Raw genomic sequence first — 72,089 nt, forward strand, 5'->3', positions numbered from 1 at the left:
GACACATGCCGTAGTTACTCTCCTTCCTTCTGAACAGTAGCAATGCTTTGCAACACGGGCACGGAGGGCCACCCGGCAAGAGAACACTTCACTTTGGCTATACCCTGCAACGATACGACCGGATTCAATGGTTCAACAAGATGCGTCAACAGTGATACCTTCTCTCCTTCTGAACAGGCGGAGGCTTCCAGTGGGGACAGGTGGGAACCACCAGGCGGAGAAGATGCTTTGAGGGAGACACTCCACTTGACTGCACACTGTAACCAGGTAACAGGATTCAACTTCCCAACAACATATGGAACGTTTCAATTACAATACCTTCTCTCTTTCTAAACAGGACAAGCCGTCAAAGGGGCAGGTGGGGACCACCAACGGAGGGGACACTTGAGCAAGACACTCCACTTCGGCTGTGCGCTGTAACCAGGTAGCAGGGGTTAACGATTCATCCGCATGTCAAACGTTCTTTCCAAATACCTTTCTCTTTCCTGAACAGGCCAGCAACTTCCGCTGGAGCATGTGGGGACCACCAGACGAACAGGATGCTCTAAGCAAGACACTCCACTTCAGCTGTACACTGTATCAACACAACAGGATTTGACCATTCAACAGTAGATGGAACATTCATCTATAATACCTTCTCTCCTTTCCAACCAGGGCGGAGGCTTTCGATCGGGAACATGTGGGGACCACCAGACGGGAAGATTGCTTAAGCAAGACGCTCCACTTCAACTGTACACTGTATCGACACAGCAAGATTTGACCATTCAACAGTAGATGGAACATTCATCTATAATACCTTCTCTCCTCTCCAACCAGGGCGGAGACTTCGATCGGGACGTGTGGAGACCACCAGACGGGAAGGATGCTCTAAGCAAGACACTCCACTTCAGCTGTACACTGTATCAACACAACAGGATTTGATGGATCGGCAACATTCACAGAGCAGAACTGTCTCAAATGGTAAGTTGGACACTGGATGTAACAAACCCCGTTCAGAGACAGCGGGTGAAAGACTTATAGAAGCGAGTGCACAGCAGACTATTAATACTTCTCCACACGATAAACTTCACTCCATGACACAAACCGTGTGAATCGTCACTTCAGGCACTGCATTCCACTCGCACACCGTGCATTCGGGCCAGCACTCACCCACCGGTCTTTCTCCCACCAGATCGACTCTCGTTTCTCACACGGGCTCCACTTCTCTCAGAGACAGTCAAACGGATATAGTAATCGTCACATTCAATGCAGGAAGAACAAAGGTTGGAGACAGATCATTAATTCACTCGGTGTAATACTTCTCTCGTGCCACACACTTTCCAGACTCTCCACACCACTTCAGTGTCAGTGCATATAAACAACGGATCAAATACTCATCACTTTGCGTCTTTCCCACTGTTGACGATATCCCTTGGGTTTTCGTTGACAAAACTTCACTCTCTCCTTTCCATTCCTCAGCTTCAATCTTCGCCCTGCTGCACAGTCCAGCTTCAAATATAAACAACCCGCCGACAGACCACAGTATCTCACGGGAGGAGAACCACACCACCGTCTGTTTCCTCTCTCTTTTTAAAGCCCCATCTTAATGCGCGTTCCTCTCACAACACTCTCTGTAATTCTCCTCACCTGTTGTCAATCAGGCAATTGGCCTCGCTGCCATGGCAACAAATTTCACGGTGTGAGGAGACGACCATCCACAAGAGGTCTCCAAACAGTACTGCCATCACAAGGATTTTACTCTCTCTCCTTATCTGGATTTTGTCACACCGTGACAGTTATACTTGACTGCAACCTGTCTTTTGAAAATCATATTTCATATGTTACAAAAAAAGCCTTTTTCCACCTTAGAAACATTGCTAAGCTACGCAATATACTATCTGTTTCTGATGCAGAAAAGTTAGTTCATGCATTCATGACCTCGAGACTAGATTACTGTAATGCTTTATTAGCCGGTTGTCCTGCATCCTCAATTAACAAGCTACAGTTAGTCCAGAATGCCGCCGCTAGAGTTCTTACTAGATCAAGAAAATATGACCATATAACACCAATTTTATCATCACTGCATTGGTTTCCTATAAAGTTCCGTATTAATTACAAGGTATTGCTACTGACTTATAAAGCCCTAAACGGCTTAGCTCCAGTCTATTTAACGGATCTTCTATCGCCCTATAATCCATCTCGCTCTTTAAGATCACTAAATTCGAGGCTTTTGGTCATACCTAGGATATCCAGATCAACCAAAGGAGGGAGAGCATTTTCACATTTAGCTCCAAAACTCTGGAATAGTCTTCCTGATACTGTTCCTTGCTCAGACTCGCTCTCCCAGTTTAAAACTAAATTAAAGATGCATCTCTTCAGCCAGGCATTTATATAATATTTTTAATCTTACAGTTAAATCCAGTCTCTAGTTCATAAGCGCCAGAGGAGAACTGGCCGCCGACTGAGCCTGGGTTCTCCCAAGGTTTTTTTTTCTCCATTAGGTCACCTGATGGAGTTTTTCGGTTCCTTGCCACTGTTGCCTTTGGCTTGCTCAGTTGGGGATACTTAATTTAATTAATCAATCAACAATACTATTGATCAGCATTACCAAACGTGGACGTTTTACACTAGAAACTAACACTGTCAAGTGTATTCAAAACATCATGGCTTCCCACACTTGAAAAAGGAAGGTCTAGATCAGACTCAGGATTTCACTCGTTCTTCAATTTATTTGACCAGTAAACAAGGAAGGTGAAAAACCTTTAAACATACAACAAATAAAACAAATTAAATAAAGTTCAATATTTCACATCAAATACAATAAAGCACAGCAAAGTACATCAGGCAAAGGGTATGTATATTTTACACTTAGATTAACCATTAATTCATTATTTATCAACCCAGGTAAACAATGTAAATCAGGCATTGAATTACCAGAAAATCTTCAATTCAATCTATTAATAGTGCACTTAACAATGCATGTCTATCAACAGACTATACATTTCACTTGCCCATACAGACTATGTAGCCAGCAATCACATTTAAACAGTCTTCAGAGTCCAGTAAAGATGTGAGCTTACCGGTAGCCCTTTTGATCTTTTCCTTTTCCCATAAGTTTTAAATCCGTGATTCTTTAGCGACTTCTTTCCTCTGCTGTTCTTAGCTGCGTTGCCAACCTGAACAAACTCACGCCACTTCTATTGTCTGAAGGTTTCTGGCGTGTGCTACTAATTAATCTAATTTCGCTCACCTGCTAAGGCGCGCTGCAGAGCTGCACGCTCGCTGTTACGCGCATGTAGAAGCAAGGCTGCTGTCATATGCGCCCGCGCGCAGACACACCTCCCGGCAGATCGCCGCAACACCTCCCACTCGATCTTTGCGCGGTGCGACCGGAAAGATCGCACCTCTCAGGCGAGCTGATCCCCGTCGAATCGATCCTCTGCTGGGACGAGGACGACGAGGCGCCGCACGTCCCGATGCAGTATGGTACCCTGGAAATCCTTCTCCTTAGACCCAGACTCTTTGGTAAGAGGTTTTGGAGTCTTCACCTGAACACACCCACTTGGAGAGACTTTCACGTGGACATCCCGGACGATGCCTTTGGAATCTGCATTCACACTGATGACTCTTGCCAGCTTGAACTGCCCCCTTAGTGCATTTTGGTCGCAGAGCCAAACTATGTCTCCAATGGCAACATTTCTTTCGGCAGTATGCCACTTGCTGCGGATGAACAGGTTTGGACCTGCAAGCTGGCTCCAGGACTTCCAAAAGTAGTTAACTTGAGTTTGCATCTCTTGTAACCTTTTGAAGGGGTAAGTAGTGTAGTCGAATGCTTTGAAATCTCCACTTTGTGTGGCTCGACCAAGCAACAGGGTGTTCGGACTGATGTATTGGATGCGGTCTTCACGGCTCTGGACTCTGGCGTCGATAGGCCTTTCATTGGCAAGGTTGGCAGCTAGCTTGAGCACCGTCAGGAATTCGCCGTAGGTAAGGCCTTCTCCTTTACCAAGACTTTGGAGAGCTTTTTTGGTGATCTTGACAGCAGCTTCGGCAGCGCCATTTCGGTGAGGTGAGTTGGCTGGAAGGATTTTCCATGCCCAGTAAGTCCCATTCTTGGCAGCATATTCTTCAAGTGACCCTTTGCTTTGTTGTCGCAGGTAAGTGTACATCTCTTCTAGGGCAAGTTTTGCTCCAATAAAATTCGTACCTGGATCGGACCAGATCTTCTGAGGATGGCCTCGGACAGAAGTGAACCTCTGGTAAGCAAGTAGAAAGCTCTCTGTTGTTAGCGTGCTTGCCAGTTCGACATGGATGGCTCGGCTCGACATGCAGCAAAAGAGTACACCCCATACTTTCATGCTCACTCTCCTTTTGACATCATCCTTCACTTGGTACGGTCCGAACAGGTCAACAGACGTGAATTGAAATGGTGCAGCCGGGCTTGACCTCTCCTCAGGTAAGTTTCCCATTATTTGCTGACAGGTTTTTGCTTTTGCCTTCTTGCAAATGACACACTTGTCAACGACTTTTTGGGCGATAATTCTTCCCCTGATGACCCATGCTTTTTTCCGCATCCGCAGCAAAGTCCCTGCCACTCCATCATGTCCCTCACTGTGTGCTTCTCGGGCTAGGAGGGTGGAGATCCAGGTCTGGAAAGGTAGCAGGGGAACAGCTTTCTGGTCCTCTTTGAAGGTCTGGATCCTGCCACCACACATCAGGAGTCTACTTGTTTGATCCTTGTAAACAACCAGTCTGTCCGTTGTTGTGTTCGGAAAGTGTACGCCCTCTTGTGCTGCCAGGCAAAGGTTCCGGAACACTTCTTCTCTTTCATTGACCGTGATGACACCAGATGACTCTACTACCTCCCACTTTTCTTTCTCTCCAATCTTAGTACACAGGAACTTCTTAGCTGCTCTCCAAGTCCATGCTACCGCCCCGACCAGCCGTCTTAGACTGCTGAAGCGCCTTTCGTCCAATAGCTTTTGGACTGCTGCTACTGCCGGTGGTCTTCTGGACTTGGACTCTGTCTCCTGGACTCTGATTGGATCTTTCGCTTTCTGTTGACTTCGGGTGAGTACTGCAACAAATGTTTTCTTCTGCATTTTTGTGATATTGTCTCCTGCCTGTGCAGCAATATCTTTGGCTGATTTTTTCGGCCACTCACTCTCAGGAAGCTGAAGGAACTGTGGACCCGACTGCCACTCGGATTCCTCAGTTAGATTATCAGGACTGGCCCCTCTGGTGATGATATCTGCAATGTTCGCCGACCCTGGAATCCACAACCAATCTCGGATGTCAGTACTGCTCTGGATCTCACCAACTCGATTCGCAAAGAAGGTCTGATAACCATAACTTTCACGCTGTATTGCGCCCAAGATGGTCTGACTGTCGACAAGATGGTACCACCTCTCGACATCGATTCTGCAGTGTTTCTGGAAGTAGTTTTTCAGCCGAGCTGCAAAGACTGCTCCGCACAACTCGGCCTTCACAGGGTCACCCTTGTGGTCTAGAGGGGTCAGCTTGGCCTTAGATTCGACTAGCCTCACAACGACACCATGGCTGCAGCTCCAACGAAGGTACAGCACGGCGCCATATGCGTGCTCACTACCGTCAGAGAAGGTGATGCCATATGGTCGTCCACCTGGATCTGGCGGTGTGAGGGCTCTGGTGAATCTGAGTAGCTTCAGGTCAGCATACTCTTCGAGGAGCTTTACTGCGTCTTCTCTGAGTTCTTTGGACAAGGCGGCATCCCAGGTGTCTTCTATGCAGTGCATCACTTTCGCTTCTTGAAAAGCTTTTCGGATCAGGATGGCTCCCTTCTGTTTTGCTGGAGCCACAAGGCCGAGGGGATCATAAAGACCAGAGACTTGGCTTAACAGTTCTCTTCTGGTGAGTGGGTCTGGGGTTTGGCTTCTTACTTCTTCCCTCAGTAAGTCCTGGCCAAGGCGCATTTTTCTCCTTTTCCTGGAGAAGTTCACTGCAACCATGACGTGTAACTTGTCGTCTTCAATGGTGTAACCGAGGCCAAGGGCTTTGTTATCCTCTTCGGTTAACTGGTTTGGCAGGATCACGGTCTTTGACTCCATCTTCTCACCTCTCTGCCCTTTCCTCCCACTTTGAACAGAGTAGACCCAGGGCTTCATAAAGAATCCTCCTGCTTTAAGGATCTGCTCGATGTTGGACGTGAGGAGTTTCAGGTGGTCAAGGTTGTTGTGAGAAGTTAGGATGTCATCAACATATACATCTTCCTCCAGCACACGTTTCTCCTCTTTGAAGTGGCTGAATAGAGGTAAGTTGGCGGTCTCTCGCATGGCGACTTGAGCTATGCAACCAGCAGGTTTGTCTCCGATGTTGACTCTTGTTATGGCGAAATCCTCTATCTCTGCATCTTCAGTGTCGCGCCACAGGAACCTGTGCAGGTGGACCTCTCTTTCCTCCAGCCAGACAGAGTTGTACATCTTGCGGATGTCACCAAGGGCAGCAAAGACACCAGCTCGGAACCTCAGCAGGACGGCTCTGATCGGATTCAGGACGTCAGGACCTTTGATCAGTATATCGTTCAAGCTTAGGCCTCTGTACCTCTGGCTGCTGTTCCACACTAGCCTCACTGGGGTAGAGACTGAATGTGGATTTAGTGCAATCAGATGACTTATGTACCACGCTGGCCCCGTCCAGCTCTGCAGATCTTCTTTGGACAGCTTCACTGCAGCTTCGCGATTAACCATTTCATGGACTTGTGAAGCATAGGCCATTTTCCACTCGGGTTCTTTTGCCAGCTGCTTCTCCGTTCTGTGAAATGTGGCTTCAACTGCTCTCCTGTTGTTGGGGAGCAATGCTGGATCCTCTGTCCATGGATACTTGGCATGCCAGTGTGGTTCAGGGCTGTGGTGATCTCTTTTCACATACGTCAAGCCATCTCTCACCCTCTCCATCTCTCGTTCTTCAGCCAGCGTCATTTCTTTCCCCCCAGGTTGGCAATTCCCGCAGCGACATCCTCCACATCTCGGCTCACAAGCGGCTCCGATGCTTTCCCATTTCCACCACTTTAAAAAGTCTCTGCTGCTAGTGGCTGTATTGGACTGGGTGCTGGATTGGTCGGGAGACTGGCAAGAGACTGGATTTTTACAGGTGAGTTCAGTGTAATTGACTGCTGCGGTTCTCATGGATCTTGCGAAGTGCGTCTTTGACGTATGGGCCATTAATGTGACTTCTTCAAAGAGGTCCGGGTGCGTGCCTCCGATGGTCTTGCCGAGCGGGCCGTCCCAGAGCACCAGGTCACAGACGGAACGAACTTTCTGGGGTACCAGCTGCCCTTCTTTGTGGCTGATCAGGAGTTGTATTTCCCTCGGTCTTACGAGGTCTTTGAGGGAAATATCTGGGAATATCTTCTGTAACTTGACAGCTGGAACATGCCTGTGAACTTCTGCAATTTTATCAAGTCCATAGCAGATCAATTGGTGTGACCTGAGGGTCCCTCTGGGAGTGCCAACACGTATCCTAAGGAGGTAACGCTTGGTTGCGACAGACACTTTCATCCCTCCAACCCCGTAAACCACCAGAGTCACATCTTCACTTCTCAGGTTCAACATGCTCGCAGCTCTGTGTGTTATGTAGTTCGTGTCTGATGCCAAATCAATGAGGGTCCCTATTCTTTTTCCATCGTTGGCAGTGACGTCAAGGAGCATTAGGATCACTGGGTACTCCTTTAAGCAGTTGTCCTCCAGAAGACCTCTTTCAGCTACAGTGGAGTTGTATGCCCTGGATGCTACGTTGCAGAAGGCATCTTGACATTGCTGCGCCAGCTCCGGTGTAAGTTTGGAGAGGAACTTTTCTTGAATTTCAGTATATCTTTTGCCCTCAGTTCCCACTGGACTGGACTTGGGTGTTCTTTGAGGCTGGGATCTGGCAACTGGACAAAGAAGAAAGTGGTGTTGTTCTTTACACTCTGGATTCCCGCACAGGTAAGTAGTTTTCCTGCAGTAGTCGTCGTTGTGGACTTCAAGGCATCTCTTGCAGGCACCGATTTGTTGCGCTGCGTCCCTCTTCTCCGCTGGCTTTAGGTTAGCCCTAAACTTTCTGCAGAAATATAGTTTCTTTCTGTGCTTTGGGTCACCACAAATGATGCAGCCTGCTGTTTCACTGCTGGTCTTGGTTGTCTTTGTTCTGGCATACTTAAGAGACTTGGTCTTCTCCTTGGTGGGTTCGACGACGTCTTTCAGCTGATCTAGTTGTTCATATATGGATTCTTGTGATTTCAGGTACGTGATAAGCTTGTCGAAACGGTTCTGACGGTTAACAGCGTTTCTCTCATCAGCAGCATAGGTGAGCCAGTCCTTCTTCAGTGTTTCTGGGAGCTTGCCCTCGATGGATTTAGTCACTATCGGGTTCTTTATGGCATCTACATTATCCAGTTCACCTAAATCATAAAGGGCCTTTTCCACAGTTTGGATGAGCTCTATGACTTTTCTTGGCTGGCCACTCCTGACTGGTGGAGTTGCTTGCAGCTCCTCGATGATCTCGAGAGCGATGGTGACTTGGTTCCCAAACCGGTTCTCCAGGATTCGGAAGATCTCGTCTGATGAGTTGTATGTTGACAGGCATAGATCCCTGGCCACCTTCTCATCAAGGCTATCAAGCAGTTGAAATTTCTTTACCTCTTTGGAGCCGGTTGGTTCGCCTTGTCTCTGCAGAGCCTCCCATTCTTGCCTCCATCTGTAGTAGCCTCGCTGGTTACCGGCAAACTTTGGTAGAGCTGTGGCTTTCAGCTTTATCGCTGCCACTGGAGCTAAACGGCGGCCTGGGGGTTCTTCAGTGTCTGGTTTTATTCTTGCTGCTTTGATGAAGGCGGCCTTCCGCGACACCAGCTGGGGAAAGTGCACCTCAAGTGCTCTTAGGCGGCCATCAGCGTCTCCTTGCTCGGCTGGCGAAGCCCAGCGGTTCCAGTTTTGGTGTGCTTCCTTTGCCTTGAGCACCAACTTCTCTAAGTGGGCCAGCATGAACTCATAAACCTCCAGAGTTACGTCTAGCTGGGTGGAGGAGACATTTTTGCACTCACTCTCTGCAACATGTAGAGCAAGGGACAGTTCTTTTTCTCCATATACGACCCAGAGTGTCTCTCGAATTAGGAGTTTAACTTCTTTAGTCTTTTGCTTACAATATTCCTCCGTCTTTTCTACGTCGGCTCTCAGTAAGTCACTCAGCTCCTCTGCAGCAGCTGCATTGGACTCTGCCATGTAAGCGGCCTCGATCTCTTCATTTGCCTCCATGACTCTGGAGCTCTCTAGTGTAAGCTTCTTGAAGTTCTCCTTTAACTCCTCTATAGACATCTCTGTGTGGGTCCTCGTAATGCTATTGGCAAGACGGGAGAAAAGTCTCTTAGCTGTGGTCCTCTCCACTTTCAAATCATCAAGTGACTTTGCCATTTTGCTCTCTTCAATTGACGAACAGCAGCTTTATCCTTCAGGCCCCAAGTGGAGTGTCTTCCCTCTCGGTTGTGGCCGCAAGCAGAATCTTCGCGAATCTCCGATGGTCACTGGTCACGGCGGTTTTTCACTGTCAAGTGTATTCAAAACATCATGGCTTCCCACACTTGAAAAAGGAAGGTCTAGATCAGACTCAGGATTTCACTCGTTCTTCAATTTATTTGACCAGTAAACAAGGAAGGTGAAAAACCTTTAAACATACAACAAATAAAACAAATTAAATAAAGTTCAATATTTCACATCAAATACAATAAAGCACAGCAAAGTACATCAGGCAAAGGGTATGTATATTTTACACTTAGATTAACCATTAATTCATTATTTATCAACCCAGGTAAACAATGTAAATCAGGCATTGAATTACCAGAAAGCCAGCTCTACTTTTAGACCCATTTACTTTTAAATTAACCTGTTCCCTTTGTTTAACCTAGACCATTCTATACAGAATTTATATATGACATATTTCATTTATAATTTCAACCTAAATGTAATCAAGCATTCTAAACGATTTTACTATGGATTAGCATAAGATTACTTCTGTTCAGAAATGGTTAAGTCTCTTTGTACAAAGCTAAACATTTACCCAATATACAGAAATGTTTTAGCTTCAATCTATTAATAGTGCACTTAACAATGCATGTCTATCAACAGACTATACATTTCACTTGCCCATACAGACTATGTAGCCAGCAATCACATTTAAACAGTCTTCAGAGTCCAGTAAAGATGTGAGCTTACCGGTAGCCCTTTTGATCTTTTCCTTTTCCCATAAGTTTTAAATCCGTGATTCTTTAGCGACTTCTTTCCTCTGCTGTTCTTAGCTGCGTTGCCAACCTGAACAAACTCACGCCACTTCTATTGTCTGAAGGTTTCTGGCGTGTGCTACTAATTAATCTAATTTCGCTCACCTGCTAAGGCGCGCTGCAGAGCTGCACGCTCGCTGTTACGCGCATGTAGAAGCAAGGCTGCTGTCATATGCGCCCGCGCGCAGACACACCTCCCGGCAGATCGCCGCAACAAACACTGATGTACTATTTTATTTAATACTGTGAAGCTGCTTTGATACAATCTGTATTGTGAAAAGCGCTATATAAATAAAGTTGACTTGACTTGACTTGACTTCCGCTGAACCTGAATGCTCCACTTTCCCAACCATTTTCTGATTCACAATCTCCTGAATGTGTTTGGTGTCATTGATGAAGTGTGTCCCTCCATTCTCTTCCACCATCTTCTTTATTTTTCCGATCAGATCTTTGAACTGTGGGAAACTGGCAGACTCATTATCTAAACAGAAGAACCGGTTTCCACAGCTCTGTATGAGGGATTGAAGATCTGGATCACTTTCCTGTAGAAACTCTTCAATGGTTTTATTCTCCTTCTCTAACTGATCTTTATGGGTGAAGATGATCATGGTGTATTTTAGTATCTGTTCTCCGAACACTTCTTTGAGCTGCTGTATTGTGTTTTTCTCCTCCTCAGTGAATCGACCCAGTCTAATGACGATAATGAAAGCGTGCGGTCCAGGATAACATTATGCATTTTACTTTTTCAGTTTTAATCTCATCTTCACTGAGTTTATTATCATAAAGTCCAGGAGTGTCGATCACTGAGATCTCTTTACCCATCCTCACTGTAGTTTCTGCCTGACACTGTTTCGTCACAGAGTCTGAAATGGCTGAAGATTTAAACAGGTTTCTGCCGATGATGGTGTTTTCCAGTGGCACTTTTCCCACATCCAGTTTTTCCCAGCAGAACCAGTCTAATCTGAATCTGAATCTGATCTGGATCTTCTGATGAAACTACAACAGAAACATCAAACCACATCAATGCACTGCATAATTAAATCTCAGATTTGTTAATACATGCATAATGCATTTGACGATGCTCTAAGCATGAGAAATATAAGTGCCTTACACACTCAATGAATAACTTGCATGTACTGAATTAATTTTCAACAACAAATTGTCTTACAGTTGATATCAAGATTGTCCTTGCTGTCACTCCTCCTCATTTGGTCCATGATAAATTTCCCTCCGTTCTTCATCATCATTCCTTCAATCTTCTGCAGTAGTTCTGGGACTTGATCACCATGTTTACACTTGTTATTGAAACAGTGAAAGTTTCCTCCACATTCAGTCACCAGTCGCTTGAGATCCTCATGATCTTGTAGATGTTCATCAATGGTCTGATCCAGATCCTCCAGTTCATCTCCTCGTGTGAACAGAATTATGATGTACTTCTGAACTTCAGGACCTAATAAACCTTTAATATAATCCAGGACCTCCTCCTCATTTCCCACAGGTTCCTCTAGTCTAGAGGAACGGTGAGCAGAACTGCACTGAGTCCTGATGAACATCCCGAGATCAGCTGATCCTTCATCTTCTCCAGCTTCTCTTTATTCAGATCTGGATCCAGTAGATCTGGGCAATCAATCACACACACCTGCTTCTCTCCCATCTGTGTTTTACCCTCACACACTTCAACTTCATGTTTTTTCTTACGTTTGTGGATTTTAAACTTATTTTCTCCCAGTAAAGTGTTTCCAGATGAGCTTTTCCCAGAACCCGTCCTGCCTATCAGAAGAACCCGGATCACCGGATCATCTGGACTGGAGCTGATCTCCGACATCTCTGAAATAAAAATATGAAATAAGACATCAGGTCAGATTAGGGATGGGACGGTATGAACATTTTATATCATGATAATAGTGACCAAAATTATCGTGATTATCAGTATTATCATGGTTTTGTTCAACAATAAACAAAAAAAGATGAAAGTGTTCAAAAACAACTGATGCTCACACTGAAAACATTTCAACAAGTTTTATATTTGAAAATCAACAAACAACAAATAAAACCAGCTGCTCTATGCACTTTTTAAAGCAAGATTATATTCTGTGGCATTTCCTTCCTTATAATGACCGTTGTCAATAGCAACGCATTATAACACAGCACATCCATGTGTCACAACTGCTCTCTCGTTTCATTCAAATACAACCTGCCGTCTTGTGTCTCCGTTTTTGATTGTATTGAAAATTAAATTAGAGTTGATTTATTTTTTACAGAGTTCGATAATATTGTTGTGATCATCTTCTGGACGATTGTTTTGTACGCTGTGCAAAATTAATTTACAAATATGTAAGATTTAAAACAATCTCAATTCATGTCCCCGTAATTATGTGGTAAAATACATAAATAAATTGTTGTAATAAGTGTACAATATACATTATTATTCCTTAAATGTCATGTAGCAGCAACTAAATCTACCAATATATACATGAAAGAGTATTTAACTACTTAGGCTACTTTTAAGATGTACGCACACAGTATGAACAAATATCTGCTAGAAATAGGACCAGATCAGCACGGAGATCAGCTACAAAACTGCTGCGGGATTTAGCAACATAGTTGCATGTCTGGGCATGAACACATTTCTTTTTTTTTAATTCAGTTCTCCCAATCTAAACCAAAGAAATTACAGGAATGATAGTCAGGTGATTCAGAAATAATATGTATATCCTAAAGTGCAACAAATTAAATGTCCAGCAGAGGGCACCAGCGTCATTAAAGCTTAGCCTTTTAAACGAGGCATTAGTCTAGCAATAAAATAATGATGTAATACGTTAATATAGTTATGAACTTAAACTCAGTGTGTTTTTTTTTTTTTTCTTTTTTTTTTTCTGACCTTCACAGAGAAAAAATAATAATACTTTGGACCAACTTTTTTTAAAAAAAATATTAAATTATATTTCTGGTTTACTTCAAATCTTATATTTTGATTTTGATAAAAATATTTATATTCCAAAAAACAAAAACCTTTGTATAATGTAAACAGATGATTTATTATAAAGGCCATACCATAGTTAATCAATATATTTTCTTTAGACATAAACTAAAATGTTAATGTGGGTCAATGTATATTTTTTTGTCTTTTTACAACTTAATTTCACAATAAACAAAATCAATTAGCTCGAATTTTCACTTTTGAAGAATTTTGTTAGTCCGTTTATTCTCAATTCTTCTATGTGGACTGCAATTTGCTTTTAGTTAAACTGAACAACATGGTTTTCAATTAGACCAATATAATAATGCACTTTTAATAAATTACATCTTTTCTATATTTTTTTCAGAGTACAATGATTAAATTATGCCATATTTTTTAATAATGCAGATCTATGGTCACCACGTCAAAGAGCATGCACAGAGAAGTCCAAATTAAACAATTCCCCATCGTAAGTACACATTGATGGCCTAAGACACGAAACAAGCGGTTTGTGTGAGAAAACGAACAGTATTTATATCGTTTTTACCTCTTGTACACATTCAAGATCATGTCCGGCGCTTTCCGGCGCTTTCGCAGACTAAGCCAGAACACGCGCACACGAGGAAGCACGCGCGCCCTCAGATCACTTGGACGTGGCTGTGTACAAGAGGTATAAATGATATAAATACTGTTCGTTTTCTCACACAAACCGCTCGTTTACGAAATGTATCGCTCGTAACCGCTTGTAACCGCTCGTCATACGGTACACGAATGTAATTCGATACTCTTGCACTCTGCCAGCTATCCTTCCTTCATTGCCATACGGAGAGGGCAAGTACACGACTGATGACATTTTTGTCTATTGTTTGTATGTGTATACTACCATTTTAAATTTCTGTTTCAAGGTTGGAAAAACAATCATTAATTATTTGGAGGATTCATTAATTAAAGTAATTAAAAACACAATTGCAACCAATACATTTAATAGAAGTGGTTGCAACTTTAAATGTAATGGAAATTAAGCATTTTCAATATAACAATATAATAGTATGGAACACTTTTAAGAAAACAAATACACCACAAAACAGTAATAAATCACACTCTTTATATCAAACATCAAGAGGAATCGGTCAGGGAAACCTAAGAGAACGGCAGGTGTAGCTTTTAGCTTTAGGAAGCGGAAGTTCAAAGGTCATCAGTGAGAGTTCGAGTGCAGATCTGCTGGACACAGGTTAATCTGTCTCTAAAAACATGATCTGATCCACGGTCAGTGCAGGTGATGTCTCATCACTCCAACAATGTTCTCAGGAAAGTATTAAGCAATAATGGGTCTTAACAATAGATCATTTTGTTTTAAATCTGATTGAGAGTGTTTGTTTCAATTCAATGTCAGTGTCAGATACTTTATTGCTGTGATTGTGTCTACAAACAATATTGTGAAATCATTACTAAACATACATGAAATATACAATATAACAACAACAAATATTAAAGCATTAGAAAAAGGTGTTAATCAATGACTAAAATAATATCCAAAACAATATGTCTGTAATGCAATGTATACTGTAAAATAGACATATCAAGACAAGAACAAAATCAGTATTTGCTTCCCTTTCAGTCGCTCACGTTCGTCGTAAAGTCTCCCATTCCCTCCTTCAGGGAACGAGGGTTACATCAGTAACCGATACGTTTTCTCCATCACCTCCTTATATTGTCTTGCAAAACAAATACCGAATCATTGCAAAAATAGATAACTATACGATAGAAACATGAGCAAATATCTATAATTTTCTCATTGAATGCTGTTCACTCAGATACACATTTGGAAACTCATTATGTTTTTCCACATTTAAGAATTATAGACTAAGAATAACAACTATAAATAGGAAAAATAGGAGTTATGTAAGAACTAAAAAAGGTGAAATAAATCAAAACGGTTATATTTTAGCTTCTTCAAAGTATCCTGTACTTTACAGAACTGTACAGTTTGCACTGTCTTCATGTCTCCACATGGGATGTGTTTTACTCAATATTGGAGCATGTTGAACACACACGACCGCTGCTTTTCTGTGGTATTTGTTGCGCATTTATAAAAAGTAGTAGTAATAATAACAATGAAAAGTTTCAAGGACACTTGCACATGTATGGTCAAACAAGCGTTCCCTCTTCTCGTCTACAGATGATCAGTCCATCCAAACACACACCCGTAAGGGACGATCAAACGCGACTCGCTGTGTTCAGTGTAATACAGCACGATCACTGTGATCAGTGTATGAGCCGCTGACTTTGACTTCTATCCAGTCTTTGTTTCTCCATTTCACTTTCCATGTTTCGTCTGTTATTTCCTCTTTGATTTTGCTTTCTTCGAAGATCAGCCCAGAGAAGCTCTGAATATCTTTAATTGCCTCTTTGTAGGTTTTCAGTTTACTTCGATATTTATCTATGGTCGATGTTTTCAATCTCTTATTGTCCACGTCAGTGATAGGATTGGGCGATTCATTGGGTATCTTATAGCATTCTGGTGCTAGTACTTCGCCGTCCTTTTTCTCCACAATTATCACCTTGAACAAGTGAGTTGGCACTGCTTTCCCTCCTACAAACTCATATTCCACACGCTTTTTGCTTTTATTTATATCCTTATTAACCTTTTCGCTTTCATTTGCATCAATGTTTTCCTTAGGCATTTTTCTTTTCGTTGGAGCATTCTTTTCATCATAGCACACCTTGTTCATCACCTCTTTGCTTTTATTTTCATCATTATTACCCGCTGACTCTCTATCATTTGATAGGTAAAGTGGTCCAGTGTACACATGGACGTTGCAGTCTTTGTCTTCCTCAGCTATTTTCCGACAAAGTTTCTCCAACGTTAGCCAGATGCCAGAGTTAAAGTTACTCTGCTGTGGTACAGCGTTGCTCAGCAAATAAGTGTCTTCATAGGCTTGCTGACACCATCTGTGATTGGCAGCCGCAGCAAGATGACCTCGGTCGTATCCCGTACCCGAATACGGTTTCTCTCCATCAGGTGCCTGGAACTCTTCATGAACTGATTCATCCTTTTTAAAGGATTTACACTGAGTAACTTTATTATCAGCTTTATTTTCAGCTATATTATTAGCTAGAGTACTCTTGTTCAATATCTCATACACCCATGCAGCATTCCTGGTTTGATTGTTATATAACGTAATGTAAAACTGATTTTGGAGTATTTGAGTAGGTGAAGGAACTTTGTCTATTAATTTATATTCTTTATTCTTAGGGCTTCCAATGATATCATTTTCATCTGTTTCTGAGGTCTTGTTTTCATTGTCCTTTTCATCTGTTTCTGAGGTCTTGTTTTCATTGTCATTTTCATCTGTTTCTGAGGTCTTGTTTTCATTGTCCTTTTCATCTGTTTCTGAGGTCTTGTTTTTATTGTCCTTTTCATCTGTTTCTGAGGTCTTGTTTTTATTGTCCTCTGCAACTGTATCTGATCTATAGCATTCTTTGCCGTTAATCATCTCTGAGAATGGGATGCGTATGTAGACAGGTTTATTAGCACTGGGATTATGGACTGGTTTATTAGGATTAGCACTGGAATCTCCTCCAGACTGCTGTCTCTCCTTCTTCACATCAGACTGTGCTTCTCTTTCTCTCTCATCATAACCATGACTTCTTTTCATCACCTGGAATAATATAGCAAGAGACCAGCATTTTCTTCTTCCTGAGAATGTGTACATTGTTTGTGTTTTTCTCCAAGCTCTGTTGATGAACTTATCTGGCCAGCATTCAGGCAGTGGTTCATCATAATACTTTTTATATTTCTTTTTAATATCTTTTTCATATTTTTTAAACTGAGAAAACTTTTTAAAATATGATGATACATTCTCAACTATGTCACCTAGTGGGACATCCTTTTCTTCCTCTTTCCTGGAAGCATTTTTATTCCTTCCAGAAGATTTAGGATTGCTTTGGTTTTCACGCATCTTAAGACAGATGTAGAGCTAAAACACAAGGTCTTCAAGGCCGGGATAAAAAAAAAAGTGTGCTTCTGGAAAAGAAAAAAATAACTTTGTTTCAAAATTCTCCTCAATTTCAAGACTTCATTTCATTCAGAAGACAGGGGGATATTTACTCACGTCAACAGTCTGTAATCTGTCAGATAAACAGAAACTTCTGCTGCTCTGATTTCACTTCAGTTCTTCTGTCCTACACAAACACAAACATATTATGTATCAAAGCAGAACAACTTTAGACTTAAGACCAAAAGCAGTACTGTTCTGGTCTGATTGCCTATGACGAGCAATCAGATCAGCGGCAGGTGCATCTCGTTTATGGATCCTATATGTAGTCTTGTGTTTGTCATGTTCATTGTCAGATTGTTGTTACTGGTTCTCTGTGTCTCGCTGTCTATCCAGGGGCCTGTTTCAGAAAGGAGGTTCAACCAACTCTGAGTCAAAACTTAAACTCTGAGTTGACTTACCCTGAGATGAGAAACTCTGAGTTTTCGGTTACAGAACAGCTGAAATTAGTTAGTTTAATCAACTCTGAGTTGAACTACTCTGAGTTAGGCGCGTGCACCACAACTATAAAAAGCCATTATCAATGGAGCGCAGATATTATGAGTCACCATGGCAACAGCGCCAGACAAAAAGAGGTCTTCATATTTCTCACCAGTACAAACATTATTACTGTAATTTTACAGTATTAGAACATTAATACTGTAATTTAATGAAAGGGATTAATCTTAATTCTTCTGTAATTTAAAGTAAAATCTGATGTAATTGCATTAGACTATAGAACAATTCTGTATATTTAACACACATTTTTAAAAGGTATATTTTTAATGTAAAATACAAAGATGGTGTGCACATCCCAAACACCCAAATTGGGCGCAGGTGCAGGACAACTAAATGATATAAACAAAATAAAGAAGTGTGAAGTCCACACACTGAAAATTACTGCTCCAAAAGAGTTTATTCAAGCTATTCAAGCTCAAGCAACGTTTCGACCCTCAGGTCTTCATCAGGCTCAATGTTAATGTAATAGTGAAGTCAACTTTAAATAGATACAGGTGATCACCTTAATCAGGCACACCCAAGAAATCATGTGACAAATACAAGTCTATATTAATATATAATATTATGTGTCTACACATCAAACAATCTACACATTCTGATTATTTCACATTTTTATGTGGAGTAGCCGACATAATCAAAGTTTAAATCTAAGTATAAACAGGTATTCTTATTTGTTTAGAATGTAAATAATCTACTACTGTATTTTCAGTTGCCAGTTAAGGAGTTATATAGACTTCATCTTATTTATTTTTTAAAACTGCAGTAAAAATAGCAACATTTTATTTATTAATAAAAGATTAATTGTATTAATAAAAATGTACTGAAAGAATGAATGAGGTGTTTAAACACCACTTCCTCTTTAAAAAGGGGGAGGAGACCAAAAGAAACTCTGGGTTTACAGAAGAAAACCTGCTCCCGACCAGGTTAGGTTCACAGAGTAAGTTACCATGGTAACTGACTCTGTGTATAAGTTACCTCTCTTTCAGAAACGGGCTTGACTTACTCTGCTTTCTCAGGTTTGACATACCTCCCATTCTGAAACAGAAAACTCAGAGTTTCCCTCATTTCAGGGTTAACATACTCAGAGTTTTCACTTAACCTCCTTTCTGAAACAGGCCCCAGTTCATCTATCCAGTTCATCTATCCAGTTCATCTATCCAGTTCATCTATCCAGTTCATCTATCCAGTTCATCTATCCAGTTCATCTATCCAGTTCATCTATCCAGTTCATCTATCCAGTTCCTGTTTCAGTTCTTTCGTACTATCCTGCCTTCAGTGCCTCAGCACAGGACGATTTGCCCGGGTTTGCTTCTCGCCGTTGTTTCCTTCAGCGGTTTGGGTCTTCTAGGATTGTTATCAGCCCACTGCAGTCTCTGCACTGCCGACCTGAGACTTCACTCCAACCTGCCTTGTCTTGTTCTCTTACTGTTTCTAAATAAACCTTATTTTTATTTGCAATTGGATCCAGTGTTTTCGTGACCTGACAAACATTTATATTCATTTTCCACTGAATGTTCCACTGTGTTATGCTTGTGAGGGAAAGTTAACCTTGTTCAGCTTCTCAAAGAACCCAGCGTTAATCGAACAGTGGATGCAGTGAATTTTTCCAGGGCAGCAACATGAACATAGGCTATATAAGGAAATAATATTATCACATAATACAGTCAATTAGGGAGACATTTTACTTACACGTTTATTAATATTTTTCAAAATTACATGGTTAAAGTATCATGAACTAACATGAACTATGTTTATATTATCCATTAACATGGTAATTAAAAAAATCCTCATTGTACATCATGATATCTTATGCATATATGCACAGAAAATTAACTATTTAAAAGTATTAAAAAAAGTATTGTTGTTAAATATTGTAGACATAGATCAGATCAAAATCCATGTGGAAACGGCTTATATTTAAAGCTACACTGTGTGATATTTTCCCCCATCTAGCGGTGAAATTGTATATGACTACCCAGTGAATATTAGTTTCTGTTCCTTTCAATTTCAAGGGCGTTTTAACTCCTACGGTGGCCGTATTATTCCAAGATTAACATGGCTTCCAGTTCGACTTCGTCCAGTTGCGTCTTTAAAACTATCACCTGTGATCCGTCGCAGCACAGATTTATGTTACAAGGTAAACAATACATTTTCACCATTGACGTGAGGAAAAGTAACGCAAGTTATACTAGAGGTCGTTCTGGCGTTATGCACAACCATGCTATGGTTAGACAAGCAACTATAAAACTTTGAATTTACACACATAGGCTGAATTACCTGTCGAGAAGAAAGCAGGCAACTTCGGCGTCTGTTTTAAAATATTTGCTCCTCATGAGCTCTTTCCATCTGGGAAAAGTTACTCCAGTATTGACTTTGGTCTTGCTGATTTGCCTGTCGCGTTGACGTTTTAATTCTCTCTTTCGCTTCCTAGGCGACTCTTACATGTCCTCGAAAATAGGCGTGATCCTCCATCAGCAATCTTTCAAATCTGCCGCAGTCACGAGTAATCTCCCCCTCGCATTCGTCTCTGTGTCACTGAGTGTAAAGCGTGAAAGGCGAAGCTTGAATTTACAGGTATGTCCCTCTTTGGCTAATGTAGTTTCAAGATGGAGGGGCAACATGGCGACCGGCATTCGAACCCCTCACCCGTATGTACTTTCAATGGAAGATTATAAACTTACGAGAATACTTTATTACTTGAAAGAAGCAAATATATACATTAATGAACACATATATTTTTGAAAGAACTAAGTGTTTTTTGCTAAGAATCAACTAAAAAAGTTACACAGTGTAGCTTTAACAATAGAAAATTATGTGTGTATAGAGAGCCTAAGTCCCTCCCCTCCGCTTCCGGCTCATGGGACCTTATTTCGGAAAAAATATGTATGGAAGTCAATGGCGAGAGACAACTTATCTTTTTATTCCGTCTGAACTGTGCCCTGAACTACACATATGATGTTTGTCAATTTAAAAGGTAATTATGAAAATCAAGAAAGTCGCAGTTTGTCATAAAACAGAAGAGTAACGTTTAGTTTTATCTGAAAATCGCTCAATGAACTACATCTCTCATCTCGCACTATGTACGTATATGTGCAGTCTGGTACAAAACACTCAGGCATGACGGCGTAACGTTACGATTATACCGTAAGACTATAGAAAAAATGACAGACGTTAGCTTCAGTAAAGTTAGCTTCATTCATTGAGAGCAAAGGTATGACGTCACATGTGCGCCTTTTGGGTCTGTCTTTGTAATTACGTATTTTCACAGTCTTATACCTCAACAGTTTTACATCAAGCTGCGACTTTCTTGACTTTAAAATGTATATTTTAAATTGACAAACATCATACGTGTAATTCAGGGCACAATTCAAACGAGATCAAAATATTTGTTCTCTCTCGCCATTGACAATACAATATTTTTCCGAAATAAGGTCCCATGGTGGTCCACCGGAAGGGGAGAGACTTAGGCTCTCTATGGGTAGTGCAACTATGACTGTTTAAGCCCCGCCCCTTCACTTCCGGTTCTGGTGCTTCGGTTCTGCAATGGTTTCTACCTCACGTACAACACGTGCAGAAAACTCAAACACACGTGATCAGTCCAGTTGAGCACTTAACGCTGCAATAACGTAGCAAATTTGTACTTTATATACACTCACAGTTCTCGTGGCATTCCCAGTATGTTACTCCAGAAGCTAATGCAATCCACAGGGGGAAAAACTGTCCTTTATCCCACTTTAATCATCCTTATTGAACGAGCTTCTCAAACACGACACAACACTATATAAATGGGCTCGTTCTGGGCTAATCTGCTTGCTGCATCGATGAGGTGTATCCTCCAACATTACAGTCTAATGCATTAAAGCACGTTCAGCGCTTCCACATTGAGCATTTTACAATCACTAATCTGCCTATAACCTGCGTGAGACACACACACACATCATAAAAGACAGGCTACATTCTGAATAGCCAAAAAAATTTAAAACATTCCCACATCACGCATGAATTAGAAATGATTAAATGTTTTTTAGAAAAAATGAAATAACAAAAATGTAAATGTGAAAAAAGTCAAACCTGAGAAAATGTGTGTTCCAAACAGCAAACTGTGTTTTTCTGCTGGAACTATAAGAGATGTGTCTTGTTTTCTTGAATTCTTCTGCTGTATTCACATGTTTAAAATAATCAACAGGCAATTTACATGACATAAAATCAAGTTATGGTAAAATAAGGTATATGAACTGTTAAAAACATAAAGAAATAAAAGATAACTTACACCATGCTATTTTACACCATGCTTGAGTTTAATTAAACAAACTGATAAAACTGTCTAAAGCAAAAAAGACAAACCTGAGTGTTGATGTCGCTCAGTCTCCTGAAGTCCAAATGGAAAACAAATGTTCTCTGCTGGTCTTTATATAGACATGTACAGTATAAACAAGGAAACAAAGTCTGTGTATATAGACATATTTAAATAATATCCGTGTTCCTTGAAATCATGTGATCTATCAGAAAGTGAACATGTTTGTTTTCTTTTGTAATCATGCACTAATTTACTGTTTTGAGTGTAAACTCTTGCCAGATCCGGGTATGTATTTGCATAAATTTCAGGTATGGATTCATACCTTTGATAATTAGTGTAAGGTTCATGGCCAACTCATCTCTATATAAGATAAACAATATATGATGTGATATGATGTCCACTTTACCATTAATACAGCTGCTGTATTAGAAACATCTGCGAAGCAACGTTAACTCGTTTTTTGGTAATTTTATGCAAAGGTAGTATAATACGAAGTATAATGTGATAAATATACATATGTAAAAAAAAAAATATATATATATATGTATATATATATATATATATATATATATATATATATATATATATATATATATATATAATATTCTTGTGCAATCCATTTAAACCTCACAAATACAGGACGAAAAGAAAATTGGACTAATCCTAAAAAATCTGTAAAGAAAAGACAACCAGTGTTTGTATGAACTCTTTAAAGTTGTGAGATTTTAATATGCCTTGCAAATTGACATAGGAGATCGATTTGTAAGGGAAATGTAAGGGTGGATTCCTGCAGAGGTTCAAGCTGCAAGACTGCCGTATGACTAAAGAAACGTTATTAGCAAGATGGTAGAAAACTGTACATTTCTTGTATATTCCACCCACTGCCACTTATACCAACGACGGAAATAAGCGCAGTTACAATAGATTAATATATGGGAGAGCGTTGCTATAGAGAGTGACAATACTGTATTGCAATAGATAGCACTATTATACTATATATCAAGTCAATACCAAATCAAAACTAGTTAACACATTATTTGTAATTGAAAGGGTTTATTGACAACATGGTTATAGTTATACTTAAAATAGTTACAAAATAGATGTATGATGTAGATGATAATAACTTATACCATTAATTGTACCCAGCATATATGTAATATGTTACTAGAGAGAGAGAGAAGAGAGAGAGAGAGAGAGAGAGAGAGAGAGCCCCAAGAAAGAGAGCCAGAGAATAAAAGAGACAGAGCAACAGTTACAATCTTCTTTTATCCTTTCCCTGACCATGTGACTAAAACCCAAATGTGAGACGTTCAAACTGACCAATCAGATAATTACAACTTCCCCCACAGTACTAAATGTGTGACACTTCATCGTCCGGCCTATTGAATTATTATAGTCTTTTAATCTCGTCTTGTAAATAGATGCTCATTTTGACCATCATTTGTATTATTCCACCCTAATTTCATGTATATTTTATGTCTTTTATGAATATTTTTCCAAAACTGCATTGCTGCACTTTGCATGGCTTTGTGTGCGTGTGACTGTGTGTGCCCACGCGCGATGACGCAGATTCAAATGATCCGCTATAGAGAGCCTAAGTCCCGCCCCTCCGCTTCCGGCTCATGGGACCTTATCTCGGAAAAAATATGAATGGAAGTTAATGGCGAGAGACAACTTATCTTTTTATTCCGCCCTGAACTACACATATGATGTTTGTCAATTTAAAAGGTAATTATGAAAGTCAAGAAAGTCGCAGTTTGTCATAAAACAGAAGAGTAACGTTTAGTTTTATCTGAAAATCGCTCAATGAACTACATCTCTCGTCTCGCACTATGTACGTCACAAGATCCGTTGCTCGTATGTGTGTATTCTGGCTCAAAACACTCAGGCATGGCGGCGTAACGTTACGATTATACCGTAAGACTATAGAAAAAATGACAGACGTTAACTTCAGTAAAGTTAGCTTCATTCATTGAGAGCAAAGGTATGACGTCGCATGTGCGCCTTTTGGGTCTGTCTTTGTAATTACGTATTTTCACAGTCTTATACCTCAACAGTTTTACATCAAGCTGCGACTTTCTTGACTTTAAAATGTATCTTTTAAATTGACAAACATCATATGTGTAAATCAGGGCACAATTCAAACGAGATCAAAATATTTGTTGTCTCTCGCCATAGACTACCATACAATATTTTTCCGAAATAAGGTCCCATGGTGGTCCACCGGAAGGGGAGGGACTTAGGCTCTCTATTACTTTCCCGTTGCTTAGTCCCGCCCACAACGGTCAGCTGGTCAGATCTGTCGTCAAGTTTGGGTCTGTGTGAAGGGCAAACGGGAGATTTGAATTCAGAGTCATTTGCGAAGAGCAGGAGAAAGGTTTGCTAAATGGAGCATCAGCCCTGATCTCTCTGAACTGAACTACTGGAAGTGGTTTGTGTGCAGATTTAAGAAAGATCTGGAAAAACACTACAGTAAAACATTTGAGGGGAGTGGTGAGATACCACATGAATGGAGAAAAACAGGAAGCTATTGAGAGTTTACAATATGTGTAATGAAGGAGATAAAGAATGAGACTCTTGTGTCTCCTCTCAGATTCAGATCACAGATAGAAATGAGTTTCTGTGACATTCATCAGTGAGAATCTGAGCTCATCTACACCTCAGAAGATCAGAGCTTCATCAAATACAATTCAGTTCCTCATACATGATCTGAACATATGCCTAAATGATAAAGCTCAAAATGCTTGATGAATATTAGAGTTTATTACTAATCAAAACAGCTTTATCTCTATCATGAACTGAAAAAGATCTGTGATAAGGATATTAATGATAGATTGTTGAAATATTATTGAAGTGCCTGTATAAATGTGTTTGCTAAAGCTCAGTGCTGACGATAAGAGGAAAGTGTGAGGAATAAATCTCATACCTGTTGATCTAATTTATATGATTTAATAGCAAAATCTCTGAGGACTCATCATGAATTGACTGACCTGACTGTGTCATTTTACACTTTTTTAATATGTACTCGTATTGTAAAATTACATTTTTACTTTAGGAATTGAAATGATAAAACTGTAACGATCTATAGCAGATATTCATTCGATGACAGTTTTTCAGTCTTTACTCAAATTCATTACTTAGACATTACTAAAATGTATTTCATAAAAATATTGTTTATTACACAATACTGTGATCAAAATCTCTAATGCTCCATGGTCTTGTTGTAACGGTCACCAGCTGGAGTGCCCATGAGAGCCACCAGAGGGCACTCCACACTAGACTATTATCACTCTCACAAACTACATTTCCCAGAACTCACTGCCGGACTCCTCATCATTGATTGCATTCACCTGTGTCTCATTACCCTGTTAGTCTCAGCCTATTTATACCTTGTACACTCATTCATTCCCTGCGAAGTCTTGTTTTAGTGTCACACTGCAATTCTGAGCATTCTCCTGGTTTTCATGTCTCTTGGTTTTGGATTTCTTGCCCTGTTCCCTGGATTACTCTTTTGCCTCTGACCCCTGCCTGTTTTGTTTGTTTGTGTGTTTGTTTGTTCGGACTGCCTGCCTGTGTATGACCTTGCTTGTTCTTTGGATTACCCCTTAATAAAATCTGCATTTGGATTCTCTACCTTCATGTCTTGGAGCAGTTCGTGACACTTGTACACACACAAAAAATGTTCAACGTCTCTTCAGTGGTTCTTTGGGGTTTAAGGCGTTATAAAGCACCGCTGCCACAAAGAACCCGTTAAACCCCTGTATAATTCTTTAAAGGCTCTCTTAGTCTATTTGGGAAATGATTAAAAAATGACATTAAAATACAGTTAAAAAAAATAAACTGGCAGCACATGGTGTTCATCAATTATCATTAATGCAATACCTGTTAAAGATATACAGGAATGGTCAATGACTGGCAGAAGCATCTTCCAAACAAAAACAGATTGTTGATGACGTTTGAAGCCTTGCTTCGGCCTGACTGGTTCAGAAATCTTGGCGCGACATTTTGACAGATACATAAATCCCATGGTTTAAACCCAGGCACTTTCCAGTTTTAGAATAATAATATTGCCACTTCTGCCTATTATGATCAACAAATTGATTTACACACATTTGATAGCCCCATTTATTTCAAGCCAATTACACAGTTTATGTTATACAACCATTATATACCACCAGAAACGACACATTATACTCATATAAATAGATTAGTCTATGTGGAAATAAATGTTTTCTTCACTGTTATTTCTAAACCTTAACTGGTGCAAAATACGGTGTATCACAGATCACATCAGGTCATCTGTAATGTATCTGTTGTTTCACACTCTTTGACCACCAGGTGGTATTATGAGCAAATGAAGATCGAGAAATGAACATTGAGATATGTGTAATAACCGTTTTACATTTAACTAAACCCAAAAGCATCAATACAACTTTTTTTATAAAAAGGAAACCTACTGCAAGAACATAGTCCATTTAACAAAGCATAAACACAAACCAAAGACTTTCATTGAATGCAAAATCTCAGTAGTTTATATTTAGTACAAAAAAAAAAACAGTCACACAAAGCATAGCAAGTCAATTCAGTTCAACCCTACATCCAAATGATTCACCCCAAATCACAACAACACACAAAAATGTAGATAGAGTTCAAGACAAATCAATGTCCATGGATGATGCATATAAGTATAATAGAGAGAATCTGAATTCCTCATCAAAATCCCATAATGTCCAGTATATCCTCCAGAAAATGGTCAGTCTTCATCCGTATGCTGTATTCAATATCAAAGTTCATGGACAATAAAGGTGATCGTCAGATGATGCGTTGAAGAGATTTGTGTATAAAGGAATTTATTAATATTTTCCGTCTCACGGACCATGATCCTCCAGAACACAAACAAGTCCTTTTTTAAGTTGAGCATAAAACAAATGTTTCTCAACAAGCACAAGGCAGGGCAAGGCTTCAGCTTTTGCATGATACATTCACTCCTTTACCATAACATGATTTATACACAAACATGTTGCCCTCTAGTGCCCTCTAGCGGTGAGGAAGAGAATGTGCCCTATGCTTGTGACTGTTATAGTGTGAACCACTTGGAGCTTCATCTCGCCACCACTTCTTCTTCCTGAAGAACACACGTTTTCTTTAGACACTCTTTGGAGACTGGAAAGCAGGAACAAACGAACCGCTCGGCTCTGAAGCGAAGGGTAAATGTGCATCTGCTTCTGTATTTATACCCAACACCGCGACAAATCTCTATTGGTTATTTTACACTCAAAGGTGATTGGGCTCTCAGGCAGGGTTGGACTTAGCCAATAAGCAGGTAAGCAGCCGTTTAGGGCCCCCGGGAATTAGGGGCCCCTGACAAATACCAAGAAGCCTATCCACATTATTCCTATATGCCCCATAAATGATGGGTGTAACTTCAGTTAAGCTGTAAACAATCAGTGAAAGACAAGCTCTATGGACGTAATAATATGTGACCCGTCACGGAAACCAGGGACACAAGTCGGCAGCACAACTTTCGAGCAAAATGAGAAAGAAGCGATTTTCGTTTTTTGCAGAATCTGTTAGTTGAGATCACGAAGAAGCCTCTCCATGTTTGAGATAGCAGTATTGGTATATTTAAAAGCGTACATTTTGATGTTGAAATCGGCTTGTTTTTCGGAGATTCTAGCACGCAGTAGGGGCGTGTCATTGTCGGTGTGTATTTCCATACTGAATAAGCCGGCGTGGCTACTTATTATGCAGCGCTCTGGCCGGCTCTATCTGATTTTAAAATTCAATGAAGATGGACGCCAATAACATTACGATGTCCAGCAATCGATTTAAATAGTAGGTTACATGGGGTTTAATTTGTAGTTTAATGAGATGTAGCCTAATACATGTTGTCAGTGCCAATACATAGATCCGCCTATATAATTAACGTGTATATGAATGGTACAGTGGTAGAGCTTTCGCCAGCCGTGTCAGAGGTTGAGAGTTCGAATCTGCCATTGTATGTTGTAGTTTTTTTTTTTTTTTCTCGTGTAGTTTTTTTTCTCTCATCAAATCGATTATGTTCATCAGTGGTTGTATATCAAGCAGGGACACGCAAACGTTTGAATTATTTTGTTATTTCAACAGAATGAATAGAGAGTATCCGCAATGCAACGGATTGAAGCGCGCATCGAGTGAAGACAATGCAGTGTGTGCGCGAGCCACACGAGTAAACACTGTATCTGCGCCACTGATCGCAGCGGCAAAGAGCACTTTGATCACTTGATTTAAAAACGCATTTCAGCGCTAGTATCTTATTTAAAAAACGAACGAAATGAATGCTCTGCCAGTTAACTGGAGATGTTTTATTTAGAGAATTTGTAGAATTGGTACATTCAGGGGGGAGGGGGAGACGGGGGAGCCCTATTGTCATTCCCAGAAGGGTGAGAAATTGCCAATCTTTAAAAGCAGATTTCTACCATTTCAGTTTTTTTGAGTGCCTACCTTCAAATGGCCACAACTTCTCCAAATATTATTAGATTTCCATGTGTTACACATCGTTGGAAAGCTTGAATACTACACTTTCAGAATATGTGAATAACTCAAAATGCCCCAGAACCGACTTGTGTCCCTACTTTCCGTGACTGGTCACATATTTGTATTTTAAACGTGTACAATTACTTATTACTACTCATCCTTCAACTATTGAACATTAAAAGGACATTTAAAGTGTAAAAGCATCAACATCAGACGGTTAAATATCACTGTGGTAATCTGTATTATATAACATAAGTTGCTTTAAAAAATGTTTTACTTCAGCATTTCAACGTGATTTTGACAGATAGTAAACTGTATTTACCTGTGAAAACAAACCTGGAAAGAGACGTGAGGATTTGTGGAGAAAAAAAGAGAGATTCTTTGTGCATTCCAGTGAATTATTAATGGCATAGATCGTAAATTAAATGGGCAGAACAGACCACAAAGGAAAAAAGAAAATAATCTTGAGGAAAAGAAAGCAGCGACTGAAAAGAGCTCTTGCCGTAGATATTCTTGTTATATCATGTCACGTTAAAATACCAAGTGTTTCGTTGTTCTCATGTTATTCTTAAATAAAACATTACAGAAAACGGAGAGCTCATTGAGTCAAACTGACGGATCAGCTTTATTTGTAGGGCAACTTTATGATTTGAAATGATTTGTTTCAGTCTTTTTGAATGGAAGTTCCCCAAACCGGAAGTGCCTCCCATAATTCAAAACGCAGTAAACTCAGGAATAAGGTGGATATAAATCATATATTACTTGTTTTCTGTCATATATTAAATGGCCTATCTATCACCATTATCTATCTGTTTGAATGGTCGACCTGACGTCGATCGTGACCGACTGAAAGGAAAGCAGAATTATCTATTAGGGGTTGTGCTTGAATAATTTAATAATTTATACTTACACATCTATTGTGTAAAATTTGACACAACATGTGTTGTCCCTGAGCACACACACAACATGTGTTAAAACTGAAACATATGTTAACTTAGGCCCTGTCCACACGGAGACGCGTTTCGCTGTATACGTATAAATTTTTTATCGTATTGGCGTTTCGTCCACACGGATCCGGCGTTTTGGGAGACTGAAACCGCTATTTTTTGAAACCGGGTCTCAAAGTGGATAAATCTGAAAACGACACCCTTGCGGTTTCGTGTGTACAGCCAATCCGTATATTTTGTGAAACGATGATGTCATCACATCACGTGTCGTCTGTGTCACGAGTAACAGCAACAACAATAAAGGCGGACTTATATGATTGTATTCGTGCTGCAGAAGCTACTAAGCCTACTAGCTTTATTACAGCAAAATCTATTGCTTCTCTGCAACTGTGGTGAGCAAAAAGCGATAATCTTTGTCTTCTTCTTCTTGGTTCGTATACAGCGCGCAAGGTTATGCGCATGCTCAAAGTCTTCTTCTCCGTGTATAGTGTATCTCTGTGGCAGAATTACAGCGCCCCATACTGGTCTGGCATATATACTACACCGTTTTCAGTCGGTTTCAGTGGTTTCGTGTGTACGCAGATATTTCTTAAGACGACGCCGTGTTTACGGAATTTTTTTTTAGAACGAGGAAAAAAAAATATCGGATCGGGAACGCACCGGCTTCGTGTGGACGTGGCCTTATTCAACCACAAAACAACAACAAAAAAAAGTTCAATTCTGTTCTCTTTTACTTTATAATGCAAGTGTTTCTCTTTTTTATCAATCTAAGCAGTAATATGGTTAAATACACGTAGCCTATATGTATAAAACCCATATTTACCATGAAGTCATTTTCCATATCTTATAAACAAAAAAACATTTTCATCTTTTTTTTTTTGTCTTGCTTTGTTATTTTAAGGCTTATTTTGCGCATATATTGCGAGTGGTTTGCGGTGCACAAGTTTGAGGGAGGAGGAGAAGGAGGAAGTGGGAGGGTTATTGTGCTTTGATTCGACGCGTGAAGCGAGTTCAGTCGAGCTCCTCCGGCTTCATCATCATTACGCAAAACACAGACAGGAGCTTCGATCTGGACTGCAACAAGGTCAGACTAGTGTAATATTGTGATGTGTTTTGGGGTCCCGTTAATGTTTAGTTCAACATCAACTTTATTCCGTAGTAATTTATCAGGCGAAATGAATGCAGACGAATGCAGCGAAATGAAACGAAACCGAAACTAAACACAAAATGGGCGATTTTAGGGCGATAATCAAAAGTAGAGAGCTCTTTTGTAAACAGACTTTGTTTGGAATGACTAAACGAATAGATTTTTCTAAAAAAAAAACAAAAAAAAAAACATGTACAGCAGGACATGTTGAGTGCGACACAGTTTGGTTTAAGCATGCAGTCATAAGCAAGACAGTGAAATGTAAACAAATGTAATCTACACTATCCTCCTAACATAAGATAGTAATTAATGCATTATGACTTTTATTATGAAAATTATAACCTAACTGTAATACACTGCATAACAGTGAAGTTATTGAATATTTTTCATAACAAAAAATCATACAAATTATGCAAAAATACTTTTTTCCCTCAGGATAGCAGTGATGTGTGAACTGAATTTGGCAACAATGCATGGGGGGGGGGGGGGGGGGGGGGGTTCAACTATTCGGTTATTGAACTTTAATACATAAAGTAATACATCCTTTCCATTTAGCTTTTGGCCCGCAACAATAGAATAATAACAAACAAATATCCCAGATAGCACACGTACGTCTGGCCGATGTCGGCCCGATGTACGAAGTTCCATCGACACGATGTCGCTCAGAGAGTGTTTGCTAATCGGCAATATAAAAAAAAAAAAAAAAGCTAAAAAATATTCTTAAAATTTGTTGTTTTTGTTTGTATGTTTGAGCTTATATATCTCAATATTAATAACAGTCTGGTTAATTTTGAGTCTTGAACTGTAAACTCTCAAGGGTTGGCTTTCTAAATATATGTTGGTTATGTGTCTATTCAGAATGACTTATGAGCATATTATGAGCGAAAGATTCCGGTAAGACATTTATGTTTATCAGAATATGGATCATTGCTATGCAGTGAAACCAATCATTGAATAACACATGTCTTGCTAGTTCCAACGCATGCCCCATTTTTAATGGATAACTTCTGTCGTAGCTCTTTTCTTTCTTTTTCTTTCTTGTCTTGTAGCTCTTTTCTTTCTTTTTCTTTCTTGTCTTGTAGCTCTTTTCTTTCTTTTTCTGTCTTGTATTGTTGTTTTCTTTTTTTTTCGATCTCTTCTTGCAGGTATTCATTGATTTGTTCCAGTAATTCACATAGTTCCTGACGTTCATCCAGCATCTCTATGAGCTCCTCCCTTTTTCTCTCTTTGAAATCATTCAGTTCTTCTGCTTTTTTTCTGGCTTCATCTTCATATTTCTTCATCATGACTTTCATTTTCTCTTCATATTCATTTTTCATTTCATCTCGCTTTTTCTCTTCTCTTTCTTTTTTCTCATTATCTTCTGTTTCTCTCCTTCTTTTCTCTTCTTCTTGCTCTCGTTTAAAAGCAACAAGTTTTCCCTCCCATATAATTTTCTCTTTTTTTCGATTCTCCTCATCTTCTTGCTTTCTTCTCTCCCACTCCTCGTTTCTCTTTCGCTCCAGCTGTTCATAATATATTTCCATATTATGTTTCTTCTCTGAATATTCTTTCTCTTTTTCTTCTCTCTCTCTTCTCTGTTTTTGCCTCTCCTCCTCTATCTTCTCTCTCTCTTCTTCTCTCTCTTTTTCAAATGTCTTTCTCATTTTCTCCAGTTCTTCTTGTTTTCCTCTCAGTTGTTCCTTGTGTCTTTCTTTTCTCTTTCTTTCATCTTCCTCTCGTTCTCTCATCTGTCGTTTCTTTTCATCCTCCCAATCTCTCTGCTGTTGTTTAATTTCCTCTTGAATCTCTTTTCTGTCATTTTTAGCCTCTTTTAATTTTCTTTTCCATCTCTTTCTCTCCTCCTCTTCTTCTTCATTCCTCCTTTTCTCCTCCCGATCTCTCTTTTTAGTTTCTTCTTCTTCTTTCATTCGTAACTCTGATATAATACGCTCTTTCTCATTTTTCATCTTTTCTTGATCTTGTCTGTATTTCTCTTCTTTCTTTCTTTCTTCTTCTTCTTTTTCTCTTTGCTGTTTTTCATACTGTGCTCTTTGATTTTCAATCTCTCTCTTCATGTCTTCTATTGCTTGATGATATTGAGCTTTTTGCTGTTTTTCCTCATCTGATCGTTTCTGGTTTTCAATCTCTCGTTTCTTTTGTTCTGTTTTCTCTTTTTCTTCAAACTCTTTTCTGAGTTTTTCCTCTTTTTCTCTGAATTGATTCTCCATTGTCATTTTATTCTCATCTGCTCTTTGTTTCTCTTCCTCGAGTCTCTTCATCATGATTTGCATGTCCATCTCATATTTGGTTTGTAACTCTTCTCTCTGAGCCTGAATATCTCTCTCTCTCTCTTTCATTATTTCCTCCATTCTCTTTTTAATGGACATCTCTGCCTCCTCAAACATGCTGTTAGTGAAGTATCGACCCTCGTTGGTATTTTTCAGCTCTTCTATCATGTTCAACAGTTGAATCACTTGAGTTTTGTCTTGTTGTTCTCTGTTGTTGAAAGCCAGGAATCTGTTTCCACAATCTTTGATAAGTTTCTTGAGATCAGCAGACTTACTTTCACTCACATAATCCTCTATAGATTCACCCTGAAGATCGTCTCCTCTAGTCAACAGAACGATGCTGAACTGAGCAGCTTTTGGACCAAAGATCTTCTTTATCAGATCTATAGTGTCTGCTTCTTCCTTGGTGAATCTTCCCAAACTCAACACAATGATGAACACATGAGGTCCAGGTGAAGACAGAGAAACACATTTCATTATTTCTTCTGCCACTTGATCATTTGACAGTGTCGTGTCAAAGAGACCTGGAGTATCAACAACAGCTACTGATCGACCTTGAACTTCACCAACTCCCTTCTGACAATCTGTCGTCACTGAATCTGATCTTGCTTTACTCACAAACTCGTTTCTTCCCAGAATTGTGTTTCCTGTTGCACTTTTTCCATTTCCTGTCCTTCCGATCAACACAATCCTCAAACAATGCGGATCACCGGCTTCACCTGCTTCACCTGAAAATCATGCAATAATTCATGTATTAATATAGTGCAGGTTTGCAGCTGTTTTTTTAATCCATATCATTTGTTTTAAAACTCATACACTAAACAATGTCACTGATGCTCTTCATTGTGGATTTTCACTATTAGCTTTTAACATCCCAGTTGTCTGGTCTCATGCTCATATTGTTTGTCTACATTAGTGATACAGCATGGGTATTCTGCTGTCCCACTTTATATTAAGTGGCCCTAATACCTGTGAACTTACATGGTAACTACATGTGTACATAGTATTTAACTACAGTATAGTTTTAAGATATAAGTATTACAGTAATATAAGATTACAGTATAAGTTTTTATTTTATAAAGTTGACTGACAAATATGAAACCGGACAATAGCCTATGTAATCCCCCCGAAATCATAAGTTGCCTTATTTCAATGTGCTTTGGCTTTGTCTCTGACTGGTGATTGTTGAAATCTGTCTCACACACAGAGATGCAACACGTGAGTGATTTCAGCCTATCCTAGAATATCTCCAGGATTTGCACAACAGCAAACAATCTCACAGCAATTAACAAAATAAATAAATAACGCAGTCAGCACCGCCGCACATCAAAACTGTGTCATCAAAACTGACTCGTGTCATAAAAAATATATATATTTTGTGACCAAAAATGTGAAAAATACATCTAGCCTAAATGATCGTTCATGACATTCTTTTAACTATAAGCAACCCAATTTGTCTAGATCTGTAATATTATTTCCTTTGTATAATGAGCTTGTCTTTGTTTTAAATTATATTGTATATTTTTGTGTAAGTGTGTTAGTCAGCTTGATTAACATTATTACAATGTATTCCTATTTAGCAAAGATGTTCTTTGCTAATTACAGAAACTCCTCTTGTCTGTGTTTGCGCAACTTGCATCATTAAGCCAGTAGGTGGCGAGAATTGACTGTCTTTATGAGTGAACAATTGAAATTTAATTGAACCGATTAGTCCAAAAACATTGATTAACTCAAGAAAGAAACAAGTTGCTGAAACCAATCTTTAATGCTAATATATAAATTGCAAATTTGCCTCTGGACACAAAAAGATTGCACTGCTGTTTGATTGAAATGTAACCCTTTAAGTGTCACCCCCCTTTTTTTTTTTTGAATAGACATGAAAATTACATTTCGAACTTAAATGGTTGTAATTAAAGAATGCTTTGGAGTATAGACGTAAAATCGGTCTTGTTTTAAAGAAGACATTTGGCAGATTTCTGTAGAAGTGAAATAAATTAAGAAAGGGAAACAGAAAAAAAGTTATAGAAGTTTGAGTTTATGAAAATGTACAATGTAAAAAAATTTATTATTCATATTTTATATAAAATATATATATTTTTTAAAACCTGGGCAACTCTAAAACTGCAAAAAAATAAAAGCCAAAAATCTGAACAAGTTGTGTTTCAAATTTTAGGTTGATATCCCAAAAAATGAGCTTTCAGTAAGATTTTGTTTGGGCGCAGTACCAAACTTTTTCAATAGGTGACAACCAGACTCCATTACTGCCCATATAAGGGCACCTCCATTTCCATATGTGGTTTGAGTGATCTGAACCATTATTTCCACAATTTTCATACAATTTATGAAGTAGACATTCTATTCAGAAGTAATATGGGAAGTTTGGCAGATTGAATATATGAGATATGAATTCAACCTCTAAGAAACATAAAATAACACATATGTGCACTATAGCTCGCACAATTTATTATAATTTGAAAGATCGTACGCTTTCAAATGATATATAGTTTGTCAAGATTAGTTTAGGTTTAGTATAGGATATTACTGTTTTAAATATGTAATGGCTTTGGGCCCACCGGTGGGCCGGTGACTGTAACATCTATGCAAAATAACCCTTGAAAGATTTCTCATTTAAGGCCATTCCTGTATGGAATATGTGATTGTGTATTGTCAACATTAAGCAGAAACATTCTGCAGTTCCATTTTGTAGTGTGGATCATTCATTTTAACATTTATCCTCATTCTCATGTTTAAGAATCTGTTATCTGCTTGACTAATAATTTATGCTACTGCCCACTGTCATGCTTTTAAAGCTATTGTTATCCAATTTTGTTGGCCTTCAAACACCTTAAGATGCACATATGTAGGTCCGAGAAATCCAAATTTTCTTGGGGGAGCATGCCCCTGAACCCCCCTAACTACCTCACATTTGAATGCATGTGTCTGTGTGGTAATATTGGCTGGTGTGGCTACGGTGCCAGGGCTGAATTTTTTAACCAGTCTACCCCCTGCATATAGGCCTACAATATACATTATATTCTGTATTGAATCATGTTATCTTGTTACCCACCCCCAGCCCCTGATGTTTCCGGCTTAGCCCCTGATGTTTTTAAAACCTAGAAACGCCCCTGGCCCATGTTAATGGTAGTGGAAAAAAGCAATGTAAAATATATTTGCTGTTATCACACTAAAGTTCAGTATATTTTGCTAAAGACCTAAATACAGAGTAATGTAGAGAGTTAAAATGTTTTGTTTTTCCTTATAAATGTGATTAATGCATGGTGGCTAATGCAAAGTATGATAATATCAGAAGCGCAAGCTTGCTGTTGAATGGCATGTGCATTGAAATGTGCTGTGGAATAAATGGTCAAGACACGATCTCAAACTCCTCTGAGTCCCCGCTTTCTACCACCACCCACGAACATACATAACACAACGCAGAGCAGCAGCGCCGGTGCTAGAGACCAGTGAGCAGAGAGAGAGAAAGAGGGTTACACTATTATAATCAAATTATCAAATTTACTTGGTTCCGGGTCGATGAATAAATCATTTTTAGTAGTTCTATATATATATATATATATACATATATATATATATATATATTAGTGGTGGGCATAGATTAATTTTTTTAATCTAGATTAATTTCACTGTAATCTTGGAATTAATCTAGATTAAAATGGCTCATTTGAATTCTTCCGAAGGCATTCAGAATATGTGTGCTACCCAAATAATGAAATAAAGGGCACGTGCTTCTTAAATACAAAGTGACATTTAAAAGAACTTGTGAAGAAATGCCAGAGATTTTTTATTATTATTATTAAAACTAACATCATAAAGTATGATTTTTTTGAGTAATGATGGAGCTATAATTGACTCTTCTTATGAGCATATAAAACAAAACAGCTCCTTGGAAAAAATGAAATGTAGCCTAATATTGTAGTAGTTATAAACAAAGGTCTATTTTTAGTTCAGATTAACATTTGAGGGCAGCAATTTTATTCATAATGTCAAAATAAAACTGACGTAATGTTACTTGAAAGCATTATAGCCTACTATTCCTGCCAAACTTCCATGGTTGCAGTTAGTGTTACTACAGTAAATCCATGGTGAATGTTGCTGATCTGTGGACACTGGATAGTTCATTCATGGCACAATGTTTCTTCCTGGCTTCCACGCACTGTTTGATCCGTTAATAACGGAGAAATGTGAATGTTTGTCACTAGATCTCGCAGCAATGTTATTACTTCTGTGGCGAATTCAAATGCTTTCTTTTCTGGATCTCTTAGCGCTGTGTAGTAACAGTGTCGCATGATCACGATCGGCTCGCGCTGCTTTGGCTGCTTTGGTCCAAACCAAGGGGCAACATTCTAATCTGAAAAATGAAGCCTACCCGGAAGTGCGAAAAACTGCAATACATTGAAAATCCGCTAGGGGCAGGTCCCAAAAGGGAGCAAATGTCCATAGCCCCCATGTTAAAATGTCCGTTTTCACAGCATAAATTCATGTTTTTACAGGTTGGTCCCATGGACTTTTATTGTATTTTTCGATAGGTTCAGAGTGCCTGACAACTGTGAGGGGGGTGAATTTTTTTCTAACTCGTTAGTTTAGATCGTATTTAGATATAAAATGTATGACAAATAAGGGCGTGGTTAACTTTGATTGACAGCTTGATTGACAGCTGATAACGAGCATAGGCTGCGCCAAGGAGAATGACAACATAAGAAGCGCCATTTTTTAATATACAGTTGAAATATAATACTACTGTTTTTGTATCATGAAATGTAGTTTTTCGGGCGAGAATGTAGTTGTTTAAAGCTCAAATCTGTGGTTTATTTATAAAGATTTATGAAAATGTTATCCAAGTTGTGAGATGCAGGCAATCACCGGGCGCTCGGCGCTTATGTACCCCGCCGGGAACAGCCTTTCCTCGGCTAGTCGTTCTGACGTTTGCCTCTGACTCTGGCGTCTCTGTAGTGGTTAAACATGAGATATAATTCGTCTTGTGTGTATCTAACGGGCGATTATTGGTCTCGTGAATCAATAATTTGTTCCCTGCCCAATCGTTTTGGCTGAGGGCTAAGTGAAGTGAAATTTCATAACTTTATAAGCTATTTAACTTTACTGTTGTATGGTTAGACTAGAGCGCTGACTTTGTACGTTTGACTGAATTGTTTGCTTTATTTGTATAGCTTCTTGTACCTTTTACTTATACTTTTATAATGGCTAATATTGATAAAACTGAAATTTAACAAAAAGAGACTGGGTTGAGTTTTGTCATTTTAAATTTTAATACAACGAAGATGATCTGTAATGTTGTTTACTGCAACATCTGTTGTTTAGTACAAATGCACATGGGCAGGGTTAGTTTTATATTTCGTTTTGTTATAAATAGGCTAACGTTATAGACCCCTTTTGCGCCGACGTCACAGTTACGTCACGGTGCTAGCTGGAGGCAAAACAAACGGAAAACTGGAGGCGGCCAATACAAACCAGCACAGATTCGGCTACATAATAAGGAGCTTAAATTATTATTTGTATTATTAAATGTCATCTTGTTGTGTTGTTGAGTGCAAGAATCGATGAAAAATGAGTATGCTGTATCTGGAATTTTTATTTCTAGAAAATATTCATATCATTAAAATTGCACCGTAGTGTCACTCTTTACATTGTCGTCTTCTGGGCGCTGGCTAGGCAGAACTGCGGATCGTACCGCACAAGTCTTTACATGACCATTCAGCACATAGTTATAGTCATCTATATATATATATATATATATATATATATTTATTTATATATGCCCTCAGTTTCTCTTTACCCTCGGTTTCTCTATCGGGTAGGTGTAGAAGTCAGGCCACTCAACCGGAGGTAACAGTTAGCGTTAACGTTAATCCTGTCAGATCGTCTATTGACTGAGCGTATACGGTCATCTGGTTCCGTCCGTTAAAATTAACTTTTGCAAATAACAATCGCGGTCCTGGACAGTGAGTGACCTTGCACATTAAGACGAAATCGGATTTTCTCCAGTCATTGTTAAAAAACAAGCTAACAAAACTTGCAAACTAGCGTTAGTGAAGCGGCCAGAGAGATCTTTCTGCCTCCAGCTAAGCTCCGCCCACACAAACACGTCACCATGTTTACCAACTGTAAAAGGGTCTATATGCAGTGAATATAATCAATATGCGTTGCCTGAACCACATTTGTGTGGCTATAATGTTTAAGATTTCTTTAAATGAAAACGAAAAGAGGCAGTGTGGTGTTTTATAACTTATTTCGTTTTATTGTTGCCTAAAATATACATACAGAGATAACCGGAGTAGCAGAGCGAGCTGAGTGACTCGCGTTGTTCCATTTGCAGAATAACCGGACTCGCGTCCTTTACCCATATATGGATTGGCCAGAAGGTGGGCGGGGTTAGGATTTCCCAAGATTTTCCAAGATGGCGCCGCCCATACCCCCCATAAACGGCTTCAAAACCGTTCTTCAGAAAGTCTATGGGTGACGTCACAGACGCTTTGTCCATATTTTTTACAGTCTATGGTCCAAACTGATAAACAACGGTCCATCAACCACACAATAACGAGCAGCTTCGTTCCGCTTGCATTACGTTTGCCAGTTGATGTCGGACAATGTTGTGGTACCGCCAGCGTCTCTTACATTATGAGCGCGCTTGCCACGTGCAACGCGCCTACATTTAAAATAATGAAATTTTGGTCGGCAGGAAAAATGATCCAACGAACCGTTCGGTTTGAAAATGCGTACCAAACACCGAACCGAATTCGGCAGGTACATCCGCGCTAAAATATCAAGGTGAAAGTCATCATAGCTTGCATAGTATAGACCCAGCTCCCAACCCAACTTTGAGAATAGATTAACGACAATATTTTTTTTATCGCCCGATAAGAGTCGCACGTTAACGCCGATAACGGCCCACCACTAATATATATATTTACTGTATGTGTGTGTGTGTGTGTGTGTCTTTTTATTATCTATACTGTATGTGTTTAAATAACATATAATATACATGTGTTTATGTAACAGTTTTAATATGGTTAAATAATAAATGCTTGAAAATGTGCAAACTTTTAAGCAGTATATACATTTTCTGTTTAATCTCGTCTGTCATCATAGGTGGATTGTTGCCTACAGTATAGATGTAGTATAAAAGTAAAAAAAAAATTGTGTTCAGAATTTTGTACAAAAAAATCCACTCACCCTCTGACTGAATCTTCTCTTCTAACTCTTTTATTTTTTCCTCCATCTCACTCAGTTTCTCCTCCAGTTCATGTCTGGCTCTTTTCTCTTGGGCTTTCACATACATCTGAAGTGAATATGGTTTAGTCTTCATGTTCTCAATATAACCCAGTAGTTCTGGGATCTGTCTTGAGTTTCCATGCTCCTTTAACCCCATCAGTCTGTACTGACCTCCACAGAGACTGATTAACCTCTGAGAGTCTGTGCTGGATTTGACAAACTCTGTCACCGGTCCTTCAACACTGAGATCTGTTATGAAAAGCACCATGAAGTGCTCTCTGGAGTCAAATATTTTCTGGATCTTCTCTATTTTTGCTCTGTTTTCTTCAGACAGTGGACCAACAGGAACTATGAGGAGGAAAACATGAACTCCAGGATCACAGAGAGACACACAGCGGAGAGTCTGACGCATCACTTCCTCCTCTGAGAGCTGAACGAGAGCTGGAAGCTCCACCAGACTGATCAGACGCCCATGAATCCTCTCCTCTCTCTTCACACACTCTTCAGTGATTGCTCTCTCACGTGAAGGATTTCTTTTTTTCCCTCGTAACATTTTGGACACAGAGACTATAGGTGATCCATCACTTCCACACAGCACCAGGTTCAGTTTCTGTTTTCCAGAGACATTTGCTGATACTGAAATACAAATGAAGAGACATTAGAAAACAATGTTTACACTCATTTCATATCATTGCATTTCTAATTTTATATCTGCCTGCGTCTTTAATACAATACAAGTGTAATGTTTAGGGTCTTTCTCATTGACCTGTTTTTTTAATACATTTTTGCTTTATTTCTTTTTTCGGTCCATGTTTGGTCCAAAGTGTTAACTGTTTCTCAATTAATTCTTGTATTCTAGTTCCTTGTCAGGTTCTTTTAAGTTCTGAGTTTGAGTTTAATAAATATAAGCCTACACTCATATTTACCTTCTGTGAAACAGTACTAGTAACTTTCCTAGATACAATCAATAAGTTGAAAGTCCTCCCAGAGAAGTTTGTGTGTTAAAATATTTTTGGAAGCTTAGTAAATACTGGCAGTATTTTTAAATAGCTGCAATTGTAGTTCATGATCATAATCTCAGAAGCACAATTTTGAAAACAAAAACAAACCAAATCTTTGAACTACCTTCACCATCACTTTTCTCTTTCTGTCTCTCTTCGGGTTTTCCGTCATCTCTGTGGGAAGAACTCTCCTGATATTCTTCCTCCGAGCTGCTCTGCTCTTCATCCACTGATGTTCCTTTAACATCTTCATATATCTCACATGTGAGATATTCTTCCAGGTTTTCCTTGAGTTTCTTATCTATCATGTTGAATATCACCGAACGCCATTCTGTTTTACTTTCATCAAGCTGCAGATGCCCTTCTCCACACTCCTTTATTAACTGTTGGACCACATTATTCATGACCACAGAACTTAACTTTGATCCTATTGTCTCTTTATCAGTTGTGAGCACTATAGTGCGTTTAACCGCTTCTTTGCTGAATTCTTTCAGGACAGTTTTCACTCTGTATCTGTCCTCTTCAGTGAAGTCATTGTGCTGCAGAACGAGGATGAAGACATGAGGTCCTGGATCAGACAGATTCACACACTCTCTCACTGTCTGTGTGATGTGACGGAGTGACAGATGTGGCTGGAGCAGCTGAGGACTGTTGATGACGTCCACACATCTGTCCGTCAATGTTCTTCCGACTCTCTGGCTGCGCTGCTGGAGCTTCCTTTTAACTGGAGGAGCTTCAATGTCAAACACATCTGTCCCTAAGATTAAGTTTCCCACTCTGTTGTTTTCTGACACACTCTTCCCCAGAAGGACAATCCTGAGATCATACACTGAAACACACACACACACACACACACACACACACACACACACACACACACACAATGTTGTCAAATGGCAGTTGTAAAATCCTCTTTGTATAATAGTGAATTAAAAAAAATCAACAGTTTGAGTGCTTCATTTATATTCCATTTATATGTCTCAAGTTGTACAATAATATAAATACTGTCTTTTTTTTTGGACTTACTGTTGGGACGATCCCACCTTGGACTTTAGCTTCTCTTGATTTCTATAAAAAACAAACAAAAAAAGCCAAAGGTCAATTCATAAACTACAAAAGTAACAATGTGAAAAGTGACAACATCTGTGGCACGTTGTATTTCTACTATGGCAACGTCGCTGTCTACATGCTTGCAACATTGTTACAACGTAGAATTGTAAGACGCGACAGGGCTGTAGCAACGTTGCTGCATGAAATTTAGCAACTGAGAGATGACGTTATGACAATCATAGATTTTTTGTTAGATATAGATATCCCCCATTTAGTATATTGGGCCCTTTCTAACACCCGGTGCAATGCAGCGCGACGCAAGTGTTTTTTGCTTGTTTCAGCCCGATGCAGTTTTCATTTTCACGTCCTGCGCCAAGTTGTTTAAATAGCAAATGCATTTGCGCCCATGGGCTGCTGGTCTGAGAACGAGGTGTGTTCAGGCGCATTGTTGGCGCGTTGCTATTTTGAGGCAACAGAAATAGACTGAGCCATCAACCAACTGAAACCTGGTCTAAAGTCAATGGCGCAATATTATTATTTTTTGTTATCGAAAGAGCGCGTTAGTAATGTGCGCCTATAGGCGGGTCCACAACGCGCGTTCACTTATTAAACACACAGGGACTCACAGCAGCACACAAACATGCCAAATAATTAAATAAAAGGAATACAATGTAAAAGATTGTGTACATAAAGATATGGTGAATCCGGCTTGTCCCGTAGATGTTCTGCTTGCGCACTTTTACCTCACGCACGAGCAGATCCGTTTGCGCTCTGGAGACGGCTTCGGTCTTTCCACTATCAAATTCCGGCATGTAAATAGCAAATCCACCATGGCGCAAGCGCAACTGGCATTTAAAAAACCCTCTGGGGTCTGAGCTGTTTTCTGGGCCCTGGAGGTGTTCTGACATGCTCTGACATTTGTGCTTATTTCTGTTACTTGTGACATTTTCATGGCTAAAGTCTAATTACACTGTATTCAGCACAAACTCTGCTACAATAATATATCAACAGCATGTGTGTAAAAGTTTGTAGTTTTGAGATAATGACATTTATGCGTGGTTTGTGAAAATACAAAAAAAAATTCTCACTGAAATAAGGTCATGAAACCCATACTTATTATTTCTTCACAAGACTTTTGAAAATTGTATGACGTAGCCTAGAATATTTGCTCTAAAACTATGTGAAAATCACCCTGACTGCTCATTCAGAGAAGACAATATATTGATTTAAAATTTTTACGACGTGTTTTGTGTGAAAAAGCAATATGCGAAGGGGCGGATCATCTCATTAATATGTAAGGCTTTTTACACCTGAGAAAGACAAAGACACTCCCTAATGGCCCTATTAGGAGCTTATCAGGGCCCATCATTCTGACCAACCTTGCACAAAGAATGAGGAGATTAAAAAAAGAATGGCTTTTAAAATTGTTTGGATTTATTTACAACATAATCCAAAGATACACAAAAAAAAAAAAAAAAACACTTATTGATAACAATGATCCAAAGAAAGAGACCTTTGTGCCATTCCTAAAAACATTGTACATACCTTTCATTTCCAAGGTGTTTGATTTTCACTTTACCATGTTCATGTACAGAGACATGTACTGTGAATGTTGAAGTCAGCAGGACTCAGTGGCATCTGGGCCCTGAAAAAAAAAAAAAAAAAAAAAAGTGAACATACTGATATCAAGAGAAAGGCCTGCACGATTTTGGGAATACATTTGAGATTTTTCTGGTTAAAATTGCTTTTTAAAATTCACAGAATACACACACACACTCACACAAATGTTTCCAACAATATATTATATAATGAACACAGGTTTGTTGTGCCTTGTAGGTATAGACTATGCGCAGTGCTGCATAAAATAATAACAATATAGCAGCCTATATACATTTTCAAAAAGATTTCAGTAACAACTAAGCTAGAGAAAAATATATTGATTATCATGTTACTTCAAATGTTTCCATTCGTTATGATGATATGAAATGAGATAATAGTAAAACATGAAGCCGTTTGGAGCGTTTTGCTTTTCCAAAATATGATGCATTCAAACGCGATCGCGATAAAAAATATGATACATTCAAACGCGATCGCGCTCAAATATAAAACATTATGGTTAGGCCTACCATATACATATCTACGTTTGAGCAGATATCCACAAACACAGTAACAGTAAACACGGGTCTAAATATTATAATATTCACCATATATCTAGCAACAGTTCAACTGCAATGTGAAATTTATGCAACAATAACAAACTAATATGTAAGAATTTCTTACCTTATCTTTCTTGTCTTGAAATCGCATTCTTCTTCTGGGGTAAAGCCAATGTAAGCTCACGTCTTTCAAACTCGACGAAAAGCAGAGACTGATGAAGTGTTTTGTTTTTGAGGTAACGAGCGCGTTCGCGTTCCATGTGGAGATTTGCATGTGAATATCTTTTGCGCGAGTAGGCGTGGCCAAATTAACTGTAATGAGCAAGCGTTTGAGAAGCTGGACATCTTGTTGGTTTTATACAAATTACTTAAACAGAAAATATTTGTTTTCAGTTTGAATCCGATCATTTAAAAGTACACACTTAAATGTTTATAAAGGTATATGGCTCATAAATGTGTGACAAGTATTCGCTGAGTTTTGTTTCAGTTTATAGACGTGCTCAAGAAAAAAAAGTTCACCGCGACGGAGAGGCAGAACGCACACCCTGTTTATTTTCTTTATTTTTCAAAAGCACAATGTTTTGATTTGATTGTAAGTGGACACATACAAAAGTAGAAATATCACAGATTCTTTTTTTATATTTATTTTTTCTGTATGACCATAAATGACGGAGTAATTTAAGTTTAAAGTGCTACAATGTAAAAAAAGTCCAGCAAAACGCGGGGGCGCGTTTGCCGACCTCAGAGGGTTAAAGGGAATGGGAGCTGTGACTCTGATTGGTTTAACGTAAATCCCAAAACACACCCATTACTCATTAAGAGAATAAGGACAACCCTTTTAGACCATGCGCCGGGAGCACCGACCATTTTTCCCATCGTTAAACTTGCAAAAGTGGATTCGGACCGACCTAAGTGAACTTACGCCCTGCGCTTTAGACCATGCGCTTAGATCGTTAAAATAGGGCCCATTATCTTTTGTGGTTAATTTTTAATTAGTTTGATAATTATACTTTTTAAATATTTTTTATCCTTATTATTATTTATGGGCCTACACTGTAAAAAATTTCTAACCCTCCCAAATCAAATATTTCAAGTGACCGATAGCATCTAAATTTTTCAATTGGCCCAAGTGAAATTCTTGTTGCAATAGTCTGTTAACATTGGCTCAATGAGAAATAATATGTCAGACTAATTGAAAAATTTTGATGTTATCGGTCACTTGAAATTTTTGACTTGCGGATGTAATTTTTTTTTACAGTGTAACAGTAAATTCATTATAATCAACATCTGCAAGTTTGCACTCTGAAGAGTAAAAATGACATAGAAGGTTAGCTAATTCAACTTTATTAAAACATAGAAGGTTAGCTAATTCAACTTTATTAAAACTGCATATGGTAATCAAATTACACTTCCAAAAGTCATACATTTGTGAAAAAAAGAACTGAATATACAAATTTATTTTAAGTAAAACAAATAACAGGAGAGCCTAGTCGAAAGCCGGGCAATAAAAGTCGGTAACCGGAATCAGTCCAGGAAACACCAACAAATCCAGAGGAGAGATGCAAGCCCAGAAACCAGTAAGCAGGTATGAGTCCAATACCAGGAGGACAACCCGGGACTAGAGAGGGTGGCACTGCAGGCATAGGTAAAGTTGGCAGAGAACAAAGCAAATCGGAGCTTCACATGTCTCTTTCTTTCTTTTTCTTTTTCTTTCTCTTTTTATTCTTTTCATGAAAATGCATTATTTGTACAAGGCACATACAATTCATTTGAATTTTCCTTTACATTTCCATGATCAGAAATAACATAAATAGTAGATGTCATTAGCATTGTTCCCTCCACCATCACCCAAACTCCAACATATCTAATATTTGTTTAAACGTTTTACAATGATCACATACAGTCCAAATCCAAATTCAGTTTGATATAATTCAAGTTGTTTCTTTTTATAACTCCTTTTAAATTCCAAAATATTTGTACACCTTTTTAAATCTTTCCTTAGAGAATTCCAAGCTTTTACTCCAGCAACAGACAAACACATTTGTTTCAGGTTTGTTCGTGCTATTAGATGTTTAAAGTCATACGGCCGTCTGTGATTTCCATCTTCAGAAGTAAAAACAAATAACTTTTGTAAGTCATGTGGAAGAGCTTTGCTTCTAGCTTTGAACATCACTAATAGAGTTTGTCTTTAAGTTTTAATAATCCTGACCTAATAAAGAGTGGATTTGTGTGGTCTCTATATCCTGCTTTGAAAATAATGCGAATGGCTCTTTTCTGTAAAATAAATAAAGGCATAGTGTTACTATGATATGTCAGGACTATACCTGGAGTGACTTACATTAACCAGCATAAGCAGACATGAGAAAATCTAGCAAAGAAACGGATGAGACTTAAATAGCAGACAAATCAAAGGAAAAAATAAACAGTGGTTTAAAGTCAATATTGTGTCAACGCTGTAACAACCTTCACCACACAACTTAGTTATAGCAACCTTTTGGCCATGTTGTTAGAAGGTTGGGTACGTTGTGCCAATGTTCTGTGTTTGCTGGGTAGTGTCTATAGTTCAGATGAGTCCAGACGATGGGATTGAGGATGGTGACTGCAGATATGGTGTAAGTGATGATTGGAGGCAGGTGCTGTAAGTCAGTAATCGGTGATTGTGATCTAGTGTTTACGGTGTGGCTGTATGTGTAGCTGATCCTGTGACAGTATGCATATGTTTATTTAGCACCCTCTCTCATAGATTTAAGCGGGAGGGGCCCTGGGTTAGTTTATTGTTAGATCTCTCTAAGCAGCCTCTGAATATTATTAACTTTATTTCAATAAACCCTTATTTCAATATCGGTAAGCTTCTTAACAGACTAAAATAACCACAAAGTCTTGTAAGTGAAATAGAAACTTTAAGTAGGGGAGAGCCGGGATGATTGAAACGCGGTATGGATGAACCACAAATTATTTCATGCAGTACTTTTTTTTGACTGACAAGTTATTGTTTTATGTGCCATTGTAATGATAATACGGCAGGTGTATTAGTACTACAACACACCCTTAAGTGTGTAATATCAGAGTTTTTAAGGTTTAACAGGTTTAACTGGCAGGAGGGGCTGTCGGGACGGTTGTGTTTCAACCGTCCCAACAGCGCCTCCTGCCAGTTAAACCTGGTCATAGGAAAACCGCTGTTAATGTGGTCACACTATGTGTTTAAACATTGAATAAAAAAGTGTTTTGCAATAAATAATGAAAACATTTGTAATGCATAAGATGTGTTTTCGATGTTTAATAGTTATTTAACCATATGAACCTACAGAAAATGCCAAGAATAAGAATAAGAAAAAAAAAAAAAAAACTACATAGTTATTTAGCCTATACTGTTCATAGATTCATATACTGTTCCTAGACTTGTTTCTTTTAATGCAAATTCATTTTCAATTACACAACACATCTCTTTAATAATCATCAATTGTCCAATCTTCAATCTTCAATAAATTTAATTTATCGTCTTCTGGTTGACCTCATTTTCTTCATAATAACTCAACTAGCAAACACTCAATATGACTCAAGGAAGAAATGTAAGAAAATTAATTGTAAACGGATTTGTCTGTCTTCGTCGAGCCTATTAGAATGATTACGCAAAATGCGCATAGGCTTATCACCTATTGTTTATTGGGCGAAAGAACAAAAATGGTTAATATTACTGTTATCCTTCACGAGGACGCCGACTCACTGAATCAATCTTTGTTTAAATAGTTCAAAGTTACTATCAGATAGATTTAATGTTATACATTGACAAACAACTATGCATCATTATAAAGATATAAGACTCAAGTTTCAGTATTTGACTATTTTATTCTGAGAAACTTATAGTGACAGTTATGTCTTAATTTGTGACAGGAGTTATGAAATGAAAAAAATGAGTCGATACCTTTAATATGAATTATGAGTGTCATCCGCTCCCATTCAGAAAAAAACTCCTGTGCGGTGGTCATGAAAGTGCTTGACCAAACAAAGTCCCTTAGGGCTTTTAACAAAACATTGCACATTTAGAGAAATATTGATAGATTCTCATAGATTCTTCACACTCCAATATTATTATTTTTCAATATTATATCATGAAGATATTTTATAAAAAATAATTTTCTAATAACATTACAAAACTTTGAAGCTATTTATATATAAAAAAATCATTATTACAATAATTAATTCTAAATTTACAATAAACTGCCAAGTGTCAGCTTTCAAATGAGATCATACTTGTGCTTTTAGTGCAAAAGGTTCATGAACTGTATCTGTTTTAGTTTGGGTATGCCATTTCTGGAGATTTTTCAAAAGTGGGATTGCTGGCTAACAGGTTAAATGAAAATAAATTACAAAATATGTTTGTAACAATATGTACATAAGTTACTTGTCAGGTATTGTTCATAAAAACAAGCATTAGATGAATAGTTGTCGTATAAACTGTTATGTTTCATCCGTTCCACCCCTGTGTTTCAATCGCCCCACTCAGGAGGGACGATTGAAAAAAAGTATATATTTTGACATGCAATTTCAGTTGTGTAATGTGATCATGATGGATTATTATGTGTAAAATAGCAAAAATATTATTCATTCATGCATGACGGCGATTAAAACCTAATTTACTTCAATAAAGATTACTATACATGCTATTCTTGTCATGAGCATCAATGTGTGGGGGCGCTGCGGTGCAAATTCCACATATGTTAGTACGTCATAGATTTGTAGAAAAAAATAAACGTTGGAGGCAATTTATCTGCGCGAGAAGTCCTTAATTCATTCTGCAGTTATACCATCATAGCCATGGCAAAAAGAAAACAAGGCAGTTTAATTAATTTTGGTTTTATTAAGAAATTGTGTAGTGATGACGTTAATAGCAGCACGACCGATTCACCTGCTGCAAGCACTGTTAGACATCCCGCCGCGCCCGCGGTGACAACGCAAGAAGCTGAAGAAATAAAGTCCTCTCTGGCTGAAGATGGTAACAGCTCGTCAGAGGCCGGTCACGATCCTAACCCCTCTTGCTCCGAGTCCTCTCTCCCGTTAAACTGGAACAGCCAGCAGTGGAGAGACTGGAAGAGCCGATATACATGGCTGTTTGATAAGGATGGAAGCTTGGGGTGCATCGCTTGTAGGGACGCAAAAAACCTTCTTCTGTCTGAAAAGGTACCTGGCACGCACTTGTCTGAGGAGTGGATTAATGGGGAAATAAACAGCGCTGCTCAGAACAAGTTGCGAAAAAAGATATATAAACACAGGGACAGCATTGCACACAAGAGGGCCATTGAAGTAGCATTGACTAAGCAAAAGGCGATTCTGCCAAATAAAGTAATTGAGGTGAATTCCAAATTAATGGAGGAGACCGCAACGTCATTCAGGTCCGCCTATATGGTGGCTAAGGAAAGGCTGTCTTACAGAAAGCTTACCCCTTTAATGAAGCTTCAGGAGCTTAATGGTGCAAAGGTGGGAACTGCGCATAAATCAGATCACTCCTGTGCTGAGATTGTAGGTCATATTGCACAGCAAATGCGGAAGAAGTTTGTTTCAAATATTCGAGAGCTCAATTCAAAAATTAGCATCACCATTGACGAAAGCACAGTACATGGGCGTGCCTATCTCATCGTATACGTGAGATGTGATGTGAGTGGCAAAGGAGATATAGAACATGTTTTTTTAGACAAGGGCACAAATGCGGAGTCCATTTACAACAGCTTAAAACAGTGCCTTCATACAGCGGGATTATATGATGAGTTTTTAGGGGAAAACCTCATCAGCATCGCCACAGACGATGGCGTTCAGTTCTCACTGGCAAATCCACTGGAGTCATTGCAAGGCTTAAGCGTGATTTTCCAAACATCCAGTCCATACATTGCTTGGCCCATCGCCTTGAATTGGCTGTCCATGATTCTTTGAAAGTGGTTTCTGGATGTAATCATTTAGAGTTTTTCATTGCCAAGCTGTATTCTCTGTACCACCAGTCTGCAAAGAAAGTGAGATTGCTTGAGGAAGCTGCTGCCGATCTAAATATGCAGATTTTGAGAATTGGACAGATATTCAACATCAGATGGGTTGCGAGTAGTTTCAATACTGTAAAGGCGGTCTGGAATAACTACCCTGCTTTAGCGCGCCACTTCAAAATTGCAAGTGAGGATGCATCTCGCAACGACACAGAGAGGAAGGAATTCCTGGCGCTATACAAACACCTCACAAACTCAGGGTTTTTACTTGATTTGGCTTGCATGAAAGACATTCTCCGTGAGCTGCAGGGCCTGTCACTGAAATGTCAGCAAAGAGATATCACTCTAGTTGATGCCAGTTGCCACATTCTGCAGTGTATTGATGCGAGCAATGAAAGCAATGAAAGCGAGTGGAGGGAAATCCACACGGAAGGCCGAACAGCGCACGTCTCTGGGGCTGTTTAAAGATGTTCAACTAGTTGAGGGCACAGGCAAGATTAATCGAAATCAGCTTTATCAATCTGTGATCGACAATCTCACAAGGCGAATGCCAGAATCAGACCTCCTACAAATGCTAAAACCCCTGGACAAGCGTTTTTGGCCACAGGATCGGAATGCTTTGATCCTGTATGGAGAAAACGAAGTACGTGCACTTGCTAAAATGCTTGGTGAACCAGCCAGAGAGGTGGTCGAGGAGTTTCGCGACTGGAAATTACAGGACACAGCACCAGGCAGAAAGCTGGAAAAGATTTGCACAGTGAGTAGAACATACCTTCCTACTTCAGCTGAGTGTGAGAGGGGTTTTTCTGCCGTCAATGATACTGACAGCAAGACCCGCAATAGGTTGCGTGAAAACAGCCTCTCATCGCTTCTTTTTCTGGACATTAATGGACCCCCATTGCAGAGTTTCGACCCAAAGCCCTTTATCATATCTTGGATTAAGGCAGGTCATTGCCCATCCACTTCTTGGATTTCTGGACGAACAGCAAAGGAAGCTGACTTCAGGCCTCTGTGGTCAATTTTGTGTTAAGGTAAGGCTTGTTATTCCCAATTATGCGGCTGGTGGTTTGTTATGGGTCTGCGTGTGACTCTGGATGTCTTAGGCGTAATTGAACGGAGGAATTATGGTATTATTCTATAGCTTGACGAGTAATTCCGGAGCAAAATGAACTAGGGGTTAATATGGTTACCGAGTTGATCGTTCTCTGTGATGTGTTTTCATGATAATAAATAATTTGACACAAAATATTGATTTACAAAGGAGTTTATTGATTTAAAAACGATTGTATTGCTTCTGCTAAAGAAAATAGTCCGTTACGTGTCCATAGCAACGCTCTGTTTTTCATGGCAACGGTGTGTTATACTTCGCAGCGGTCTGTTATCAAGAAATAACAGACTGCATTCTACATTGGAATTCAACCAAGCCATGTAATAAAGTATAATAGTGCATATACACTTGTAGCTGTTATGTATCTTTGTAAGTCATTGTAAGTCCTTTTTTGAGGCACTCGTGTCGATAAAGTATAATAGTGCACACACTTGTAGCTGTTGTAAGTCCTTCTTTGAGGCACGCGCAAGCGCACGAAGGACTAGGAGCACTAGGAGATGGCAGATCAAACTGATAGTTCCTCTGAGCATGAAGGACCTGACTCAGGCTCAGGTTGAGTTACCCCTACTCCTCCATGGATGCATATACCACCACAAATGCCATCCGAAGCACTTGTGCCAAGTATTGACAAGGCCATTTCTTCCTCTGCTGTGAGAAGGGGGAACTCATTGGGCAGACTGCCCATTTATTTAATGTTGTCCTCTGCAGTGCCATTTTCCTTTTAGCAAAGCTTGCCATTTCTTCCTGACCTCCTTCCCTGATCTTTTAATGCCCCTAGTTGCAGTCAGTTTCCTAGCAATATCCTCCTAGATTTTTTGTTTTTGTTTATTTGAGTGCCCTTAAACCTGCTGAAAATAATATGTTTGTATTCACCTTATTTTTTAACGGAAATACGGACGCAGCCAGTTGACGGTATTTTGTGCGAGACTTCCGGTCAGGCACTTCCGGTCACTGGCGAGCTCACCGTAGCGGTTAATCAAACAAGTATTCATAACAACTAACTCATCGTTATGGCTTCAAGGAAGACCGGGATTGTTTGTGCAGTTAGAGGTTGTCATAACTGGTACAAAAGAAAGATTTACTTGGCGTTTCTGTTGCATGGCGTTTTCTATATCTCTGCACACCAGAAACGTGTCTGACGCGGCGCTGCTGCTGCTTGGTGACATATGATAAGCCTCATTGGTGATATATTCGACATATGGGGAGAGAGTTGTGGAAGGCCTATGTTAAACATAAATATATAGCAGCAAAGACAACGTCGGCAGTATTGACGCAAAATAGGTTGTCCACTTAATTCACATCTTTACATTTTATTAGTATGCTTTGCGTGGTTTCGCACCTTGGAATGCTTATTTGTGTGTGTGTGTGTGTGTGTGTGTGTGTGTGTGTGTGCAGTTTTGAGACAGTCCCTTAATTTGCTTGGCGAATGTCTAACGAATGTCCAACATAAAACCTACTTTACCGCACCCTTCGCCTGTGGTTAAAAGCTTTACATTTGAAGAAACCACCGAAACGACCGTATGTTTGTTCTTTTCATTTCGTGAACACAAGACCTACAGAAGACCACCCAATACCAGAAAAGTGGCTGGGCTATTAAGTCTCAATAAAAAACTCTAAGGAGAAACAAAATCATTGTAACCCATGTATAAAATCTAGTCATCATGGCGTTTATTTTGTATGATTTACAATTATTTATAGCCATCTACTTATTGCTGTCCTGTGCTTTGGTTGCATTCTGATGGCATTATTAATACATTTGACATGACAAAAATACCTCCATAGATATATTAGTCCAGCGCTGGCTCGGCCGTGTTTAGGGCGGTGCTGAAGGCGCCGGCGAAGTTGGCACTCTGCCAGCTAGATGCATGAGTGTTTTCAACCAGGTCCGGTACCCGAACTGGGTGAGGCGGGGCTTTAGATCTTTGTTGTATTCATCTGTTACGTTATGTGTAACATTTTTCTGTCAATTCTGCATAATCCTTTGCAATTGATATCGTTAGTTAGCCCAGGGAAGCGAGGAAACGGAAGTGCCGCACAAAAACCGGATACTGGACCCATGTTTACTTCCGCGTTCGAAAATAAGGTGAATAGCTCCACCTTATCTAAAATGACATTAATCTCCTCTTTTAGAAAAATGTATTTTCTTTGTTTTTTTGGTTCAGCCATTTTGCTGGTGTCTCCACCCGAAGGTTTTTGCTTTTTATAGATTTCAAAATACAAGCGTGCGCTACAATTACGAGCCATTCTACAAGGTGACATCTCAGCACTTGACAAACGGACAGCGACTCTTAAGTAGCACTTAAAGCACAGCTGCGTGCGATCGTGCGAAGTCCGTTTTTGTGAAACGCACGTGAAATGAACACAAATGTTCGTAAAGTCGCTCGTAGAAAATTCCCTAAAGTGCTAAGATCCATTGTTATCTGAAAACAGCTGCGTTTCCAGATAACGATGGATCTTAGCACTTACGAGGATTTTCTGCGAGCGACTTTACTTCTTACGATGCACTTAGGGATTTACGATTACTCCAGAGCACTCGTAGATCTACGATGATTTTTAAGTGCTAATTAATACGATGCTTTTGGGAAACAGACCGTAATATTAAGATCAGTCATACGATCGTTTTTACGATCTACTTAGGCTTACGATGCTTTTGGGAAACGCAGCCCAGGTCACTTCTGTAATAGAGATTTTTAATCTCAGAAAGTTTTATCTGGTTAAATAAAAGGCAAATAAAATAAAAATAAATAATGCCACTGCAGAGACACTCAATATGATTGACTGTTAAGCTCAAATGTGATTTGATTAAAGAGTTCACTGGATGAACACTGGATGTAGAAACATTCAGAAATAGTGTTTGTGTATTTGTAAATTGTGTTTTGCATATGTGAATCAGATTTTTAACGCAAATTTGGATATGCATTTTCAAATCGTGCTTTGTGAATATGAATTAGCTTCATTAGGGGTGAGCGGGACATATACAAACACGGGGCTCGTTGTAACACACATGGTTTAAAACTTTCCACACATGCTAGCAATGATGACACTTAGTGTATTTACTAGTTGCCATATCAACACTATTTATAGAAAAAAAAATGTGACAAAATTTAAACATCTTTGTGTAGTAAATGGGATGCTATAGACAATGTTGTCCAGTAGAGGGCGGCATGGTTTGCATATGTTACCTTTTCTCTTGATGCACTGGAGCAGAGTAGTGTTGTTCGGGGTCAGTCTGTCTGCTGAGACGAGGTCGAGATGCGCTGTCCGCTCTGCACCTGTTAATAAAGATTCAAAGTCATTTATCTCCATGTCTCCACATTTATGATGCACCACAATATTTTACACTTTGGAAGATATCACTGGATATATATTTAACCATAGCAAAAGTAAACCATGAGAAAATGAGAAAAAACAAGTTTTTTTGTTTGTTTTTGTTTTTATTAGATAACAGATAACATTTAAATATGTCATATGGTCGTTTTATAACGTGCTCCACCAATGGGACATGTTGTCACATTTCACTTTCATTCTTTCAGGGTAAATCAAGAAAAAAGTAGGCTATAGGCCTACACTGTATTAATGAAACGAAACCACATAACTGTAGGCTACTAGACATGCGAAATGAATGTGGGGAAAAAAAGAAATACTCTGAACCCTAAGTAGATTTACACAAACTGAGAAAGTGCAGGCAATTATTTGAATTTTGAAAGATATTATGAACCTACAAATACACTTCCAGATACATACACACGCACACACTTGCACAGAGGCCCGAAGCGCAGAAGATGGAAAGGACAGAAGAATGCCCATATATGGGGAACAATGTCGACACCAGAAGCCTCCTTAACTGAGGCAATAGAAGGTTGAGGTCACATGATTTAGTTCCTCTGGGGAAAAAAACAAGAAATTCCATAGGAACAATGTAACCCAGTTCAATATGACTGCCTTTTGACTGTTAGTTGTTGCATTTTTTATTTCATCCCTGGGGAGAAATTAGTTCTCTTCCAGTTCAGTTTATTAAATGAGATTCTGTTTGCTCAAACTGCTCTGCTGTATTATCTTAACTTGAAAACCTCGGATGAGAACAAGTTATTTTTTACTTCTATTGCTTGAACTGCTTACAAGTTAAATAGCCTGTGTAGTATCCACTCATACAGGACTGCCGGGCTGGGCGATAAAACGATAACGATATGTGTCGCGATAGACACGTAATCAATATCAATAAAAAAATGCGTTCGATAAAACGTTCTATACATTTTTTTTTCTTCATTGGAAGAAACCAGAGGTTGCGAAGTAAGTTTAGTTGCATGAACATGGCACTCACTCTCTGGTAACCTAGCAACATAGGAGGCGGGGCTGCTTTCAGCCCCGGGCTGCTTTCAGCCCCGACAAAACGTTGCACAACGTTTTTTAAACAGAAACGGTGATGCGTTGAACACACTGTTCTGATGACGCAAGAGTTGCAACTATTGCAGCTGAGAAGGCCATTCTTTGTGTTCTTTGTGAAGAATTTTCGGAGCCTGATGAAGTATGTGTTTAATACAAAATATGCCCGATGTTACAGTTACTGCACTTGCCACCCAGAACAAAAGAAAACATCCCAATCGAGTGAAGGGATTGCTGAACTGAAATGGAAGCACATATATTACCTAATTCAGACTAAAACACTATTTAGCCTCACATACTGACTTTATTTGTAGTTCATACTGTTTTAATACCCTGTATTTCTTTCTTATTTTTAGGAAAAGCACTTAATTACCATTGTTACAGTTAGTAAACAAGCTACAGTTAGTCCAGAATGCCGCCGCTAGAGTTCTTACTAGATCAAGAAAATATGATATAACACCAATTCTATCATCTCTACATTGGTTACCTATAAAGTTCTGTATCAATTACAAAGTATTACTACTGACTTATAAAGCCCTAAATAGTTTAGCTCCAGTGTATTTAACGGATCTTCTATCGCCCTACAATCCATCGCGCTCTTTAAGATCACTAAATTCGAGGCTGCTGGTCATTCCTAGGATATCTAAGTCCACTAAAGGAGGAAGGGCGTTTTCACATTTAGCTCCTAAACTCTGGAATGGCCTTCCTGGTATTGTTCGAGGCTCAGACTCGCTGTCCCAGTTTAAAACTAGATTAAAGACGCATCTCTTTAGCCAAGCATTCACATAATGATTACCTTTTATAGGCTACAGTTGAATCAGATCGAATGCATTAATATTATGAACAGCAGCTACGCTAAATATTTCCCATATGATTTTCTGTTGTTATCTCGGGACGCTAGTCCCGAGGTAAATACAGATCGTCAGCTCCAGTTTGTATCCAGCCTCTCATGGAAACTACAGATGCCCCAACACCCGTGAAGAGACGACTCGACGCCTGTGAAGAGACGACTTAGCGCTGGCTATATGTTTATGCCCTAAATCAAATTAACTGTATTTCTCTATGTACATTTTTTTAATGCACTTTCTGTAAAGCTGCTTTGAAACAATAGGCCTATGTATTGTGAAAAGCGCTATACAAATAAATTTGAATTGAATTGAATTGAATTGAATAACTTTGCTCATTTTAAAGCAGCCTTTAAAATGTATTTTGAGTCTGTAAAGTTTTTAAAAAATCAAAAAGCCCAAAGATCTGTATCTCTGCTAAATGAATGTAATATGTGTGTGTGTGATGCCCTTTATCTTTTGGGGTTTTTATATTGTTTATATTATATTATTGATGTTTCAAGTTATACTTACCGAATGTGAAAATGTGTAGAAGAAAAGTGTCAAGAACTTGATATCAAATTCTGTAATTTTGAAAATTCAATAAAAAAAAATAAAAAAAAAAAATGAAAGAAAGAACCGGCGGGTTCTATTTTCTGATGCTATTCCGTGCAAATAGGCTATATATAGTGTAGGCTATACAGGGTCCGTGTACTTTTTCGTTCATTCATTAGTTAAGATCAGCATATAATTTAGTGACACTATACGAGCAACGTTTACGTTTGTTGCTCAGCTAAACAAAAATTTAAACCAATTAAAAATAAAAAAGGAAAAAAAAAACATTTAAATGTATAAACTTAAAGGTGCTCTAAGTGATGTCGCGCGTTTTTTAGGCCAAAACATTTTTTGTCACATACAGCAAACATCTCCTTACCATCCGCTAGCTGCCTGTCCCCTGAACACAATGTAAAAAAAACGCGGTCTCTGTAGACAACACAGGCTCCACAAACAGCAAGAGAAACAAAATGGGCTAACCTGCACCACAAAACATAACAAACTGCTCCAGCCAATAACCGACAGGAATGATTTAGGGGTGGAGTTTGGGGGGTTAGTGCGCAGATGAGGAGGAGGGAGGGTCTAGCTAGCCACCGTTTTGTTTGACAATACTTTAAAAGTCAACAAGAAGTGACATCACCCAACATCACTTAGAGCACCTTTAAAAATACAAGGGCCTACATTGATTTGGCTATTTCTCCACATAAATGCAAGTTCTGTCTCTGCGTGATTTGAACGCAATTTGTTTTTCAGTAGCATCACACCAGCCAGAATGCACAACTCAAATCAACAGTTTGCTGTAGGCTACTATATTAGATACACTCTAAACAATTTAGTAAATCTGAGTAACTGCATCTGGTACATTAATAAATAAAACTGAGTAGAAATAAGTTAACATTAAACATTAAAAATAACAATATTTATAAATTAACTTTTTATTTATGAGTAATTTAACTTTTTTATTTCCTCAGTCTAAACCTTTATAAAATAGTATTCCATATACAACCACAAATACATACATGACATTGGCTTTTATTGTTACTCAATTATTTTGGTAAGTTTAATTTTAAAGTGTTATGTATTCTGATAACACCAAAATAATTAAAACGATGTAGTGCCTTGTGCAAAAAATAAACAAATTATTAGTAAAACACGCTCCTCTGCTTGATGCAGTTATTTAGGTTATTCTTCAGTTCAGATGAAAATGCAATTCCTTCTATAATGATCATTTTTATCAAGCTTTTATGTTCACTTATTTCACATTACTGGCAATGAAAATTACCTATTAATTGTCATTTAAGTTAAATTACTGAACTTAAATATACGAGCTTGAAAAAAAATGCTCATTTTAGAAGAAAATTTCAGATGGCACTTAGAGGCTTTTGCATCTGAACTCTTCATATATACTTGAAACTAGTAGCAAAGAAAATGTGTTCAAAACATGCACATTGTGGAATGGTTTCCTTTGCTGCTCTATAAACCTAGTGAATACTAAGGAGACCATGGTTTCTGTGTGAACTGATTATTTTGTAGACATCTTTTAAAAATGAAACAATTGCGTGAGTTTGAGGAAGATAGCCTAAAATTAATTAACTTTTTTTAATTAATTTTTAAAAAGGAAGTCAGAGTTGTGTTAATATATATACGTTTTTGTTAAAAAAAAAAAAAAAAAAAAAAAAACGTAATTATGAGAAGTGCCCTTTATTTCACTTGAGCCCCTGCCCCTCAAAATGTCCGTGCACGTCCCTGATTAGATATGTGAAGATTTAAATTCTGATCTACTCTGGACAAGCACGTTCTTCTTCCGACTCTCCCGCCTCTTTAAACATTAAATAACGAATTAATATAATCAAATAATAAAAAAATAAATACATTTAAAATAATTACAATTAGTATCGGATTGTAGGCTATGGAAGCCCTGAACCACAGCGGAAAAAAAAATCCGTTTTTTTTTTCTACAATTACGAGAATAAAGTCGTATCATTTCGAGAATAAAGTCTAAATATTTCAACTTTATTCTCGAAATATTTCGATTTTAATCTCGAAATAATTCTAATTTATTCTCATAATGTTAGATTTTTATTTTCAGATGTATTTATTTATTTATTTATTTTCAGGACATCCGTAAAACATGTAGCCTAATACATAACAGTTGAAATGAAAGTGATCAAATTGATAATATTAAGGAAATAAAGACAAACCTGAGTGTTGATTTCTGTGTGTGTCTTCTGTCCAAATCCAGACGTCTAAACAGTAGTGAAAGCTCTCTGCTTTTATCAGGCTTGTTGGACTGCAGGCAGCGCTGGGACCAGAGGCATAGGTAGGCGGCTGCTTGGGGCCCCCGAACAGCGGTCAAAGTAGGGGGTACCCCAACCAAACTCGAAAAAAAAAAAAAGCCCCTTATCATCCGAACGCTTCAAAAGCATGGTGAATTGTATTAATATTCTTAAGAAATACGTTGAAACGTTGAAGTAGTTAAAATGTCCAGTTCATGGTTATCTGTCCCTACACATACACCCCCTACTTTCACAATGAAATGGACTAGTCCGTAATGGTGCGCTGCGCGAAAGATAAACACGCAGTGACAGGAGGACTGGAGGACTGGGAAGTACACAAACTCTAACACTGGCTGAGCCTGCGATATGGCTGCAAACTGTATAACGATATAAGTGTTTCATATCGGTCGATATCGATAATTATTGATATTTTTTATGACCTATTTAAAATAAGGACCAGGAGATTTATGTATATAGGCCTATATTTTTTATATTACATTAAAAAAAAATAACCTTAAGTTTAAAAAAAATTAAACTTAACCTTCCTCTGATTATAATCTCCTCAGTTATAAAGGCAGAAATGTCAACACAACCATGGAAAACACTGAAATAATTAAAATGTAAACAAAGTCTAAAATCACAATGAACACTTAACAATTATGTCTTAACATTAAGGTGCAAAATTAAAGAATATGTAAGAAATGCATAATAGAGTGTAATAAAATAGTGCAAAATGTTAAATATAAACATAGAGAAACCATCGACGGTCTTGCATAATTTGCAGACGACATTTATAAAATCCAAAAAACTGCCATATACTGACGAGCTGACTTTTCCTGTTTTATCAACAATCGCTGCGGCACTCATTTTCCACTCCACGCCGGTTCTTTTTTTTAAAAAAATTATTGAATTTTCAAAATGACAGAATTTGATATCAAGTTCTTGACACTTTTCTTTTACACATTTTCACATTTGGTAAGTATAACTTGAAACAACAATAATTTGGAAAAAAGAAAAGAAAAGAAAAAATATGTGCATCACGCACATATATTACATTCATTTAGCAGCGATACAGATCTTTGGGCTTTGATTTTTTAAAAACTTTACAGACTCAAAATAAATTTTAAAGGCTGCTTTAAAATGAGCAAAGTTGGGTTTTGAGTTACTCCATTTAGTTTGATGAATATGAAATTTTCCTAATAATAGAAACAAATCGATAACATACATTTTTCTTTTAGAAAAGTCAAATTCATTTGTATGAAGTAAGACAGATGACAAATTTAATACTAGGTTGCAGTTCATTTTAACACCTAGAAATTGAGACATCTCATACCAAAAGATTGAAGAACAGGGACAAGTCAAAAAATAAGTGCACAATAGACTCTCTTTCACAATTACAAAAACAACAATTGTAATCAATATCCAGATGAAAACGCTCTAATGTGTCTTTCACAGGATATATTCTGTGAGCAATTTTAAAAGACACTTCTTTGGTTTTATTTGATACACAATACTGACTAAGTGCTCCCCAAAAAGTTGCAGAGAGATTTATCCATTTATGGTCGTGTCTCATTGTCTAAATCTGAAGGTTTATCAAGATCTGCGTATATATCCCAAGCTCTATTTGTACCCAGGACATTTACCAAAGAGTTTGACAAGTTTGATTTTGTTTAAAAAAAAAAAAAAAAATCATTTAAAGAAAAATATATTATGCAATCCATACCCACTAAACATTGGACGTCGGATAGACGTGCAGATCATGTCTATTTGGGTCCGTCGGTCCATGACCAATTCTGGACATCTATTCGACGTCCAAACTAGGTCCACTATTTGGACGTCCAAGCATGACCCAACTTGGACGTCATATTGACGTTCAACATTAGACCTTTGAACTGGGTAATTTTTTTGGACGTCATTTGGACATCTATGACAGGTGCAGGAAATTTACATGATTATTACTTTTTTTTTAACGCAATAAACGCCATTTTAAAAAAAAAGAGTTTGTCATGTCATTTTGCTGTGTACTGAACCTATTCGTTCCATCCATGTTTCATGCCAAATCGTTATTTCCTTGTTTAAAATGTACTGCAAGAGTTTCTTTCCCAACCGCGATAAGCGGCGAACCTATTTTTAGCCTAAACGCGATATATCCTCTGGACTAAACAGAATTATCTCACTCTCTCTCACCCTCAAATCACTCGCGCGTATCGCGCCAGACGCTCAATTCGCCTCATTCGCTCGTCCGCGCCGCGCTAAACGCCTCATTCGCGCATTATCAACATGATTAATACATATTCGAATAGGCCTACAGATTATTTATAATTATTTAAGATCATTTTCCAAAAACTCCATTTGATCGTCTCAGCATCAGGTGATAACTGGCGACGCGTACAAAGGTGTGATACTGTAGCTCAAACCGTGGAGCGTTGGCGCTTGTAACCATAGATATCATATATAAAGGCTAGATGTCTCGTGCGCACTGCTGGCCAATGGAGGTCGACGTCCGCACGTGGCGGCCATCTTGCCACAGTGTACTCGCTCACTACTTCAATGGTGCATGTACTTTTAAATAACCATAACTTGCTCATTTTTCTACCGATTTTCAAACGGTTTGGTTTGTTATAAACGTCAGAGATGTAGTTATGACACTGCATACATACACTGCATACATATGAAAAATTATAACATACATGTTCAAGCATTCGGAATTATAGCCACGTTAATAACGTTTGTAAGAAACCAAACCGTTTGTAAATCCGTCAAGATTTCAGCGAGATAAGAGGATTTGTGTGCGTGCTGCTCACTCACCTTAATGCACAGAGCACTGTGACAAGATGGCCGAACGATGATGCCGGAAGTGACATAAGACATCTAGCGTTTATATATGATATCTATGCTTGTAACGCTAAGATCACGAGTTCGATTCCCAGGGAAAGCAAGAATAATAAGGTGTGTGCGTGCGTGTGTGTGTGCCGTCTCATGAGGAGAAGCCTAAAGAAGTGTGTGTGCCATCTCATGAGGAGAAGCCTGTGTGTGCCGTCTCATGAGGAGAAGCCTAAAAAAGTGTGTGTGCCGTCTCATGAGGAGAAGCCTAAAGAACTGTGTGTGCCGTCTCATGAGGAGAAGCCTAAAGAAGTGTGTGTGCCGTCTCATGAGGAGAAGCCTAAAGAAGTGTGTGTGCCGTCTCATGAGGAGAAGCCTAAAGAAGTGTGTGTGCCGTCTCATGAGGAGAAGCCTAAAGAAGTGTGTGTGCCGTCTCATGAGGAGAAGCCTAAAGAAGTGTGTGTGCCGTCTCATGAGGAGAAGCCTAAAGAAGTGAGTGTGCCATCTCATGAGGAGAAGCTTAAAGAAGCCGCTGTTTTGATTGAGTGCGATTATTCTTTGGAAAAGACGCACAATATCTAATAAAACACACGATCCACAGCAAGCCGACCCCGTCTCCTTCCTTCTTCCCATAAACAAACTTTTGTGGATGGACATCAACATTAGAGGTGCGGAAGACGTCGTAAAAAGACGTCATCTGGCGTCACAGTCTGCACCTTCAAGGGGAGCAAAATTGGACGTGCAAAAACGACGTAGAAAATACGTCGTTTCGACGTGTCTATGTGTAACCGAATGAATGAGATGATTGACATTAGTGAGCACCTATCAGCAGGTAATCCACCCTATTTAAGAGCTGGTTGGCTGTAGCCTGGCATGCGTCACGTCCGACTCCGCCCCCTGATTCGTTGTTGACAGTGGCTGTAGGTAGGTAGGTGGGTTAGCATATAGCAATGGTTATCTTCTCTGTGTATGGCTGTGACGGTTTCAGTGATTTAACCTGTTATCTCTGAATTGCAGATGATTGGCTGAAGTGTATGGTTGTACACCTGAACGTAATTATGATGCTCTATTAAAGATTGGGACAGAGATGAGAGCGTGCGGCGGGCTGAGCTTGGCCTGATTTCGTGCAGGTTTCGTTTGTGCTGTATTGGAACTTTTGTCGGTTTGAAGAACTGAAGAGATGTGAGGGATATGGGATATCACCGCCGCCTTTTGCTCCATCTCCCGTGGGATGGTTGGACTGTTACTTTTCATGAGTGATATACATTTGCACACAACTACTGACACACTGATTGTCATTTATACTGATCCTTAATGTTGTGTTGTCTTACACGAATGAATAAATTCACTGATCAATTAGCTGTGGCGTGTGGTGACTCCCTTATTTTTGTTGCGACTCAGAAGAGATCGTAACAATGGCACTGACTATTTGTGTTGTGTTTAGCCTGTCTTTTCTCTCTGCCTTGTCCGTGGCATCGTCTTAGTGGGTGCATTCGTGTGCTTGCTTTACAATCAGGTATGTGCAAATTGGGTGTGGAGGGCGAATTGTCTGTTTTGTTTGGGATCGACTGATGTTTTGGGCTGTGTGCAGTGTCTCTGTGCTCCAGCCGAGTGCACAAATTTAGAGCGTCTGTGCGACGAAAGGATAAACCCCATGGGTGGTTAGATCATCTTCTTTTGGTAAGTTTATTGCGCATGTAACTGAGTTGAGTTTAACATTTAGCGTTGAGGCATAACATTTTAGTGGTGTTTTCTTTGTCTTTGGACCAGGATTTTCCCTCTCGTCCGGGTGATCATTTTCTCTACTGATGCTATAAATAGCCATTATAATCTTGTTGATTCCTTGCTGCCATATTACAAGAACATCATATATTTCTGCAAAGAGAAGGGCTTGCCGCTTTCCGGTCACACCTGTGGCGTTTACTCTTGCTGCTGTCTGGTTTTATTTTATTTATTGAGGGTGTAATATTACCATTTGCTACATGTGGAACTAACACTCATTAGGATCTGTAACCAGTGCACAAAACCGTCAGTGGCTCTATGTGAACCCGTGATGGAAATTGAGTGTGTTGTTGTTTGTTTAGATCTTTGTGTACCAATTGTGAGTGGTTGTTAAATTATTACCATCATTTGTTTGCTTATACTGGGACCATTTCTAATTGTGGTTTGTTGTAATTATTATTATTTTGAAGTTTGTGTATTCATTTTCTTATTTCTTTTCAGGAGCTGGGGTCCCACGGGTAGAGGGTCTCTTTTGGTGGTGGTGTTTCTTCGAGTGTTTGCCGTGTGACACTGTTGAAGTGCTTGATGGTGTGACCTGAGTGCACTATGGTGTGTGAGTGTGCTTTGGTAAATTAAACTTAGTGACTGCGTCTCCCGTGGTGTACCCTTAGCCCTGTCAATTTGTGTGTTTTTTTTGTCAACTGTATTAATGTTTTGTGTATATGTCGTTTGTTGACCTTGTGTCAGTATATTTTTCTTAGTTCCAGATGTTATTTTATGAAATGGTTGTCTTTTAATGTGATTTGTTTTTTTGCTATAAATTAAATTGTAATAAATCTTTTGTATTTTTGATACCCATGTCTCTGCCTACCTTTACTAGAGAAAGTGAACCTGAGTGACCTAATGATGATAATCTGAGTGTTGTCCATATTTCCCGGGGCGAAACTCCCCGGGTGGCGTAGTCGTAAATCTTTCTACCTGTCATACCGCTCTATCGCCACATATGCGCAGTGGGTATGATCATGGTGGTTTGAACTTTTAAAATAAATTGGCTAAAATGTTTCATCAAAAAGAATTGCTCTATGTGGAATATTTTCCCGAACCATTTAATTAATCAACTTGGTGGTATGAATTTTTCAGTTTTGATATCAACAAAATAACTCTTTGTTTATCTAATTTTCACAAGCAGGTCTTTTTGACATGGTGTTTGGCTTTTAAACATAACTTCTCTCCTCACTCCTTTTGTATTTGGAATAATAAGTATATTACAAACAATGTACTATTAGTTAGTCAGTTGTTGAATTCTGATGGTCAGTTTTTGAGTATTACTGAACTGTGTCTGAAATTTAAGTGTCATATTTCTGTTAAAGAATATTGTATTGTCATGAATTCTATTTCTGCCAAAACTTTATCTCTATTCAGAAATCAGGGCTCTAGGGGGTAACACTGTAAAGTCTCCAAACATTTGTTTTTAGATAAACTTGATTTAATTAATGATTAATGCAGTAACCAATTGATTAGATCTCTTTTTGTCAGTATCTCTTCTCCTCCACGCCGGTTCTGTTACTGAAGAATCCAACTCGAGACAACGATATGGCGCAACCATACTGTCACATGACCGGCTGTTAGCGTGTCAGCAGGTCACCCTCTACGTTGCTAGGTTACCAGAGAGTGAGTGCCTTTGCTCATGCAACTAAACTTACTTTGCAACCTCTGGTTTCTTCCAATGAAGAAAAAAACGCATTTTTTTATTGATATTGATTACGTGTCTATCGCGATACATATCGTTATCGTTTTATCGCCCAGCCCTAGCTATGAGTCTATTGTGGGGGCCCTGGAATATTTTCTTATAGGAGGCAAAAAGTTGAGAACCACGTTATCTTCACTGTAATACACTGTACTCTGTAAAAAAACAAACAAACGGAATTTACAGAAAATAACTGATTTTTTTTCCCAGGTTGTTTTCTTTTATTTCAAATTGTAGTCAAAACTCTGTAAAATGATCTCTAAACTCGTCTGTTTTAAGGCAGCAACGTATGATTGGCAGCAACGGCTACCAAACAAAAGTTTGACTTTATTTCTTTCATACGAACCTTCTTATTGAGAATTTATTGACAATAATTAAGTTTATCCATTATGGTGATCAGTGTTTGCTTTAGTTGGGCTCTTGCCAAAATGAATATCAGTTTTTCTCTGGCTGCTGTAACTGTGTGTTTGTTATGGCAAAAGTTGCAAAAGTTGGTTAATTATTGATGGTGATACAATCATCATCAAGTGGCCTTATTCACTAATCTCATCCAGAGTCTGATCTAAGAGTATATTAACAGTTATTTATAGCAGCCTTATGTTATGAAGTAATGACAGTCAGAATTTTTTATTTATTTTTTTATTCATTATATAAAGTGTTTCAAGCTGGGTCTTTCAGACTCACACAAACATCAATAATCCGCGTATGAATCTCAACAATGGTGACGATGTTCAGCTCATCTACAGCACTTAAAGTGGTTCCCCAATGATTACAAGCCAATGAACCACTTTTAGTGCTATTTAGCAGCATTTGTGTTTAGATTGACGATGACGTTTGAAGCCTTGCTTCGGCCTGACTGGTTCAGAAATCTTGGCGCAACATATTTTGACAGATACATAAACCCATGGTTTAAACCCAGGCACTTTCCAGTTTAAGAATAATAATATTGCCACTTCTGGCTATTATTCTGCCAACGAATTGATTTACACACATTTGATAACCCCATTTATTTCAAGCCAATACGTTTATTACACAGTTATGTTATACAACCATTATATACCACCAGAAACTACACATTATACTCATAAATAGATTAGTCTATGTGGAAATAAATGTTTTCTTCACCGTTATTTCTAAACCTTAACTGGTGCAAAATACGGTGTATCACAGATCACATCAGGTCATCTGTAATGTATCTGTTGTTTTACACTCTTTGACCACCAGGTGGTATTGTGAGCAAATGAAGATCGAGAAATGAACGTTGAGATATGTGTAATAACCGTTTTACATTTAAAGTCCAACTGAAATCAAAATGGACCCTATTTACTTTGTTAGCGCATATTACTAGTCTTGTGGTGAACAATTAATCCGTGCAAGTTAAAACACGGAAAAAAATGTTTTGGCTTCGTAATCTTTAATCAAAATCTGAAAATGCCCCTCCTCTCTGCATTGGAGGACCTTCCCTGATGACATATGCTTGACGGCTTGGGTTGAGAAACGCTTAACCACTCCCCTCAAATCGTTAGTCTGTAATGAGCGAGAGATGGAGAGGAGGAGCACTAGAGTAAAACCCTGCCCTCTGTTCAATATTCCTTTTCACTGGGAAATACGTCACAGCACTGGAGAAAAGTCGTTTGCAACTTCCGGTTCACGCAGACTTTAAAGCCCCATTATGTAGGATTTCCGTTTTGGTCAAACAACGACCCCTAGAGTCGCTGTCGTAAATACCACTCACGCAGAGCAGTCTCTTCACTCACGGCCTGATCCCCTCCCCCCTGTATACCGGTCCCCGTTCAGTCGGATAGAAGCTGTAACGAGTGGAAATAAGGTGTGGCCCCTTTAAGAGCTGCGCGCGCCCTGTTTAACTGTCGGCAGTCTGTATTGTATGTGTGCCTCGAACAAAAACCCGTAAGCGGGTTGTTTCTGTTTGATGCTCATTCTTGTCCTATTTTTGTCTATCAAGTAATGCTGTGGACGGTAGAACGTGTGACAGACAGTTACACGAGTTCGATTGGGGAATAAACAACGCGTTACAAATCGTCGGACATCGAACAAGCACAGCTAGCCTCCGAAGATGTCTACTAATCCATCAACAAGAACGCCAGGTGCTTTTTAGCTCACACCAACGAATGAAAGCTTGTCCGAGTGATATACAATATAAGCAATATACTTACAAGTCCAACAGCATGTGTGAGGACGTGTTGGGGGAAGTGAGGTAGCCTATGCCGTAAAGCAGTCGAATTTTGTAGTTCTTTTTGTTCTCGCGGGTTACTACCCGAACCCCGAAGTTTAAAAGTACGATTAAAAACTATACAAACCCCGTCAGGCTATGGTAGATGTGTCATTCAACCTATTTTAAGTCGATGTACTATCACAAGGGTTTTGGAAATATATTATTAAGGTTGAAAAGTTACTTAGTGTTACTTTAACTAAACCCAAAAGCATTAATACAACTTTTTTTATAAAAAGGAAACAGTAACATAGTCCATTGAACAAAGCATAAACACAAACCAAAGACTTTTATTGAATGCAAAATCTCAGTAGTTTATATTTAGTAAAAAAATAAAACATATAAAATTCAATTCAGTTCAACCTTCCATCCAAATGATTCACCCCAAATCACAACAAACAAAAATGTAGATAGAGTTCAAGACAAATCAATGTCCATGGATGGATGATGCATATAAGTATAATAGAGAGAATAAAGTATTACCTGAATTCCTCATCAAAGTCCCATAATGTCCAGTATGTTTCTCAACAAGCACAAGGCAAGGCAATGCTTCAGCTTTTGCATGACACATTGGCTGGATCCCAATGTGCATACTATCCATCCTAAATAGTATGTGACATTAGTAATTGTCAATACTATTTAGGGTGGATAGTATGCATATTGGGATCCAGCTATTCACTCCTTCTACCATATAACATGATTTATACACAAACATGTTGCCCTCTAGTGCCCTCTAGTGGTGAGGAAGAGAACGTGCCCTATGCTTGTGACTGTTGTAGTGTGAACCACTTGGCTGGAAAGCTTCAATGTTTCATGGGGCTTCATCTCGCCACCACTTCTTCTTCCTGAAGAACACACGTTTTCTTTAGACACTCTTTGGAGACTGGAAAGCAGGAACAAACGAACCGCTCGGCTCTGAAGCCAAAGGTAAATGTACGTCTGCTTCTGTATTTATACCCAACACCGCGACAAATCTCTATGGGTTAGTTTACACTCAAAGGTGATTGATTGGGCTCTCAGGCAGGGGTGGACTTAACCAATAAGAGAGGTAAGCAGCCGATTAGGGCCCCCGGGAATTAGGGGCCCCCGACAAATATCAAGAAGCCTATCCACATTATTCATGACCCATAAATGATGGGTGTAACTTCCGTTAAGCTGTAAACAATCAGTGAAAGACTAGCTCTATGGACGCAATAATATATGTATTTTGAACTATATACAATTACATTATACTACTCATCCTTCAACCATTGAACATTAAAAGGACATTTAAAGTGTAAAAGCATCAACATCAGACGGTTAAATATCACTGTGGTAATCTGTATTATGTAACATAAGTTGCCTTAAAAAAATGTTTTACTTCAGCATTTCAACGTGATTTTGACAGATAGTAAACTGTATTTACCTGTGAAAACAAACCTGGAAAGAGACGTGAGGATTTGTGGAGAAAAAAAGAGAGATTCTTTGTGCATTCCAGTGAATTTGTAATGGCATAGATCGTAAATTAAATGGGCAGAACAGACCACAGAGGACAAAAGAAAATAATCATGAGTCAAGTCAAGTCAAGTCAAGTATATTTGTATAGCGCTTTTCACAATACAGATTGTATCAAAGCAGCTTCACAGTATTAAATTAAAATAATACAACAAGGTTTGTTTCTAGTGGAATTTATTGATTGATAAAATCAAATTAAATATCCCCATAATATCCCCAACTGAGCAAGCCAAAGGCAACAGTGGCAAGGAACCGAAAAACTCCATCAAGTGACCTAATGGTGTCCTAAAACTCCATCAGGTGACCCAATGGAGAAAAAAAAAACCTTGGGAGAACCCAGGCTCAGTCGGGGGCCAGTTCTCCTCTGGCGTTTATTAATTAGAGGCCGGATTGTAATTTGAACTGTAAGATTAAAAATATTATATGAATGCCTGGCTGAAGAGATGCGACTTTAATCTAGTTTTAAACTGGGAGAGCGAGTCTGAGCAACGAACACTATCAGGAAGGCTATTCCAGAGTTTTGGAGCTAAATGTGAAAATGCTCTCCCTCCTTTGGTTGATCTGGATATCCTAGGTATGACCAAAAGCCTTGAATTAAGTGATCTTAAAGTGCGCGATGGATTATAGGGCGATAGAAGATCCGTTAAATAGACTGGAGCTAAGCCGTTTAGGGCTTTATAAGTCAGTAGCAATACCTTGTAATTAATACGGAACTTTATAGGCAACCAATGCAGTGATGATAAAATCGGTGTTATATGATCAAATTTTCTTGATCTAGTAAGAACTCTAGCGGCGGCATTTTGGACTAACTGTAGCTTGTTAATTGAGGATGCAGGACAACCGGCTAATAAAGCATTACAGTAATCTAGTCTCGAGGTCATGAATGCATGAACTAACTTTTCTGCATCAGAAACTGATAGCATATTACGTAGCTTAGCAATGTTTCTAAGGTGGAAAAAGGCAGTTTTTGTAACATATGAAATATGATTTTCGAAAGACAGGTTGCAGTCTAGTATAACACCCAGGTCTTTTACTGTAGAGGATAAAGTAACAGGACATCCTACTATATTAAAGTTGTATTGCGAGAGGTTTTGTGGGCGGTTTTTTGAACCGATGATTAGTACCTCTGTTTTGTCTGGATTTAATAAAAGAAAATTACGCGTCATCCAATCTTTTATATCTTTAACACACTGTCAATTTGGATAATTTAGCGTTTTCATCTGGCCGTGATGAAATATATATTTGAGTGTCATCAGCATAACAATGGAAACTAATTCCATGTTTCCTTATAATATTTCCAAGTGGCATCATATATACTGAGAATAACAGAGGGCCTAACACAGATCCCTGTGGCACTCCATAGTTTACTGGAGTTATGATCGATTTTTCTCCATTTAAATAGACAAAATGGTAGCGGTCAGATAAGTATGATCTGAACCAGCTTAATGCTTGTCCTTGAACACCAGTATAATTGTGTAGTCGATCTAAGAGTATTGTGTGATCTATAGTATCGAACGCAGCACTAAGATCAAGTAAAACTAGTATTGAGATACAGCCTTGGTCAGAAGCTAAAAGTAAATCATTTGTGATTTTAACGAGCGCAGTTTCAGTGCTGTGGTGCGGCCGGAAACCAGACTGAAACTTTTCATAGATATCATTTTCTTGCAAGAAAGAACACAATTGAGCGGTGTGGCGATTAAGAAAAAAAAAAGGAGCTTTACGCCACATCTTCGTTTTGTTTACTTTTATTTTTTACTTTCACTTTGCGTGTATGGGGAGGCACTTTTCAATTAACGGCGGAGGCAAGGAGGATATAAATGTGGGTTCGTACCTGAGAGAGGGCGCGTCATCCGAAGGTTTGAAGCTGAGGGAGTGATTGTTTGGATTAGTATTACCGTATGAAGGGGAGAGACGGCCGCTTGTGAGCTGAGGTTTCCTGCGAGTGATGTCTGGTGCGTCGCGGAGTTCACTCAACTTCACTGCGTTGCACATCCTGATCATCTGGTTTTAATAAAGCTGAAGACAAGTATGGGCTGCTTAATCCGCCGAAACGGTGCCTGACAACAACACCCCCTAGATCCCTTCATAAACAACAAACTTGGTCAGTACCTGTGCGCCGCCATTACACCCACTCATTCATTCACGCACGCACTCGCAAAACATTCACGCACGCACTTTTGATATGCTTATATTACTGTGATTGTTTATTGATTATTGTACCTTTTAAGTTTGTTGATGTTAGTAACTTTGAACTAATTAACAGAATGTTTATTCTATGTTTTTTTTTTTCTTTTTTGTACAATTTATGAATGGTCCTGGACGCGAATCTGCCTATTGGAAACGTGACACAGGTGACCCGGCGATTGCTACAGGGATTTTTTCTTTTTTTTTTTTGTGTGTTTTTATTATTCTTTTTTTGCTCTTGAAGGTTGTTTTGTGTGTTGTTTTTGGGACATTGGAAAATATTTATTTTTTTGCTAACAGTTGTCGCTGACAAATATATTTTTTTGTAAAGAGACAATGTCTCCAACAATCTAGCCACATACT

At 38.8% G+C, this 72,089-nt stretch overlaps 2 protein-coding genes and 1 pseudogene across 4 annotated transcripts; all 3 read right to left on the minus strand.

Annotated features, from left to right (window-relative positions):
• Positions 1–10,497: 10,497 nt before the first annotated feature.
• Positions 10,498–12,089, minus strand: LOC311082166 (GTPase IMAP family member 8-like; annotated as a pseudogene). The gene is made up of 2 exons: positions 11,433–12,089; positions 10,498–11,260 (listed from the first exon to the last, which is right to left on the minus strand). The product of its transcript is annotated as a GTPase IMAP family member 8-like (transcript).
• Positions 12,090–13,146: 1,057 nt separating this feature from the next.
• LOC311078878 (uncharacterized protein) lies at positions 13,147–22,165 on the minus strand. Of its 2 annotated transcripts, XM_084107926.1 has the most exons (4): positions 22,124–22,165; positions 21,851–21,935; positions 17,339–17,408; positions 13,147–17,250 (listed from the first exon to the last, which is right to left on the minus strand). In XM_084107926.1, exon 4 carries the CDS (start codon positions 17,183–17,185, stop codon positions 15,461–15,463), a length of 1,725 nt encoding a protein of 574 aa, XP_083964052.1. In that variant the 5' UTR covers positions 17,186–17,250; positions 17,339–17,408; positions 21,851–21,935; positions 22,124–22,165; the 3' UTR covers positions 13,147–15,460. The 2 variants fall into 2 exon arrangements, with proteins under 2 accessions (XP_083964052.1, XP_083964053.1); XM_084107927.1 differs by lacking the exons at positions 21,851–21,935; positions 22,124–22,165 and adding an exon at positions 19,328–20,014.
• Positions 22,166–31,429: 9,264 nt separating this feature from the next.
• On the minus strand, positions 31,430–59,793 carry LOC311078834 (GTPase IMAP family member 8-like). Its single transcript, XM_084107841.1, has 6 exons — positions 59,452–59,793; positions 54,671–54,760; positions 42,232–42,273; positions 41,330–42,034; positions 40,166–40,840; positions 31,430–33,684 (listed from the first exon to the last, which is right to left on the minus strand). Coding segments are annotated over exons 3-6 (3,432 nt in total). The 5' UTR covers positions 42,233–42,273; positions 54,671–54,760; positions 59,452–59,793; the 3' UTR covers positions 31,430–31,633.
• Between the last annotated feature and the right edge of the window lie 12,296 nt (positions 59,794–72,089).

Source organism: Abramis brama (genome assembly GCF_963993115.1).
Source record: "Abramis brama genome assembly, chromosome: 1".
NCBI lineage: Eukaryota > Metazoa > Chordata > Actinopteri > Cypriniformes > Leuciscidae > Abramis > Abramis brama.

Coding starts and splice junctions, on each gene's coding strand:
- LOC311078878 (XM_084107926.1), bottom strand. CDS start 17,185: ATGCGTGAAAACCAAAGCAATCCTAAATCTTCTGGAAGGAATAAAAAT.
- LOC311078834 (XM_084107841.1), bottom strand. Junction 40,841..41,329: donor AGAGAAAAGTGATGGTGAAG/GTAGTTCAAAGA, acceptor TTTGTATTTCAG/TATCAGCAAATGTCTCTGGA. Junction 33,685..40,165: donor AGAGAAGATTCAGTCAGAGG/GTGAGTGGATTT, acceptor CATGATTTTCAG/GTGAAGCAGGTGAAGCCGGT.